The 72,089-nt window shown below is 43.2% G+C and overlaps 1 protein-coding gene across 6 annotated transcripts; it reads left to right on the top strand.

Moving 5' to 3' along the window:
- The first annotated feature begins 26,180 nt into the window (after nucleotides 1-26,180).
- On the top strand, nucleotides 26,181-57,640 carry tle3b (TLE family member 3, transcriptional corepressor b). Of its 6 annotated transcripts, none has more exons than XM_071915683.2 (22): nucleotides 26,181-26,589; nucleotides 27,145-27,370; nucleotides 28,015-28,115; nucleotides 28,459-28,522; nucleotides 30,294-30,338; nucleotides 36,796-36,858; nucleotides 37,350-37,424; nucleotides 40,291-40,326; nucleotides 43,025-43,226; nucleotides 43,722-43,738; nucleotides 46,899-47,021; nucleotides 47,263-47,313; nucleotides 47,756-47,911; nucleotides 48,962-49,097; nucleotides 49,216-49,388; nucleotides 50,062-50,138; nucleotides 50,419-50,668; nucleotides 52,270-52,517; nucleotides 52,810-52,957; nucleotides 53,245-53,395; nucleotides 55,184-55,260; nucleotides 55,938-57,640. In XM_071915683.2, exons 2-22 carry the CDS (start codon nucleotides 27,347-27,349, stop codon nucleotides 56,043-56,045), a joined length of 2,325 nt encoding a protein of 774 aa, XP_071771784.1. In that variant the 5' UTR covers nucleotides 26,181-26,589; nucleotides 27,145-27,346; the 3' UTR covers nucleotides 56,046-57,640. The 6 variants fall into 6 exon arrangements, with proteins under 6 accessions (XP_071771784.1, XP_071771783.1, XP_078138969.1 ...); XM_071915682.2 differs by having other exon boundaries at nucleotides 43,022-43,226; XM_078282843.1 differs by having other exon boundaries at nucleotides 37,350-37,454.
- Nucleotides 57,641-72,089: the final 14,449 nt, after the last annotated feature.

Raw genomic sequence — 72,089 nt, 5'->3', positions numbered from 1 at the left:
TAGCAACGTCTGGCGCCATCATGGAGGTCCGGTAGAGAATCGGCTGTGCACTAATAATGGCAATAAATGCAACGACCAGGCTGGAAGGAGAGATATCTGAAAGGAGCGAGTGTAGGTCAGGTCAGTAATAAGTAAAAGAGAATGGTCCAATTTCTATTACTTTGATACAGGAAACTGTCTTTCGCCCTTATTGTCTTCTGGTCTATAGTTCCTACTCTAAAACACTGAGTTGTAGCTTGAGAAAAGTCAGCTCAGTTAACTTAAACAAACAGCTGTTTTTTTTTTGCATTGTTAGCTAGCTAACTAGCCAGGGAGTTAATTGAGCAAAACACCTGATGTTAATGTTAACATGCAATTACTAGCCACCACCGCTAACGTTTGCTTCCACTAGATGCATAGTGCGCAAATCAGATGTGTTAACAAGACAGTGGTTAGCTGCTAGCTAAAGTGAGATTAGCTAAACACAAAATCAAACAGATGCAGCAATCAAAAACAGCACAGAAATTAACCACGTGATTAAATTTTTTTTTTTAAATGGCCATATACATTCAGAAACACAACCAGTTGTTCTCAGCCACTGTTGCCCTGTGATTATAATGCTCTTTTAAACACGTTCCTAAGTAGAATCCAGCCAGTAGTCACCTATTTTTTGATTAGCTGATGTGTTTTTCTCAGCAAGATAGACATTTGTTGTTATCATATTACTCTTATCCAGTTATGTGTTTTCTGTTAGTCATCAACCCTGACCATCATTCATCTGTCCCGATGGCTATTCTTATCACTTTCAAAATAATACAATTCTGTCCTTCAGTGAACTTCTCTGTCAATAACATTTCAGCTTGTAACTTGTTTTCATTATCTGTGTTTAGTGCTTCATATTCACCTGACTTGTTTGTATTACACTTTGCTTCATATTCACTGTGTGGGTAGATCTGCAGCCATACACAGCAGCGTCCTCAAAAAGCACCATGTTATCGCTCAAGTACCCATCAAATGAACATTACCTGCCCGAGTCACAACCTCTGGATAAGGTTGTGGTACAACACAACAGTCCTCGGTCCACAGATAAAGAACGAAAAACAGGAATTGAGTCTTACAGGCTGCTGTGCCAGAAGAGTATGGATTTATCGCTGTCTGTCTGGCCGACCTCATAGGCTACTTGCTGCTGGTGGGGGATGCGGGAGGAGGGGCAGGAGGAGGGTGGGCAGAGACCAGCGCCCGAGCGGACCCCCGGGCCGGTCGATTGCTCAGCCGAGCCGAAAATGTGTTCTCAGATCTCTGCCTGACATGCTGTCCTGTGGGGTTAGGCGTGTGTGTGTGCGTGCGTGCGCGTGTGTATGCATGTCAGGGAAGAGGAGAGGAGTTGAGTGGCAGGAATTCACAGTGATCATCCTTGACTGGGCAGCAAGACGTGTGTGTGTGTTTGTGTGTGTGTGTGTGTGTTTGTGTGTGGTTTAAAGGGCATGGAGGTGTGTTTGTAGGTAGGAAGACAATCTGATGTGTGACATTTGTATACAACCCTGCTACAGATATGTAGTATCAGTTTATAGGGTCATGTGTGACTATTACTTGTCGTCTGATGTTTTATGTAGTTGTACTGTATTTTCATATTGTGGGAATATTAACATCTATGCATATGGCATTTAAGATTTAGGTCCATCTGAGTGTCTTTTCAAGTCACTGTGCATATGAACATTGGACCAGAGAAGTGAAACCAAGTCACTACTCTAATTCAGAAGAATCTGCAGGAATCCAGGCCATGTGTGAAATTTGTCCGCATGGATCTGCGTGTTTGTACATGTATGTGTGTGTGTGAGAAGTTGAGAGAGAAAATGTCATATTGCAGGTGTGTGTGTGTGTCTGCGTGCTTCATGTTCCAGAGTGGCAGTTGAAGCCATGGATGCCTCCCTGGGCCTGTTTCCAACTGGAACACTGTGTCAGATTGAGTGACCTTAGGCTGACAGGCCTGGGAGTTCACCGGACCCGGCTCTATGTATGTGCAACAGAGTCTGTGACTGTCCGGTCATGCATGCGTGTGCGATTGTGTGTGTGAATATGGGTGAATGCATGCATGTGTGACTATGTCTGTACGCTTGTGTGCCACACGTCCATCAATGTGTGTGTGTGTGTGTGTGTGTGTATGTATGTGTGTGTTTGCAAATCTCCTGGGGTAGCAATCCATCTTGACAGTCTGTGTAGCCCCATCACATCACTGTCACGCCACTCTCTTGCTCGGACGAGTGATGGAAAGAGTCCGGAGGGAGAGAGAGCGAATGACAGAGAGAACGACAGATCACATCGGACTCATCAGGAAAAAGTGCTGTGACACACACTCTTCTGCACGGCGAGAGAAGGGCTGAGCGTGCCAGTCGAGGCAAAACAAACCAAACCAAGTCAACTTCTCTCTGATCCGAGGGTATCGGCTTAATTGGAACTCCTTGCTCATTGGATTTCCTCAGAGGTAAACAGCCTGCAGCTTCGCTTTCCACGGTTTTCAATATTGACACAAGATGTACTCGTACGTGGAGGAGATGAGGGCCTTCTTTTTCTGCAGAAACAAACCCTTAACGTGCAGAAAACAGACTTTAGTCTAAAATTTATGTCCCAGGACATACGTTACGTTCTGGCTCATTTCTATTATGTTACATGTCATTTGGCATGGCTAAAAACCATTTATGCAACATTGCAGTTCTGATTTTAACAGAGTTGTGTTCTGCTGACTGCGCATATAGCTTCAGGCTAAGGGTAAACTAAATGGTAGCCATCCGAATATTGCATACAATTTGTGAAACATAAAATATTTGTGGTTTTATGTCTATAGTGTTTGCAACTTATCTACACACTCAGCATCATACAAACATGTTAGTCTATTCATGGGGCTGTATGAGAGAACTGTTCTGAAGAAAGTGTTTTGAAATATTTTATCTTGGCTGAACATTTATATTTTTACTGAACAAACCATAATGAATATCAGTTTCTTACTTTTATTTGAAACCCCTAGTTGAATATGAACACATTTAAAAACAATAGATTAGAGGCAAATAAGATTATTTAATTCTGTGTACTGGATCTGTTTGTGGACCTGTTTGTAATCATTGTTATTGAGGGGGGAAATGAATGCCAGTGGTGATAGTAGTGATAGAGGTCCTGAGTTGCTATGACATGCTCATGCTGAAAAGAGAAAATGTTCTACCAAGCTTAATTTAATGAAATGAAACTGATGCACTGGACAATGTGTCCCCAACCCATGCATGTTCTCATTTTTAGGGGTTTCTACTGGAAGACAGAATTGCAGTATAAACCAACAAACTTAGTTGCAGGGTGTAAAGATATAAGAATTGATTTATTGTATTGTTTATGCTTTTTGTGTTTGACAGTGTACCCCTGCTGTGGTGTCAATGCATTTAAATGTGAGACAAATTAATCAATATCAATCTTACTTATTCATGTGCTATTTGACAGGTGTTAGTCTTTCACTGAATAAAAGGCAAAAAGCTGGAGACGAGATGGTAAAATGACAGACCATCAGAGATCTTATTAAAGTAAATATCAACAATTGACCTTGAGATTCGACCATGGGCACACGCCAGGGGAATATGAAATCAGCGAGCTCTTAAAAAATTCATTCATGTAACACACACAAAGAAAGCAAACTGAGAGAGCCTCAATAGACAGAGAAGGGAATACAGCTCATCTCTAGTGGCTGGGATGGCTGACCCTCCAAAAAAATTCCAAGGCACACACTTCTTTGCTGAAAAAGTTAAAAAGCCTTTATTGTATGGGCTACGCCAACGCGTTTCAACTATACAGTCTTCATCAGGGTTAACAAAATTGGCACCAGGTGTGGCTCAATCAACAGCAGAAAAGTGGGTGGATATTCACTGACACTCATCTGTTAAAATGTATAAAGCAAATAAAGCAAATAGAGCTGCAGTTCACAAAAAAACATCTCACAACCATTATTCAAAATATCTGAAAAATCCTTAGGAAAAATTCCATCTAAACTGGAGAAAATTCTTTATAATCTGGATACCCCAAAAGGCCAGTCACCTATAGCCTGGATTCTTGATGGCTCTTAAGGCCCTGACACACCAGGCCGACAGTCGGCCGTCGGCCAATGTCGAGCCGTCGGTAAGCGTCGGTGTCCCTAGTTTTTGCGGTGTGTCCCGCACCGTCGGCACTAGTCAGACCCCTGTTGGCGGCTTTTCGGCCAATTGAGCATGTTGAATCGGCGTCGGAGCCGTCGGTGAGAGAGATCACTCTGATTGGTAGTTCGTGTTTTGCCTCTGGATGATTGGACTGATAAATTCCTTCAACATGTGGAACTGAACAGGAAAGAGCCAAGCGAAATTTTTAAAATTGAAGGTTTCATTTATCTCCAGGTCTCGACACAGGTTCGGGAAAGCCCCTTGAGCCTGTCGCTGGAGTATCTATGATTTCACCCATTTAGTGCGGTTTCTCCTTATTTTTCGCCTCCGCCTCTTCCTTTCTTCTTCCACAACCAAAAGACCAAGGGCTGACAACGCCAGTGCCATTTGCAACTTCTTATCAGACATAAGGTATGGAGAGTTATTTCCCCTCACGCAGGCGCAGAACGTACGTGCTAGTTGGCCGTCGGCTGTAGTCTTTGCGGTGTGTTCAAGTGCAACTTTTTGGACCAGACGCAGGCGACGTGAGGCGACGCAACAGTCGGCCTTCGTCGCCGCTGGTTCTTTGATGTCAGTTTGGTGTGTCAGGGCCTTTATATGTTGTTGAGTTCGCTTTTCATATCTTCTATAGGATTAGTTCTTAGTTTCTTGTAGTATGTATGGTCTTCAAGTTGTCGATGTGCCTCAGTTATGTATTTTGTTTTTTGCCATACCACTACAGAACCTCTTTTATCGGCACGTTTTATCACAATGTCTTCTCTTTTGGCTAAATCATCCAAAGCTGTCTTTTCTTTCTTAGTCAGGTTATGTTTAGTCGTTTTGCTTTTACTGTTGAACAGTTTCTCTATGTCATGGTCTGTCTTTCTGCAAAACGTCACAAGGGTAGGGTTATTACTGGGAGGGCAAAAATATGATTTAGGACGAAATGTAGGCTACTGACATTAGAAGTTGTAGAACATGCTGGTTTTTGATGATACCATGCCTTAAGGTGCATATTCCGATAGAAACGAAAGAGATCTATTTTCGTATTAAACAGATCAGATTGATGAGTCGGAGCAAAGGTGAGTCCTTTTGACAGAACTGAAAGGCAGTCATCTGAGAGGGGAGAGTCAGAAATGTTAATGACTACGTGACAGACAGCCTGTTGAGCTGAATACTCAATTTGTGGCAGCAATGAAGCTTATGATTCTCCAATCGATGCCTTTTTCTACCATTTCCAGCTAGATTTTTCATTTGGTGGTGATCGGATATAGCTATTTACAAAGAGTGAATAGCTTGTCCTTTGAAATGCTATGAAAATGGTCTCAGAGTATCATTCTTGTAGAACCTTTCAAGAAAAAAATGGATAATTCCATGTTTTTATTGCATAGTTTACAGTGAAGAGAGACGGGAAAGATCGGAGAGAGAGGAGGAAAGTTTTGTATTTTCCACATCTTTTGTATCTTTATGTTTTATTGCTTTTTCACTTGCAAGTAATCTCAGTCTATTCAGATCTGCCATAGACTTTTGATACAACAAAATGTCAAATAGAATACTAAGAGGAGGAAGTCTTTGAGCCCCTGTCGTTTCTTGAATTCAGGCAGGATTCAGTCCGCTGTTTGGCAAAATATTTGCAGTGATGCTCTGATCCACTTCTCTGCATTGTCTTTTTCTGTACGAGCCTCCAGGCAGCTGTGTAACTGTGGTGACACCTGTGCCGATCTCATTAAGATGTCCAACGGGGGAGCCGTTCACTCAGCCTTGGCAACGGGGCTAAGTAGCTCTCGAAGGAAACCAAATTATAGCAATGGTGAGGACACCTGAGTGGAAGTTAGCAACCTGCACTGCTTCAACTCTCAGGAGCCTAATGCCTAAGCACTTCTGCTGTGTTGCGATTGTTTTCTCATCATTGCCTGGGACTTTCTGTCTCATAAATTGCCTATAAACTGCACAATCATTTAACAAGATCCAGTCGCACTCCCTAATATGAATTCCTTGCATTGTAGATTTAAGTTTATGTTTCCCAAACGTGATGTTTGGCCGAGCCAGATCAGCGTCGTGCCAGTAAATGTGATCTTAGGCCCGTTTCAAAGTAATGATTTACAAAACTGCACAGGGTAAACTTTCATGACATCATTTCCTCTTCTGGTGTGTTGTCACTCAGCTGTAAATGTAATCAGTTGCTTGTCCAATTATACTCAAACACAGCTTGTCTGTGCTGTTTTGAAAAGCAGGACTGCGGTGAACTGAGACAGTGAGGAGACTCTTGGCTTGTTCGCCTTGTCAGCTGCTGCTTTTAATCGGGCTATCTTGTGAATAGTATCCAGATTGTGCCTGCACTTCTTCATCCAATCCTTTTATGTGTTGGCTGCTTGAGGCACACAAGGAAAATCTCCTTGATACTCTTGGCTTTCTCAACCTTTGCTGAAAATGTGGAGCACAGATGGTCAACGTTGGCTGAGACCCAAGTTTGAAAGATTGGTGTAATTCTTTAACATTGAGGATAGTCCAGCAGTTTAATTGAAATGCAAGTTAGATGAGTAAAATGCCTCGGAACACAATATGATGACTTCGCTCCTCAGCTGTGAACTTTCAAGTGAATTTTCATATGACTTAATCCTATTAGCCTAGGGACTAAATATAACAGTTTGTTTCCAGCTTGCCATCGGTGCTGTTCATCATAATTGGTTTTGCTGGTTTGGGGTGCGGGGGTGTGGTGGGGTTGCTGTATAGAAATTTCACGGCACAAGCACATAATTACAGCATTGGAAGAAAAGTCTATTTGAAATCTCCATTGGCATAGACAAGTGATTTATTAGTTTCATTCATTTATGCTGATTTGCTTAATTACTCTTAGTGTGTGTCAGGCCCAGTTCACACCAAGATGTTTACGGTGTAATTCTGAAGCCAGATAATAATAACTGGAGTGCTGGATGTTTAATGGGGTTAAATATGGAACAGGGCAGCACTGCAATCAATGTGTCATCAACCAGGAATTGATAGAACACACATCTTGTAATGATCCCAGTCCTACACACATCAATATCTATTGAATGGGGAGTGTTTCTGATGCACCATCATTGTCTTTTGACCGTTGTAAGGTTATAGGAGAAGGCGGCGGGTATGAGCTCAGACCTCAGGGAAGCCGCTGAAACCTAACCCTTTTCTATTTGATAATTCTGCTTTTTTTTTTAGTGTTGCTGTTTTTACTCATGCTCTCCTCCCGTCATTTCACTCTTCCTACCGCTGTTCCTCAAAGCTCCAGCTGACAGGAGATGCTGTTCTTAAGTGATCCATCGCTGGTAAAGAAGCAAGTGTATTTTTAACCAGGCCCCCTGTGTCAGTCGCCAAGCATGGGAGGGCTTGTGTGAAGTCTGTTTGTGCCTGGAGGGGCTTCTGGTTGTATCTCTGTGCGGCGAGAACAAGTAGAGGAATGGAGGAGAAGCAAAAGGAGGAGAATGTCGGTTTTTTTTTCAGGTAAGGTCGTGGAATTAACATTTAGAGATGTATCACAGCAGTGCCTCCGGAGACAGATAGCCTTTGTGTTTTGCACTATAGGTAGGCAGTGTGATGGATCTGCATAGGCATATTCCTGGTGCTGCCTCTCCTCTGTTCTTTGCTATTGGGTTCATATGAGGGCATACTAGAAACAGTCTACAGAAAGTGGGAGGAAAATATATTCCTCTTACAGCTCATAGCCATTAGCACAGCTATGATGGGATCACTATAATTGTTAATATTTAAAATTTGAATTAAAGGCAGAAAATGTGATTCATTTTCCCTTTTAAACAATAGACTCCACTCAATTCTCATGATGACTTTGCGGCCAACATAAACTTGTCTCCTTGTTGGATTGTGCTTGCCCTAGGGACCCAATTTCCTCCTCTTGGTGAAAGAAGAAAAACACTGCGGTACCCCCAAAATAGTGGGTCTCAATTTACATGTCATCAAATGGAGCCGTGTTTCCATGAGCAGTATCAGGTTCTCAGAAAAGATCTTAAGGTGAAACATATTGGATTCTGTTTTAACATATGGAAGCACACTAATACTTTTTCTCCCTTCACCCACCCATCCTCCTCCAATTTAAAAACATGCCCTAATATAATAAACCTTTCAAATAGCTGCACTTGACAAATCCTTTATTATTTAATTTGACTCATTCCCTGGTATAATAACACACTTGCACTTGGAATCCAAGGAAGGCAAAAACAAACAGCCCACCGACAAACACATTGCAATTTCTCTTCTTGGTTTGAGCTGGTATGTCTTCAGCTCTATCTACCTATCTCACGTTCCTTTAGCTGGACACTCACAGCTAGATCACAGCTTTTTAACCTCATTAATTGCATTCCTTTGGAAGCACGTCTAAATGGCTTTAAGGTAGATGATGTGGTTTAGAGCAGGTTTAATAGTTTTCATTCCTCTGACCCGGACTATTCTAGCAGCTATCTAGTGCTTAAGATAGCCTGGCAATAAGGCCAAAACTTCACCCTCTAATTGCCATCTCACTGAGGCAATGTTTTATCTTAAATCAGTGTGACCTTTTCTATAAGTCATTATATAAATACTCTCTATTATGATGATCTGTAAGCCACTTTTATCAAAAGCTAGCATTTATACAGGTATAGCACATATGTCATGGAAATGAATTGCAAAGCCAAAACTTCCAGTCTACTAATTTATAAACTCTTGTAATGGGTTGCCCTCTGCACATTATGAAGATGTCAGTTGCCAACACACTCTGAGGAAGCCTAACCTTGGATGAAGTGGTGTACTGTGTGTGTGTGTGTGTGCACTCCGGATGAGAGAACTGCCTGTTGTTTAAGAGGCTCTTCAGTCAGGTCCTAAAATATGTTTGTGAGTGATGCTACAACGTGCATGAACCAAAGTACATACTCCTGTAGGTGTTTGTGCTGCCGCTCCACATCGTGACCCCTGAGGGGCTGTTGATCACGTTTCGTAACAAACTCATCTTCTCAGGCCTGGAGGATGGAAGGGCTCGAGGAGTTGCTCTGTCATTCACTGACAACCACTTGAACCTCGCTACCAAGGAGACCCAGGTACTCCCCAAATCCCAATTAACGAGAGAAAGGCTTGAAGAGGGTGTCCTTGACTCTGGCTGTGACGGCTTAATTGTAATCTTGGCGAGGCCCCTCTGGCAACAACCTTCTCTACTTGACAGCTCTGTGCTCCTGATTGAACTGAAAGCCCTCTTTTGCATATTCATTTAGCTCCAACAGAATACAGTATAGAGGAACATATGTCAACTGAGAGGATCTGTGTAGGCTATGCAGTCATGTATCTGTGGGCAAGGAGCCATTATGTATCTGTTGTACATGCTTCTTCGGTGGATAATTAGAACTGAGGGCAAAAAAGTTCATAGAAATATAAGCAGCAGTGATATAAATGTAATGTTTTTTTCTTGCAAGATGTAACCTTTTGGTTAAATCTGATGGGTTCTTAGATGCGGAAAGGAATATAATTATCGTATATAACCTACTTGATTGTTTGTGTCCCATTAGTGAGCAAATGTACATGGAAATTCATTCATTGTTGTGATAATTACTACTACAGTATGGCACACAAAGACACAACCCATTCAAATGAATGAAGGGGCCAGATGAATACAATTTTGCACTGATTCAAAACTGGCTATGTATGCATGTGAACATACATATGCAGATTTTTTTCACAGATTCTAAAATACTGTATTCACCATCTGTATTTATACTGAAACTTTCTACAGAAATGCCGCGCATTATCAAGGACCAGAAGATTTCCGTCTCTACACAGCTTTTTATCCAAGCCTGCCATTGTGTACCAACGGTGCCAAAGCAGTTATTGTGTGTCATTACACACAAATGTCATGCACCAATAATGACAGTGATTTCAGTGTTGCCACAAATGCTGGGGCTTCAATAATGGTGGTAAATAGGCATTTGCAGTATTGAAAGCTTACTGTAACTGTTGCAACTGTCTAAACCTAAAAGGAGAAGAGGAGAATCATAACCATATTTCTCTGACACTACGGGCCTCATATATAACATTTTTATAGGCTTACCAGTAAAGTGTAAATCCTTCAGTTTCATCCCTTGTAGATTTTTATTTCAGATTTCAGAACTTATCAAACACCATCAGATATAGGTCAATCATACTGCCTTTTGTGTTAAGTTTTATTTCCTCTGGATTTTTATTTTGGATTTAAGACATTATGAAATGTACTGTACAGGAACCAATGGCACATAAACTATTCCATAACATTTATTTCCAATATGGCTCTCAGTATCAGGATAACTTAGCCTAACTCAAATAGCCTACAACTCCATAAAGGACTTGATGAATATGAAAACAGATTTTTAATGACAGAAGAAGTAACATTGTGATTTTTAAGTACTAAAGCACTTTTATTAAAATGAGTTAATCACAAAGTCAAATGTGGACTAGGACCCTGGTCGCATGTCATCCCCTGTCTCTCTCCGCTGCAGACTATCAAAAAAACATTTTAAAATGATATGAGGCCAGAGCTTATATGCGTGTCTATGGATGTGAGAGCTCTGGGATAACACCAGGGCAGTCGGCGAGAACAAAGAATAAATGACACACTGAAGAGAAGCTCAAATGCCCCTTAAGCAGATAACGAAAGGAAGGAAAGGGAGTGACTGGTATGATGAGAGTTAAGGTGGATTGTAGACTGCACTATATAAATGGGTCTTGAGTCTGGACTTAAATACTAAGACTGTCTGAAACCCCTGATATTGGCAGGAGCTTGTTCCAAAGGGAAGGGGGCCTGCAGGAGAAGGCTGCGCACCCAGCTCTCTTTTGAATATGGGTAGGGAATGAAGAATAATGCATCCTGGGAGTTTGAGTAGGATTATATGGAGCACATACTGTAAATCATTGATTGTGGCAAGGCAATGTATTGCTTTGTGAGTAGGACTTTGTAATCAATTTGTACGTAATCAATATATGTAATCAATATGTTTTCTGGTTTGCGTGAGTATTCAGCTGCAGAGTTGTAAAGCTGTAGATGAGTAAAAACACTATTGTGTTGTTGTAATTCCTTGCCCAGCCACAAGAGACAGTGATCGTGGATTAGGGCTTTAAATTATTTGTTCCTTAGGGCCTGCAATAAACATTTCAGTTTGGTCTGCAGTGAAGGGTAGAACGCTGTTTTTAATCCATCTTTTGTTGCCGAACATAGAGGATTCAAGGTTAATACAAGTTAGTTGTGTTATTTCACCAGGTTTCTTTGCAAGGTAAAGTTGTACATCATCTGTATACGAGTGAAAGAGAACACTAGGTTTATGGGTATTGTTACAGAAGGGGTGTATGTAAAGGGAAAATAAAAGAGCACATAGAACTGAACCATAGGGAACACCAAAATAAACCTTGAAATTGTGAAAGATGTTACCTTGTGGTATGGCAAATAAGAATCTATTAGTCTTGTATGAGCAAAACCAGTTAAGAGCAGAGCTGCAGTTAAGATTCCAGGAGGATGTCATGATCAATTTAATTAAAGACTGCTGCTTAAACTTATACAAAGTCCTGGCTTCCCGGCTGGTAGCAGCATGTTTCAGTGCTTTGCTGTGGTCTAAAGCTAGTGAGCTGCTGGACTATGGCTCTAATATTTTTGCAGGAATGAAAGATTGGGAATTGATGCAGATTTTTTTTTATTTTCAGGATTCAGGTAGTCTAGATGAGATTAGTTGAAACAGACAACTTTCCTTTGCAGCTGGCCTTGCTGCATAGTTTTAATCCTTATTACATGGGAAACATGATATACTGTGGTACAGTTGATATTATTCTGTCTACACAAAGAAAGACATGACATGCATTAATCTGATTTCATGCTGAAATTATACATTGTAATACAAATAACATTCTTCTGTTGACTAAGGAATTGTATATTTGTGTAGCTCTCTCAGAGAAATATCGTAGGATGTGATCGCAGAGGGGACCTTTTCAATTTTTTAACGCAAAACAGCCCTATCCTAGCTGGCGGCCTAGCTTCTAAGAATCAGTGACAGATGACATTAACTTTGTGATACAGAGAAAAAAAAAACATTTTAAATTGCCTGTCTCTAGAGGTAAACTGCACTTTATAGTCTTTAAGTACTATACCACCACAGTCAGACATATTTTGACCCAGGATCTGTAGAATTCCTTTCAATATTACCTATTTCTTGCATTAATTCCTTTAGTATTGTGGGAAATTAAATCATTTTACATGAAAGAGTGAAAGATGTTGCTCCATTATTGTGAAGCCATTAAGTATAGACAAATTATCCTGTTCATTGCTGTTGCTGCTGTGAAGAGCTTGGTATGGATGCCATGGTGTGTTGTGGAATGCTTCTAACATCATCCTTGACATCAGATCGACCTCGATGAACCATTACCATCAAACCAAATGCATACTGGGTACAAAAGACAGCAGGGTGCATTAACAGTAGTCTTTTTAATGTCTGAGGGCACAAGTCCATTCTTCCTTGTGTGAAGTGCACCATAGCTGGCATGATTCCTTCCCCTTATTAACATAATACTAGCTTTAAAAAGGCAAGAGCTAAATGCATTTTTCTGCATGAATAATGTAAATAAGAGAGATAAGGTCTTGCTCATTTCTTTTCCAAGCTACGTGCAGCCTTGTCTCTCTGATGTACGTGTCCCTAAAAGCCTTTCCAGGGAGAGTGCAGTGAGGTGGATAGCAAAGCAGAACAAAGGGTATTTTGTTGAAAGAGGCAGGGAAGTGACAAATTATGAACAACTCATTACATTGAGGTGGCACTTTGTAGGCCAGCGAAACACAATCAAACATGGAGGGTGTATCTTTGGAGGAATGTTGAAAGGTGCTAACGGCTTTCTGTCAATGAAATTTCCCCAAACACCAAAATCACAGTAATACCCCAGAATGGCTTGTTTCATGTTTTACATTTTTTTTAATGATCTATTAGCCTTGCAAGCCGGACGAGTCTCACAAGTTGATCACACTGCGGGAAACGTCTGGCCTCCCTCTCCCAGAGAGCAATTTCACTCTGGGACACAGACCTCATATGACATAGACCCAGTGTACCGCCAAGTTAACCAATAAACAATGTTATGTAGCTTAGCTAGAGGAAGGAAGAGGTGGGTTTAAATTATATAGAAACAGATTTACTCGTTGAATATAGTTTTAACCATAAATAAATAAATACAATTAAAAAGTTGCCTACTCGACATATGTGACTGCACTCCCGGTCTAAAACCAGGCCCGTGTGTCATGGAAAATGGCCTATGGCTAATGTAAAATAGTGAAATTAATGAAATGACCCCCTCCCCACCAAAAAACCCCCCAAAACAACCTTTATTTTCCTTTAAAGCTATCGTAAAATGTATGAACTTCTTTTCAATTACATATGTTTTTTTCATTGCTGTACATTATACATTGCATTGTTGTTAAATGATTTCTACATTACATTTGAGAGAGAGTGTTCCCCAGTTGGCATCACTCTACAATTTTGAACAACTGCATTATAAATACTGATTCATTTCTCAGATTTCTTGAGATACTGATGTTATACTAATAGTGTCATTTGTGACCGTGTCAATTTATTGAGCGATTTCAGAATAAAATTCCTCCCATCAATTAAAATATGCCTTTATGTTAGCCATGAAAAACTGTGTTGTGGAACTGTATGATGTTTATTATATGCATAATACCCTTACATATTACCCATGTTTCCAAGTTTTTTTTTCTTCTCTGTAGTTGTGCTCACAGTCCAAGTTCAATCATTGAGGCATTACAGGATTTAAGGAATGAAATCGTGTTCATGGATGTGCATTCATGGTGGCATTAATGGGAATGTGGTGATGCACATTGTTCCTATGTAGACATGCAGTGAAGGTGAAGATGAAAACAAATTAATAAAACAACATAATTCCAGTGGCTTTAAGTGTTTCCTCAATTCAACGTCAGGCTTGATTAGTAAGAGCATATAATTATAAAGCAGTTACAATGGCAAAATATGCCATTTGGTTTGGCAAATCCAAAGCGTCTCACAGTACCATAGTGGTCGCGGTGAGAATAAGGGAGGAAAGATGACAAGCAGCCAAGAAATCGAAGCCATGGAAGAGTGCCGACACAAGTCCACTCCCTTAAAACATAATCTACAGTATTGTCAAGGACCTTGATCATTTGGTTCTCAGTTTCCCTTTGCAAGGCTGTGGGGTGAAGCAGTGTAACCCCCTCTAAGCCCTGGAAAGAGTTATCAGCTGTTTGGACGCCAGGGTGTTAAAGAGAACCGCTGGCTGGGCCAGCACATGCTTCCCTGGTGGCATCATCAAATCCCCACGGCTGGACTCCTCACTTCACTTACAATCCCTTGTCAACAACTGCTTTGGGTTCAGTTCTCACCACTGGTATTCTAATCAGTCACTATTATGGGCTAAACAGCTACACTGGCCCTGAGGCCAGCTGTTGGGCATGCCTGAATGTGTTTGGATATGCGCCTGCATTTGCAGTGGTTTGCCAGCATGGGGGCAGCACAGCTTGATAGACCTTTGACGAATAGACACACACACACACACACACACACACACACATATGAATGTGCGTAAACACACACACACACCACACTTCCTTGTGACCACACAGCCCAGAGTTAATTAAAAATTGATTAATCTCATGTAGGCTTTTATGACATGATGGACTGCAGAGTGATGACACCTTGGAGTGGCTGGCCTTACTCAGGTCCTGGTATCTACACACACACACACACACACACACACACACACACACACACACACACACGTGCGCACACACACAAATACACACCTCTGTCTCCTGATTATTCTGTGCTATTGAACGTGTTAAGTGGGCCGCCACCATGAGTGAAAGAGTGAAGGCTATGTAGAGGGAGAGAAAGACAGAAAATGATTGGCATTGGGCAACTTGCCAGCCCAGTGATAAGTGGACCACTGCAAAGCTGGGAGTGGGGAGAAACCTGATAGCAGGATGGCAGCACTCAACATACTAGAGGTGAGGGACAGAAGGAGGGAGGGCATAACACTGACAACAGCATTACTTTTAAGTGGACGGCTTGAGGATATTAACACGAGACGCTGTTTGGCTGTGTGTGTGTGGGTGTGTGTGTGTGTGTGTGTGTGTGAAGTGCTAATGACAGGACAAGCAGAAGGGCTGCTGAGGAGAAATCTAACAGGCTATTGAGTGGAGGCAAAAATCCATTGAAAAGTCCTTTATTTCCTTTTCCGTTATGTGAGCTTTTTGTTTTGAGTCCGATGAACTCAGACCAGACCATATTCGCAACTGACAGTCCACATATTGTATTATCTCTCAATTATTTTCTGTTCAAAGTGGTAACCCGTTGCAACATCTTTCAGACTGCCTTCTCTTTGATCAATACAATTGAAAAAATCTCCTGTGTCGCTTCCTTATCAGATGTGCTTAGCTGCAATCTAAGCTAGCTCCCCTTCTTAAGCTACCGAAAAGTAATGAAATTTCAGTAGAGTTACGTTGTGCTCTCACCTTACATTCCACATGACAATACTGTAATTATTGCACACTTACATCAAAGATACTTCCCCTTTCCAGTTCCTTGGAGACAATATGGTGGGCTCTGAATTTATTGCTATGGGTGGAGTAGGGTAATAACAGCTATTGATCTGGCTAAATGATAGCCTTCGCCTAGTGCTGAAGGGCATGCGCTCAGCAAGTCCGGACGTTATCTGATGACCCATGAAATCGATGGCCCGGCTGCAATCTCCCAGGTGATTTACCTCTTCCATTTATCACACAAGGCTGAGCACATCCACACGCACAAAAACAGTGCACAAAAGCATGCACACTATTGCATACTCTACCGAAGCATGCACAAATACTACACAATTCCATCTCATGTATACACACGAGTGCAAACACCTCATCTAGCCTACAGCGCTAAGGCACTGCGTGTGGGGGCTTGTTCCCTTGGAAACCATATTCTGCTCTGGTCCATAATGAACTCAGTTCTCTGGTGGCCTGCTGAGTGACTGATGGAAAGATTGTAACACAGAGAAGACATTTGAAATGTCAGTAAGATGTCATGTTGCTCTCACATACCTAGTAGATTTTTTTTCTAATGGAAATTTTATGTCGTAACTAGAAGGCACTCGATAGAGCGCAAACCTCCGTCAACACAGAACATTTCTCCAATTTGCGATGCTGCAGTCTCTAAAACAGTTATGTTAAAATAGCATGTACTGTAAATGCTTAGACGTCCCAGATGTCAGACCTTCCCACCAGCACAAGAACGTAGCTTAATAGTTCTGGCTAAAAAACAAATAATCGTCTAATGGCGGAAATCCCAGATTCGGGTCGCCACCAAAACCCAATCAACTGAGCCAATGGATAAGTTGCGAACAAACAAACAGAAAAAAGACAACATAACCTCCTTCCAACTTCGTTGGTGGAGGTGATGATACTGGAAAATGATTACACTAAAGGCATTGTGCACATAATAGTGCACCTGTTTTTAAGCATACATTTGTCTATACAAGGCATAAATGAGTGTGCTATTTGGACATTCTGTACATAATTGACACAATCTCTCAAAAGTTAGTCACCACTACCATAATAGAGTCTTCAAACTGCTGCTTGACTCCATAATAACACGGAGGGCTTTATTTTTGTGAATCAAGGCGCAAGTGCAGGTGCAAGTGCAGGGTGTGACCAACGGCTTTTTGGTATATTCGTGACCAGAATGGGTGGCACACCTGCGGCGCAGTTGTAAAAGGTGTTGTGAAATGATCAGTAGGTGTTGTCGGGGCTGGCATCAATCATGGCCAATCAAATCAGCTCCTCTCATTCCCTTTAAAAGCAGTGATCTCCACCAGGGTGAGCTGAAATTGTAATTTTTGATACATTAATTGCGCTGTGCTACCCGATTCGTATTGACACTGCCCTCTAGTGCGCTCCTCCGGCCCATTTCGGCGCAACCGAAATCATGGCAAGCCCAGAAATTAACAAACCAATTTTCTCCTGCCTGTGCCCAACAAAAGGTGCTTCATCTGCGCCGGCACGAAATTAAAGCCCCAGACCCATTCTCAGTGGGACATAACCATACATTCCTATTTCAAAGGTTGATGCAGTGAAGATTATGGCTGAATACATCATCAATGGAAAATAAATATAGTCCAATGAACTTGGTTATAACACAAGCAGCACCATCAATTATTAAATTTGCAGAGTTTGAGTGTTTCATGCCTACATGTGGGACACCGTGAGGAAAGATACTCCTAGGGCTTTGGACCTGCTAGGTCAGAACGTCCCTCTCCAATAGCATTTGACTGGGTATGTTACATGTCACAGGTCTGTACCATTCGGAGCCTGGGGGGAAGGTTGGGGGGGTAAGGACTGGTATTATTTAAGCTCTTTTCACACTGAAATCATCAATAGTTCTTCCCACTCTCAACTGGGAAATATGGCTTCGCTTCACAGGCCTAAATGTGACACCTCATTGCATGTGTGAGATTATGTATCTTCAAGTAAAATCATGAACTTCTTGACCATGTTTCTACAGGTTTGTATAACAGATATATATATACATATATTTACTGTTGCTCTATGCCACTTCAATATGACATATGAATGCATACCACCTGAGCACCTAAAAAGCGCTAGCACACTTTTTCAAGTTGTTGGAGACAGTGAGGGCTGCATCTGTTTAGCAAGCAGTGATGAATTGTGTGCTGTTTGGCAATTGGGACGTATATTCCTCATGAGCTGCTGGCCCAGATTCATACACAACATTCATGGCGGTCTGGATGCAGCCTGTGGGCTTCAAGTTTGTCAGTTGTGGTTTAGAGCATCAGAGAGAAAAACAGGAAGGTACAGTTGAGCAGAGACGGTGGTGAGTTGGTGAGGTGTTGAGATAATGAGAACAGAACTGGTTTGATATCAGCTTTTTTTTTTTAAAACAGTGAATGCAGGAAATGATGCAAAACACTCTCTAAAGTGGCTACATGTTCTGCCAAGCCAGAATATATAAACTCTCTAGCACTCTCCTCCTCTCCAACCAAGCCAGGCCCTACACTCTTCCTCATTGTTAGCAGTGGCAATAGCAGAAGGGGTACTTGGCACTGCCCTGGGTGTGTTATCATTCAGATGGAAGTGGCACAGTGGGCCTCACCATCATACACTAGCTTCCCTTTCACACTCCAACTGAAGGACAGGAGAGGGTCACTTTGTTGACCTGCTTTTTAGAGCAGCCACTTGGACCATAATCACCAAAAATAACACCAACCCACTAAAGAGCCTTACACCAGGCTGGCCTGTAGACCCGGTCACAATGAGTGCTGACTAAATGAGCGTATTAATCACAGGCAACAACAGAGGCAGAGTCATTTTGAATTCATTAATATTAAGCAAAGCATTCTGAAAAAAAAGACTCAATCATGTTTTTGGTATCAACAACTCTAAACTCATTTCAAGTTGACACTGCCTGTACAACAAAAGCTGCTTGATTGATTAATAGTGCTTTTCAACTCTAACCTTGATTTACATATCATTTTTAAACAAAACTACAAAATTAACAACTCAAATTCAGTCATGATATGCTGATTTTTAAAACAAAACACTGTTTTAGATTACTTCTACTTCATCTGAACAACTTTACTGCCATATAAAATGTGTCCGAGAATAAAACTGAACATCTTATCCAATGTACAAGCTTAAATACAGCACTCTTACATCTTTATGTGTGTGTGTGTACCAACATCTCCTCCAAGCTGCACGCCCTCATCAGAAGCAAAGGCAGGCTACCATGACCACTGACTCCCCTAAATGACAAGGACAAAGGGAAAATTTGTCAAGGCACTTTTAGGAGCCTCTTGTCTTCTCTCCTTTCTTCACCCTTGTTTACCTTTCGTACCTTAACGAATTGCCCTGATAGACAGCTGTGTTTTCAAAAAGCTTACTTGCCACAGGTTTCTTTGGAGAGGATGGGGCCCGCTTTCATGGAGGGATTAGAGCAAATCCATCGACACCAGATAGGGTTCTAACACAAAAAATTCTTCAACATCTTCTCTCTGTATTTGAAATTTGGCTTTGTGCAACTGAACCTACTGCATTAACAAATAAAATACATTTTGGAGCATATTTTTATTCCTGTTTTTATCCAAATACTGTGCTGGTATGTCATGAAATACACAAAGGAGTACAGTTTGCCTTGTGCAAAAACATGCACAATCTGGCAGCCCACTCGCTACTTTCTGGAGATATGATGAAATGGATGGTGATGTCAGAGAAAGGACTGCAGACTGGTAGCTGGCTTAGCTCCTCTGTCTTTCTCTCTCTCTCTCTCTCTCTCTCTCTCTCTCTCTGCATACATGCACGTGCGCGTGCACACACACATACGCACCACCAAATGAACAAAAGAACAAACAAATGCATGGACTTGGGCTTTAGCCAAAAAAGCCTCCATCTTTTATTTTGTCCAGCGACACCGCTCATGTCTGTATTTGTCTCTTTTGATAAGGCCCTTTCATCTTGTTTGCATTGATTACAGGCTGACGAGTCACAGTGATACACTCAGGGGCCCTATTCAGGTCTGCAGCCCCCGCGCCACACACTGGGTCCATTGTGGCCAGGAATGTGTCTCCTTTCATGGCCTGAGCTCGCCTATGAAAGCATGTCAATAATCCCGAGACAGCGGGTGCTTCACAATACTACCACAACCACCCCACTAACCAGACCGCTGTGGAAATAGGCCCTATTTTCCACTCCTCTAAGGGAAAGTCCTAACTGACTGGGGTGGCTGAACCAGGGTAAGGCTGGATAGATGAACTAATACATCTGTTGGACGCTGATAATCAAACAACTTTGCAAAGGTGAGACTACTTACAAAAGAGGAAAAGCACTAATCTGTGTTAGCCGTTTGAAGCAGTATCCTACCCTTCTTTATCTATACCCTTCTCACACACTGCCAAATGCCTTGAGAACAGCTTTATGGCTTTGCACAGCCCCTCCTTGTTTTCACACTGCAGACCTCCAAAAAGCGGCTGAAAATGCTTTCTCGTCTCAGGAAGTATCAAGATGCTTGTATACTGCAGAAGCTTGAACCAGTGTTGGTGGGCTATAGAAGCTGTGGTTTTGGTACCAAGGATTTGTTTGAGCAGAGAACGTGATACCACAGGCAGAACAAATGGGATTTGAGTCTTTAGTGGCCACTAAAACCATTGAAAATATACATCTGTTATATTTATTTTGGGGCTGGTGTGAGTTGGTGTGGGGGAGGTACAGGGGGTTGCAGGAATCCAATGGCCATGCTCAGGCAGAGATGGGAGTGAAAAGAACCAATCATTGCTCTGTAAAGAATTAAAACCACCTCTGCAAATAGCCCCAGTGTTTGTGTAGTGCCTCAGAGTGGGAGTTTCACAGCGTCTGGGGTTCCAGTGCAAATAAACAGTGCAGAGGTCTACAAGGGTGGAAGGGCCCCCCCCCTCGTCCCAGAGGTGAAGCCCACTCCTTTGTTGCTGCCTAATCTAGGCCACTCTCTATTGAGTGGGATGAAAAGTGGGTCTGTCTGTGTGTGTGTGTGACACATCCACAGTGCTCAAAGTGTGAGATGAAGCTGTATGATAATGTCTGTTTGTATGTGGTTCTTGAATCTGAGTCCCAGGCCTTTGGAGACTGCCACTGTGTTTGCCAGTTCCCAGATAACCCACATCCTTACACTGGACCTACACATACCAATCCCAGGAACCTCAGCACAGAGCAAACTGACAAATATCACCACTACTAACCCGCAATTCTGCATAAATCAACAATACCTCCTTGCTTGGGTGCAGATGTGACGAATAGCGATCCTATAGGTGTACGCTAGCAGTTAGTTTTGGATGGAGTAAAAATTGTAAGGGAAATGTAAGGGAAATTTGCTGTACTTCACAGAGCATTAGCTTTCATTTCAGTTGCTTGTCAACGGCAAAGCCATTGCATGTCAAGGGCTTTCCAGTGGCTGCGGGGTGTGTAGAACATGGTGGTTTTAGTCTCTAAGGCCAAGACATTGCCCCCTTTGATGATATCAGAGATTGTCATTACATACTTTACCCCATTCACACTAAAATGACAAAGACATAGGCATGTTGAGCGTTTTTATGCAAAACCTAACTAAACATTTTGCTTGAAGGAAAATCTGGATGGAAGGTGTGAGCACCACAAAAGGCCAAAATAAACCCCCAGTGAAGCCTGGGCAAACACTCATTAGGTCCATCTCAAACACAACCATGGACAAGAGGCTGTTGATTGTACATTGGGTTAAAAGAACAAAGGTTAAAGTGGGATTGGATTTCATTGCTTCGATCCCAAAGTAGACCAAATTGGCTGGCTGATAGCCCTTTGGCCCAGTTTCTTAGCACTATCAGCTAGCCCACACAGGCCAGTCCAAAGTTACAAATTTGCTGGACAATGAGAAGTTGTCTTTCCCCTCCTTGAGCAACTTACCCCACAAGCATGCCTGAGCTGCAACATCTAAGAATAGACGCCTAAATACCAAAATGCCTACATCTCTCGGTGTTTTGAGGTACAACAAAAGCAAGGAATAGTGCCGAGCGATATGACTCAAGAGTGACAGTGCAATATTTATTAGTTTGGTACACTCCTCATACTTGACAACATGCTTTTGCTTGAGGTGGTGGAAGAGGTTTGTAGTATTACCATTCTTTGTTGCCACTTCTGTCAGGCAAACTTTACAAACGACTGTGGTTTATCCTTATCTGACACCCTGAAACCATTCATTCATTCATTCAAGCTGGAGCCTACCCCAACACATAGCGGATGGAAGGCAGGGAGATACCTTGGACTAGGTCGCCAGTCCATCGCCAACACATGTAGACACTCACATTCATGTCAGAGAACTCGATTTATTGCCGATGAAGTTCAAGAAAGTGTCACTTGCCTATTTGGTGCATGTTCACAGACTATGTAACCCTAAACCTGACCTTAGCCTAACCCTAAACCAACCCTAACTCTGACCCTAGCCTAACCCTAACCCTAGCCCTACCTACCTGAACCTATTTCTAACATCAACCCCAACTCTAAGATTAACTCTAACCCACACATTGAATATCTGTAGACTACTTTTCACACAATTATTAGTATCACTTGAAACTTGGTAACTTTTTAATGACACATTATAGTCACTTGATAGGAAGCTGAGTATCAACATTGGACTATCCAAATAAAGTGCAACTGTAGAGAGAGTTGCAGCAGTCTAAGCAAGATGAGATAAAGAGACGGATGACCTCTAAATCACTAGAAGATAACAATGACTTGATCTTTGATATGTTTCTCAGTAGCAGAAGGACTGCAATATCCTGTTACCTGTTAGTCAGAAGTCAATTCACTGTCAAAAATAACTCTTCGGTTTCTGTCCACAGGCCCTGAGATGGAAAACAGACTATCAAGATCATTAAGAATAGAATTTTTGAATTTAGGAGGGCCAAATAAGGCTATTTCAGATTTGCTTTCATTGGGACATAAAAGATTTTGCGACATGCAGTACGTGTTGTCTGGCAAGATAATTCTTGATTATGATTATGTCATTAGGGTCCCAAGATTTTAAAGGGAGGCATATCTGAGTATCATCTGCATAGCAGTGGAAACAGACATTATGCTTATGAATTTTGTTGCTGAGAGTTAGCATGTAGAGGAAGAACAGTATGGGACCAGGAATTGAGCCTTGGGGGATCCCACCAGTTACTTTAAGAAGGTTGCCTCTTTGCTATATAGTGGTCTAAAATCTGAATGGAATTTTTTTTAAAAAGAACTACTTTTGTAAAAAAAAAAAAATTTTTTTTTTAAATTATGAAAATGTCTCTTTAGAGATAGGCCTATCCATGACTTACAGTGACTTGAGTGTTTTGCTGACACTGCCATATTGACTCACAAATTGACTCCCAAACAGCTTTCCATTATAACCACAGAATATACAACAAGCAACAACGAACAAGCAACTGTCTCACCTGACTTTGGAAGAAAAGGAAACATATTTAAAAAAGATTGAATTCCTTGGAGGATGTGTGCCTTACTCTCTGCCACCAACATCGCTGGCACCACTGAAGTCTGCAGATAAACTCCTGATCTGTCATTTCCCGATACGTTATTCACATCCTGTCTGCATATTCCATTTTGGTATTTCACTTCAGGGTGGGTTAACTATCCAAAAGTACTTCATTTTCAAAAGAAAAAGTTATTCCTGATTACTTGGCAGGTAAGATAATGTTACATTTATAAATTGTTCAGTGGGCAAACAATGATGGGAGTCAATATGGTGGCGTCAAGAGAACAGTGACATCACTGCAAGTTATGCTAAGAAGTGAGAACTAGGTTAGGTTTCCTCGGTAAGGGTTTTGAGAGGTGCCAAAAGTCTCTATATTGTTCATATTCACACTCTGTTCATATTCAAACTATTAAAAGATCTATGAGAATATTACATTATCAAATAAATTGTGGATTGGGGCTACATTACAACTAGGACTTTGTAAATAGCCATTAGGAGAACTTTTGTGTGAAGAACCTTTTTTTGAAGTCCCCCTTTCTCAACCAGTGAGTAGTACAATCAGTGTAACTTAAAGACTACATGCACCCCACTGAATGGGCTTTTATCCCAGTTGATGCCATAACATCCTCAGATTTGTTGCTAAGCAACAGCTACTGCTTACTGCTTGCAGAATGCGCTAGCTACAGTCATGTGCAAAATTTGGTGCACGCCTTGACGTTTTACACATTTTGTAATGCTACAAAAATAATCTAAAATGTAATTATGTGGATTTGTGGTCTGAGATCTACACAATGTAGCCTATTTTATTCTATCAGTTATATCAACATTTTAGAATTTTGTGTGATACGTTGTTTCAGTGTCACTTCCATAAAAAATAAATACAAATAAAAAATAAATAAAATTGAGATATGTTTGTCAGGAGGGAACTGAAACTATAAAAGTACTGAACTGCAGGACCTATTCCATCATTGCACAGCTAGCTTGCTGGATCTGTGATAGAGGCACAGCAAAATAACAACATTCACAAATAATAACATTCACATTTTCCAATATTTGATCCAGTTCACAAATGTGTTACTGGCAAATTTGTTCAACGTTTTGTATCATATGTTATAAAGACTTCATATTTAGGTTGCAGTTATTCATTTTGAACGTTATTTAGAATGGGTTTTATTCTGCCTTTTGCCAACAAAGCTGATCTCAGGTCCCCTCAATACATCTCATTGGGATTTTCAGGTGTAAGATGTACAAATTCATGACCATAGCATAGAATATGTGGTTCAGTTATGGATGGAATTGGAGTCCAGTTAATGAGATTTCAAAGAAAAGAAAAATCTGCCTTACACTTGTAGGCTACATTATGTGAAAATACACAGTGGAGTTTCTCCTGACCTCCATATTAAATGAACTGCCTATATTTTCACATAGGCAGTGGAAGGGTTTTCACTTGTAAAGTCATTTTGAAGTCAATTTACTTTAAAATGTCTAAAAAGGACTAGTAAAATTCAGATTAGTTTCTTGTGGAAATGTAAAAAATGTAAGCAAGTGGTGCTCACTTTCGACAACTTAGAAATTCTAAGGAATAAACTAGTAAACTGATAAGCCACATGCCCAAGCTATCCAAACCCAGGCTACTGGAACTACTTCTGTAACAAGAGGGGAATACAAAAGCCATAGTCTTAAATTTAAATGGGGGCGACTAAATGGACACATAAACAAACAAATAAATACATTTTTAAAAGAAAATGAGGGCTGAAACAGATGACTGCAATGAGCCAATGTTTGAGCGAGGTAAAAGCTTTGTTTTGCAGCAAATGTATTCGTGGAGGAGGGGGGAAATCAAACTGATATTTAGCCCCTACTGGCTTTTTTTTCCTGCTTTTGTTTTATGCAAGGCTCTTTTTACCACATGGTAGTGACAGATTGTTTGAGCTGGAAGGAAAAGCCATTCGAAGCTAATTAAGCAGCCATTCCAGGCACTATTCGCAGGCAGGAGGGAGAGTAGCACAGGCATTTGTCAGCGCCGTACCCAACGTGGGTTTAATTGACAACTTGGGATCCTGACTGACAGCTTTTCCAGCGCTGGACCAATTGCAAAGCAGAGAGAAAGACAGCTGCGACACCATTGGATAAAAAGCAGTGAAGGAGGAAGAAGCCCCACGTGGGGTTGGGCATAGTGAGCAACACGTGATAGGCTGATATCCTCAGGCGCAGACGTGTTGTAGCCTACCTAGTGCTGCTGATATGAAAGCTTGTAGATGCTTGAGGTCTCGTTAGAAATAGGTCGATCAATTCAAATCACTCAAAAGACATTCTGTTATATAGATTAAGTGGTATTCACAGTTTTGGTTCACTTCTGTTCTTGAATGAATCATATGCGCTCTTCCTGTTCTTCGCATAGTAACAGGACTGTGCTTATTTCTTTTCTTTTACATCGCTACCTAAACGAGAGCAGTGTCCTTAGTGTGACCTCTCTATTTCAAAACTTACAGCATCAAGGTCACATTCAATAGACTAACCTTGGTTTACAGCTGTTCCTATAAGCATATCATTAAGGCATATCCCAGACCAGAACGTAATGCTTTAACAACGATGTAAGTAAGGTAGATTATAAATGGTGTATTACAGTAGGCCTATTCTTTCTTGTTCACACCAGGCCACTGCAGCTGAAACTGGTCTTAAATAGATATGCTTGTGATGATAAAACACCCGGCCTATACTGAAAATCCGAAACGCTGAACCACCGCCTGCAATGTACGGAAATATGAATTATCACCTTTGTTTTGAACAAGTTGTTGAATGCATTGTTGAATGTCAGCTCAGATCCAAAATGGCGAACATGTGAGGTCACATATCACTGTCCAATGAGATCAGCAGAGTCTTGCAAACCCCACGTGGGGAGATCGTACTGTGATTGGCCCACGCCGCTAAACTCCTTCGGAGAACCCAATTGGTTTGTGCAGGCCCTCTCTCGGCAGTCGGGTCCTCGTGTCAGTGCACAGTCTGTGTGTGGTACAGCGAGCGGCGGAGAAACTGGGTAAACCCGACGCAAGCTATCGGTATATTTCACAACGAGCGACATTTCCAACAATTAACCCCTTTTTTCGCGAAAAATTAATCTTTGGACTTATCGGGAGATTTGTGTACTACCATCGGATCTAATAACGGCTTTCTTTGAAGTTGTATGCGGTCAACAATTCGTCCCAATCTAGGGGTTTCCGACGTCCGACCGGACGGAGAGACGTTCTCCGCCCCAGGATCACCGGGGTTTCAGAGGACTCGCAAGGGGCAACAAGAAGTCCCTGAAAAACAGCGACTGGCATTTTTCCATATCGTTCTGTGGTGACGGTTACAAGTCAAGGATAGTGAGCATTCTGTCTGGATACTAAATATTACCTGTGCAGAAGAGAGGGGAGGAATCAGTCGAGACAAAGGTAAAAAGGGCGACATGAAGAGAGCCGCTAACAAGGCGGGTGGTGGTGGTGTGGCTTTATGGCAGCCGACTTTGAAAGCAGCAGCTCCTTGTATTTCTGATCTTCCGGACCACCAAAACAACCCTTGTGTCTGTTTTTTCCCCGTTGCGGAAGACTACTCATTAGCTTTACGCGAAAAACAAAACATCACGTCGTCGCTGGTGCGATCAAAAGTATCAACTTTGGAATCTATTTGATACATTGGATCAAACACGTTTGTTACAATGTTGCCTTCGACAGGCATTCTTGTTTGTTTCACTGTAGTGTAAATTGAGGCGACATACTTTTCTGGCAAAAAGAGACAAATATTTTGGGGAAAAAAATGCAAAAAGCCACCTTGACAATAAAATACTGTTTGATGATTTCGAGGGAACTGCAGGTCAGGGCTAAATCAGACCACCCCGATTAAGTTCATAAAGCCTTAATTCCTCTCACATCACAATTAAGGTGCGAGTCGCTTGCTGCATAAGTAATTCGGCTCATCAGCTATCTATGCCCCGTTTTCTGTTTGTTTAGGTACAAAGGATAGGCCGACAAGGACGAGGTGATATACCCAGTGATCGGGGTCGGAGTGTGCGCCTCACAGCCGAGAACAGGGCTTTGTCCGCCGCCATCCTGCGTGTACAGGGGAGGGGGTGGCGGTGATTTACCGCACCTTCACTGGGATTACGGGAAAAAGGAGAAATCACACCGAATTCCCTTGTGTAAAGGACTCGACATGTATCCACAAGGCCGGCATCCGGTAAGTAGCTCTCTTTGTCACTATTTGTAAATTGATGCAAACGCACCACCCTTCAAAGTAGCCTAATTAGCTCGTCAGAGGCGAGCTGCTGATCCCCACCTTACTATTTATGGTCTGCATGGTGCTGCTGAGGCGCTCCACTCTGGTAGCAGAGAAACTGGGAGAACCGTGTTTATTGGCAACAGGGTCAGAGCATTTGGTAGAAGTTATGAGAGCAGATCATCTCCTCCTGCTATAAACTGACTACATTTCTCGGGGCAGTGGAGTTACATTCTTGCGATGCTGCCGGGGTAATTGTCCTTTTTGCGCAGCACGCATAGAAATCCCACAGCGGGGTATGTTTTTTTTTTTCTCTGCCCCCATCATCATCATCATCCTCCTCTCCCTGCCTTCCCTGTAACATTACTTTGAGGAAGGATGCAGTGACCCGCCTCTGCCATCGCACACGCCGTTGAGTGAAAGCGGCTCCTCTCACCGCCAGGCAGGAAGGGCTCTGGGGAATAAGAGCCACCGACAAAACCACCAGAAAAAAAACAAACCAGTTCACAAGGAAAGAGTGGGAGACTAGCGATGAGACTGTAGGGTGCGATCGCGTCATTTACACCTGTGGTATCATTGATATTTTTCCACCCTTGCATTTGCAGGCACCTCACCAGCCAGGACAGCCTGGTTTCAAGTTCACTGTGGCAGAGTCGTGCGACAGGATCAAAGACGAATTTCAGTTCCTGCAGGCCCAGTACCACAGGTAATGACTAAATAGCGTTGGCTTCCTGAAAAGAATAGGAAGAGGAAGCTGCCTCTGTTTTGTTCCATTTTGTAGCTTCATGCACTAGGTCTACATTGATATAACATGCTCTGCAAAGTTGGCTTTTTTGTGGCATATATGAAAATATACATTTTAAATCTTGTAGTTGTAACTGTGTAAAAGACCTGAGCCTAGTCAAGACATTGTTTGTTTTAATAGACATCAGCCTAATAAATACATTGATTTAATATAAGTATGTAACATCTATCATGCCTCTTCATGAATTAATTTAGCATTACTAATTAAGCCTAATTACATTTTCCCCTCCTCTCGCCCCTTAAAGTCTTAAAGTGGAGTACGATAAACTGGCCAACGAGAAGACAGAGATGCAGCGTCACTATGTCATGGTAAGGGGAATCGTCATGTAGCTGTGAATTTGATTTGAAGCCATATCCTTCCTTTTTAGCCTGAGGTGAACAATCACAGGTGGTGCAGCCAGCCCTGGTGTTTTGCAAAGGCCATGTTAGCATTTGTCGCTGCTCAGTATTGTTGACTCACCCCTGTGTTTTGATTGGATAAGAAAGGGCAGGGTGTGGGGGAGTTGAAACTCCAGCAGGGGTCAAATGTTCTACCATTGATTGTGGGGTGTGACGCCCCCTCCCTCCCCTCCCATGGCCCCGGGGTCCCCTTTATGACCCCCCCACACCCCTCCCTCTTCCTCACACACCCACCCTTCCCCATGACCCACTAGGGGTTAATGACTGGTCTGCTGGCTTTGTGCATGAATCAGATTGTTTCTGGGAGGTTTTATTTTTATTTTTTTAACTCTCCCAAGGTGAGCCGTAGGGCCCTTCAGACACTTCTGACACACCCAGGCTCAGTCTTAGAGTTGGGGAGGGTTTGTGTGTCTTGACAGATAATAGGTGACTTAGTGAAAATTTGGAGTGTGACATTTCGCTTTGTCGTTATATATATTAGCCTTTGTTATACTAATGTCAGCCAACGGTATTACCTTTTGATGTAAACCACACTTGTGGACTGAGATCCCCCCCCCCCCCCCCCCCAGGTGCTTGATTTCTATCAAAGTGCTGCAGTGCTGTGAAAGGGTTAAATGTAAAACTGCTCCAACACTGCAATTAAAACATCTTGCATTCAGTTCAAAGCTCCCCGCTGATCAAATGGAGACAAAGGAATCCGTGCCTCTGCGCTTACTGTTTTACTGCAACATCAATCCAACTCAAAGGTTCTTGTTAATGCAAGAAAAGCCACTGTGTGTGTGTGTGTGTGGAAAAAGAACCAAGTCAATCCTTATCTGACAAGTGATGTAACTAAGAGCACACTCTTAGTTTGTGTATGCGCGTGCTTATCTTGTTTGTACATGGAAGGATTGACTTTAACCAAACGCAGCAGTACGTTTGTTAAATATTATTTTCTCTTCGAGGAACCAGAAGGTGGTGGTGGGAGTAGCTATAATAAATGGAAGCTGTGTGTTCGATAAACAAGACAGACAAATGACATAGTTTATAGTTTATATCTGTCGGTTTTATTATCAGTAGATAATGTCGTTTTTAATTGTAGTACTAGCCTTGTCCCTGGTTTTTGGAAGCCATATCTTCCTGGACAGCGTTGGAATTCAAAGATTAGCAGTGCTCAGTAGAAGTCAATGGGAACAGTGGCCAACAGTCTGTCTGCTATGGCCGCGAAGGGTCAAGTGCATAAAGTTGTCAACCTCTCGGGGTGATGTCAGTCTGTTTTCATGACCCACTCCATATGCTGCACCCGGTATCCAAATTGGCAGGCGGCCTTTTATCGTTTGCATGCTTTACAGTTCAGGTAATGATGTCAAACCAGGGGGCCACCATCTTTACATACTTGCTGCACTAACTCTTGGCTCTGTAATATAGTACAAAGAAACAAAAAGAGCTGTGGAGCTGTTGGAGTAGAGAAGTGTAAATCAGTAACATGTTAATGGTTTTTTGCTGTTCAGTAATCTCCATATAGTGGTCAAAAGAAAGGGAGAGAAGCAAGAAAGAGTGTAGATCGTCTTGCCTCTGTTTACTTATATCTTTGATTCAGTATACAAATTAAGATGTGTTATTGGGAAGTCTTGTAAATTAAGATTATTGTTGTACAGTGAAATTTCTAATGTATTAATGTTTTTCCTTCTCTATTTTACAGTACTATGAGATGTCCTATGGACTCAACATTGAGATGCACAAACAGGTATGTAGCCATGTCAGGGACGGTCTGTGTAAAGCCAAAACAATATTTTTTTTTTCAATAACTGAGGAATGCATACACACACACACACACACACACACACACACAGACACAAACATGTATACACACACCTGACCTTAGTTTCTACCCTCATCCTGAAATGCCTTCAGGAGGCACACACATACTGACTTCCTGCAGTGAAAATGCTGACAGGCTAAACAACACGAAGGGCACACTGCCTGATGGGGATGGTTTGATAAGATTAAAGTGAAGTATTTGGCAGACAGTCTGAGAGGATGTGTTTTTGTGTGGTTTGTCCTTCTGTGTGTGTGTGTGTGTGTCTGTGCGCGCATATGCCTGCACTATTGAGTGCGTGTGCGTGTGCATGCACACGTCTAGAGCGGAGTCCTGCTCAGTCTGCCTCCCCAGTGCCAGCCAGGCTAAAAGCTCATTAGTTCAGCTGCCACCCAGCACTGGGCATCACACTGCAGTGGAAAGACTTGACTGGGGATGAATAGGGCTAAAATATCAGCAGTTCCATCCACACTGCCCGAGGAGCCGTTTCAATAGAGTGGAGGCATTGGAGGATAGAGCGCCGGTTACGCTAAAAGCATCTTAGCCCTATATATGCCGGTGGGTTTTCACATTAGGCTTCCAATAGAGCTGTAGCGGAAGTGGTTATTTAGTTTTTTTTTGTCCTGTAAACCCGTAAAACTCTAGCTTGATCCTGCTGTGTCCTGAGTTTGGGCAGCAGGGTGGCATAGTGTTTGGGGAGACTGTTATTCTACCGAAAGGCAAGAATCCATCCACCCTGCTGAAGTGTCCTTGAGCAAGACACTGAATCCCTCCCGGCTCCAGTGACGCTATTCTGTAGCTGACTCAGTCTCTGAGTCCCTGTAGAAGGGAGCAAGCGAAAAAAGACTCTCCTCTTCGGGGATCAATAGAGTATCACAAAACAGCCAGATTCCACTTGTTTACACTGTAAAACGACTCTGTTCGGCTAAAGATCTCACCAAAGCCAGATGTATAAGCCACATTTTCATTTGTGTTAACAGGACTCAACATAATCTTTTATTCTATTGACTTACAAGGGGGAAAAAAAGATTAGCTTAGTCTCAGGATGCTTTTTAGAAGCCCCTCTTTTATCTTTCTACCCTTAGATTTCCATTTTCCTCTCGTCATAAACTGTCTTCTGTCTTCCTATATTTCCATCAGCCACCTTTGCCTCTTCAATTCTTTTCCGCCTCCTCCCCTGTGCCCTTATGTCTCTTCATTGCTTCCCCCTCCTCTATCCACCCACCCGACCCCCCACCCCCTCCAATGGTGTGATGTGAATGATGGCCCTCGTGTCATTAGCTGTGTGATATGATGTATGAGGAATGGGTGTGCGTCAGGGAGGAGGGGCAGAGATGAAGAGAGGTGGGGTGGAGGCTTCATGGCCCTCAGATCTAGAAGGTTAATGGCATCGGCGGGAGGGTGGCCCAGTTTGAAGAGCCGCGCGCTGCACAATTCATCAGGCGTAGACGTTTTGTGTAGGCACGGCGTGTGTGGGTGTGGGTGTGTGTGAATGGATGCTGAGTGTGTGTGCTAACTAGGTGTGTTTCTGTTTATCAAGGAGCTTGCTGCCTCTCACCCCCTCCCCATTTTTGAGCGGTTCCTGTCGGGCACTTATCACTAACAGGGAGGTTGAAGCAATGCGGGGTGGGGGCGGGTGCTGCTGGTGGTGAGTGGGTGGGTGGGTGGGTGGGGGAGTGGACAGTACAAGGAAAAGAAAGAGAGAGAAGGAGACAGGAAGGGAGGGAGGGACCCCGGGGCAAACGGGCTAATCGACTGGTCTTCTCCCGTGCATCTCCTTTGTTTATCAATAAGCCCGATGGAGTCGACGGAGGGCTGTGAATAATGCATGATTCCCTCCACCTCCCCTCCCCTCCCCTTCTCCCATCCCTGGTGAACGGGTGTTTGTGATGACATCAGCGAGAGGTAAACAGACAGCCTTTGGCTGTCCCCGTTATTGGAAGGAAGGGAGGGAGGGCTGGATTATTGGATGCAGGCAGGCATATTACTTCCCTTGTGTTGAAGATTTATTGCGTAGTGGAGAAAACATGGTAAACTCACTTTGTGTCGTTGCCTCTGGAGAGCTACAAAGCTGGGTTGAAAAGCAGGAGGATGAGCGGACACATATGCACATATAAATAAATACTCATATCCCTTACATGGTAATACCCGTTGTCTTTTTATGCACACACACACACACAGAGTAATTCAAGGTCTAATAGACACACAGATTCCCCTGCCCTACTGATGAGCTGAGTGGTTGCTAGCGAGGGGATCTCTGTGGCTGCCAGGGGGGTGATTTGTTTTGACAGCGTCTCTTATGATGGCAAAGAGTGCAGGGCGGAGGTAATCACCCTCGCTTGCTGTCAATAAGTGATTTTAATTAGCGCAGCTCATTAGGCTGCCTCAGCAACGTGCCCCGCTGACTCGTGGTGAGAGATTTTGTGTGTGTGTGTGTGGGGGGGTTACTCTGTTATTCACTACCTCTGTTCTGACTCGGTCCCTGTTTGTCTCTGTTGTAACCTTAGTTTCAATCTTCACATCCTGCCTATGTTTTGATTTCGGCTCTCTCCTGAGAGAAACTATCATACTGGAAAGGCTGGCTGACAAAACGCCGATTTATTTACACAATGTACTCAAGTTAGAAAATTCAATGACCTAACGACACATAAATAGAAAACAATTACCAATTCCTCTCTCCTTGCCATTTTTCACCTGTATAGCCAGCTTGGATAATTGCATCCAATACCCAGTTTTTTGCTGTTTTGTTTTTAGGTGTCCATTTTATGTGTGTGTGTATCCATTTCTTCACCCCACTTGTTGATAACAAGGTTTCATACTGTCCAGAGCGAGTGTGTGAATGGAGTAAAGAGAGGGAAAGTGGTTTATCAAGGAGAGTCGTGTCTGTTTCCTGGATTGAGGAAGAGGGTGAAAGGAGGAGCAGAGGGAGAGAGACGGAGAGCTTGTGCAAATGAATAATTTATACAGGATTCCTGGAATTATTTGCCAAGGTGATGATGGCCGACTTGTCTCTAAGCCAAAACAAACTGACTAGGAGAACACACACACACACACACACACACTCAAGGGAGGTTGACGAGGTTACTAGAGGCTGTGAAACATGCTTCATTATGATAGCCAGGCAAGGAGTGCTGGTAGAAGGTGCTACATAATTAGTGTTTGGGTGTGTGTTTACTCAACCAGCTGATGATGGTTTTGTGTGTCGTAGTGCTGATGTGGTGAAATGGAAGAAAAGGCTTTTTTATGTATCTCTACATCTCCATAGCGTACCTTAAGAGGAGAGTTATGGAAAATATTGTCTACACGGTGGTTCCAACCTTAATGAAATTGGATGTAATTTGTCGGAAAATGGCCCATTTAAGTGTGCCTCGCTACAGAAAAAGGTGTGGGCTTAGTTCTTTGTGTTTAAGCTCAAAATAGATACAGTATATGTGCATGTGCAACATATTCTTCATACATTTGTAATGAACGAGATACCTCTTAGTGCCTTTTCCTTCCTCTGCTCTGGCTGAGAAGATAATTCCCAAACAGCCATCTCTTTCTCTCCCCATCATATGCCACTTGTTTTCCTCGCCAATTGAATCCTCGTCAGAGACTCTCCTCTCCACTCGGGGGCTAATGCCTGGAGCGACAAACAGCCAAATGGCTTTCAACGCACCATTGACAGGGGGACGCAATGGAGAGAGAGCCTCTCCAAGCGCTGGCGCTACTAGACAACCCTGAGTACCTGTAATTGTGGAGCTGCAGTGAAAAGCCTCTGCCGGCTCAAGGGCTTCTGTTTTCTGTGGCTTTAAGTGACAATAAACTCTTATTTCCAGCGCCTGTCTCTGCAGCTAAAAGCACTCTGGGAAAATAGTGCCTCCAAAGGAAAGTGGAAGTCATTTAAGAGTGCTGCGAGTCATTGGATGTGATGTATTTTCAGGATTTCTTTTTTTGCCTTCAACATGGCTGTCAAAATGTCGTGTAAATAAGGCATAGGTCCATTTCCTGAGCTTCTATTCACCCTCCTAAACAAGTATAAACTTGAATGTGTCAGAACAGAGTGGAATGACTACATTTGAAAAGCAAGGATGAGATGTAGCTGATAAACCCAGCGGCTCAGTTGGTTAGTCTGGTATGGGGGGTTTACGTTCTCCAGGTTGACATGTGTGAGTCATGACGTTTGGCATAATGTTCTCTTGAATTCTAGCCGAGATATGACGGGCAAAATATACGGTCATGTGAATCAGCATGGCCGATAATTAGGCCACAAAAGCAAAACAAAAGGGATGCAAGGGAAGTCTGCGCCATTGTTTGATTTCCTGGCTCCAAATCAATCTTTTAACTCTGGGGTAAATTTTCAGGGAAGCCAGGGGTTTGGGAACATTTAACCTTAAAAAACCCCGAGCGCAGCCCAGAGGGGTCTCAGCTGTCCAAGCACCTGGCGTTCCAGCTCGCCTTTCAGAATGAACCTTTGAAAGGAATCTGCGTGTGATCTTGTGTGTGTGTGTGTGTGTGTGTGTGTGTTACCACAGCACACTAAACGATACAGTACAAAAGGCCGAGTGCACCTAAATTCCATGCATGTTTTTTGTTTTAAATAATGACTTTGGAGTGGTGATTAATTGTGGAAACATGGCAGATGAATGCCTTTCATAGTGTTCTTTTGCTTTTCATTAGTTTACGGTGTGGGTTTTGTGTTATTGGTGCTATAATAGTCGAGTGTATAGGCATACCGCTGTTTCCTACAAGCCCCATGTTGCTCCCCTTGCAGCCATTTCCAGAGGAGTGGTGTGATATTGAAACACTCTAATCCTTCTGTGTGTCATTGTATCTAGCCCCCGCTAATGATCATGGCTTATGAGTCTCCATAGAGCTACCCCCCTTCTCTCTCTGTGTCAGACCCCCCCAGCCCCCCCCCCCCCCCCAGCGCTGTCTGTCTCTCTCTACAAACCCTGACCCCCCCCACTCCTTCACCCCCCACCGCCCCACTCCCAGTTATCCCTCATTAATTTCCCGTGCCGATCAGATCGACAGGCCGAAAATTCAATTTAATGACCTGCCTCTGTGCGCCTAATATGATTTTACAGGCTGTTCTGGTCAGGGGCCCCGGCCCAATTTACATAACGATCAGCCGCGCCAGATAGCGTTGCCCCAGCAACAGAAAGAGGGGGAAGATGAGAGCGAGTAGGAGGGAGGGAGGGAGGGAGGGCACAGGGGAGAGTTGGGGAGATTAGTAGGGAGGGGTGTGATGGAGGCTGGATGGAGAGAGAGGAAGCACAGTGGGCCTAAGGTCAGACAGGGGGTTGGGAGATAATTCCTGACAGGCCAGCAAAGGTCTCCCCCCCCCCCCCCCCCCCTCCTCCCCTCCTCTTTCCCTCTTTCCCTGTCTCTCCTCTCCAAACTGAAAAGAGTGACACCATAGTTGTGCCAAAGGCCAGTGGCACCTCCTGTCCTCGTTTCTACCTTCTTCCTCCTCCCCTCCCCTCCCCTCCCCTCCCCTCTCTCCCTTTCACAGTCAAACAAGGTTAAGGGAGAAAATGAGTGGAATGCACCAGCATAAAAAAAAAAACGGCGGGAAAGACCCCTTCACCCCATACACACCTGCTGGGCCATCCACCCCTAATCCCTCAGAATCAATTAGTTCACCTCCCCCGCTTCAGTCAAACCACATTACCTTCGTGTCAAATCAGAGGTTTTCACTTCGCCATCCGTTCTTCCCCCCTCCAGTTTACTCTCTCTCCTTTATTCTCTCTCTACTTCTGTGTCCCTCTCCTCCTCCCCCTCCTTTCTCTCTCTCTCTCTGCGGAAACTAGAGATTTTAAAAAGGAAATGGGTTTGGGCGGGATGTCTTGGGACATTCAAGTGCTGTAGGCGGGCGGCACAGCATATCCATTTGTCCAAACGCAGCACTGTAAAGTGCTCTATGCAAGACTAGCCCCGCAGTATCATCTTACTCTCCCAGCTAATATTCCTTGGTCGATACCAATGATGCCTCTGATAGATAGGGCCAGTGAGTTAACCTGTCTGCTTTATATCTCCGGCCTGCCCCACCCCCCTCTCTCTGAGCCGTAATTATGAAGTATGGCCCTCGTTAGGGTCTCTCCAGCCAGATGGTATTAGCATATTTCAGCCTCCTAATGAAATAAGGGCCCAGTCTAATGGAGGCAGGAGAGAGGGCGAACCAAATTTGTTCTAAGGCGGTTCCCATTTAGTTAAGAAATACATGGTCTTTCCAGATGGACTTGGCAATGATGTGTGTGTGCGTGTGTTTGCACAGATGCACATAGTTTTGTTTATATCTATTGTGTCCAAGTAGTCTAGCTACTTAATTTCTAGAGGTACCCTTGGCATGGTATATATCCAAAGTCTACCATTCTAATATTTTCTCTCTCTTTCCTTGCAGACTGAGATTGCCAAACGTCTCAACGCAATCCTGGCTCAGATCATGCCCTTCTTGTCACAAGAGGTGAGTGTCACCCCAGCTGGCAGCGTTTTGAAGCCGGATCGAAACTGAAAATCATCTTATTCACCAAGTACAGTCAATGCACAGGAATTGTCTTGGTGGTGTTAGTGACGGTGGAGGGAAATATCAACAGCTAAAGTACTATAGTAACCCAAGTACACACTGACACACGGGCCTCTCAAACAGCACAAGACATACAGTACATGCATACTGTACATAACCTGTCACTCTACAAATATACTACCAGCATTCATGCTATGTGCATTCATACGTGGTGGACAGTATGGTTGTAGCTGAGAGGGACGTAGAGTATATTGGGCCATTGTACTATGAGATAGTTGAACACTATGGAGGATGGGTATATTTCCTTAGGCTAAATTGCATAGACCAAGATCAACCGACAGCTCAAGACAGGATGACAGCTTATTTCAGTCTTTTGAAACAATTCGTTTCCTTTCCATCAGTAATCTAATGTTTGTGTTTGTGTGTTGTAGCATCAACAGCAGGTGGCCCAGGCTGTTGAGCGGGCTAAGCAGGTGACTATGACTGAGCTGAATGCCATCATCGGGGTACGTGGACTTCCCAATCTGCCTCTCACCGTGTGTATACCCCTCTTCTTCTCATTTGACCTCAGGCCAGGGGCAAACCTGCATACACAGAGGGGGACCGGCACTAAAATACAGACATATAGGCTATTCATGTGCTACATTATGACTATGGATCTACTTCACCTTAATATGCCTCAGCTGAGGTGTTCAGGTGTTGGGTTAAGTCATTCAGTTTGCGTGTTGACGTTTGCCTGAGGAAGGGCAATGGATTCAGGAGGAGGAATAGGGATGAAAAGGGAGCGAGAATATCTTAGCGTATTAATCACCTTCATTTTCTTCCTCCTGTCTTTAGTTCTTGTGAGTATTTTGGCCTTCATACTTACTGCCAATGCCATCTCCCCTTCCCTTGTGCAGGATTGCCCCTGTCCCCAGTGGTTTATTATGTGTTTTTTTAATTTGAATTCACAATGTTTGTAATGCACTGTCAATATCATGTTCACCGCTTTAATTTCTCTGATTGTCTTGGTTACCATGACTTGTCTGCACTCGGTGTGCAGTCCCTCACAGTTCAGCTCTGCTCTGACTGAGTGATTTTCTCGTCTTAGGCAGTGTAGGCAGTCTCAGAACATCTGATATAACATTGGCAAGGCTATGATCAGATCATGGTGTTTGTCTCAGGTTTCACTTTGGCTGGACTTTAATTGGATAAGAGGTTCCAGCCAACAGGCTTGCCCCTACCTCTGACCCAATAGCAGAAGGAATTAGACCGGTCAGAACAGGACACGCATTGTGATTGGAACAGAGATTAGAGCAGTATGGACTTAGCGGATACTGAACATTTGTAAGGTGTTGTGGCTAAAGGATTTACGTCTGGTCCAGTGTTATTCCTCAGTGGGCTTTTTGGTCTGGGAAAACCCGAGGTCTTTAACAAGTTATTATTTTTTTATCCTTAGTAGTGTTAAAACGTATATTTTCTTCTGACTGATACAATTAGAACGGATTTAGAGCCTTTGAAGCTGTGTAAACTGCCATAGAGCAAAGGAGGGCACTTCAAAAGCCTAACAGTTATTGACCTTTAATTACAGACACAACCCTGAAGGCCCAGCCTCCTTGCCCCTCACAGTCCACCCTATGGCCAAGTAGACTTTTTAGTGATTTGGTTTCCCACTCTCGCAGAACATCTCCATCTGCTCTTATTTAAAAACTAGAAGGCTAGCTGGTTTTTAATAGCCTGCCTGGGCCCAGATGGATAACTGACCCTTTTGATTAGCCCTCTGTAGCAGAGGTTAGTCAGCGGTTAGCTAGTCCCAGTAGTAGGGGTCGAGTCTAATGAGAGGCAGATATCGAAATTCGATTAAGGTAAATGAGCCAGGAGCACAACCCCCTGTTTTCAAGGTAATTGCTTCCTCTCTCCTCTGTTTTCAACCGACCAACCAGCTCAGTGAGACTGTCCACCGCAGGAGTGACCCGTCCCCTTCCTCCATTAAGAGAGGGCAGGGCCACCAGCCCAACAGCTTTGCCAGAACACACGCACACACACACATGCGCACACACATACAGGAAAACAGTCTTTAATTAGTTGGACGAAGACATGGCAGGTGATCAATCTCCATGTTTCCCTAGTGTGAGTGAGGGAGTGGTGGGGGGTGTCTTGTCATTAAAGTTCCAATGATATTCAGAGACCAACAGGCTCTGGCAGTCTGCTACAGCAGTTAGATTAGAAAATAGATTGAGTGTGCGTGCACACATACACCCACCCACACACAGGGGCCACCTGGGGCGGTGTGTGTCAGTCTTACGTGAAGCAATATAAACTTTCTAATCTGCCCCCCCTTGCTGGAGGTGACCTCATTTCACTAGAGCTTCCACTCCCTAACCACGTTGGTAGTTTGCATTTTGTTAAAAATGTTAACACATTATGTTTTCATAATGTTTGACCTTTTAAAAAAACAAGTCCCCTAAAGCCCAAGTGAATTAGTTTGTGTTAAAGGTGCTGATAAGCTAAGGCATAGCTGCAAAATAGACCCCCCCCCCCCATAATGCTTCCTGTCTAAAATGACGGAGCTGTCCTTTGAACTACAGTTTCAGGCACAGGTTCCAGCCAGAGGGTTCATAAGATTGAGTTTGATTTGGCAAGTGTCATAGGTGCTGTCTCATTTCCATAGCTCTACCCTCATTTCCATAATTTCAACATAGTGCAAGATTGTACTCTGATAATGGTTAACAAGTCAGTTACAGCTGGTGTATTGCTTATCTATCACGGCAAACCCTTATGTAAATGCTAATCTGCAGGACACACAACGTAAAACAATACAATGCCTGGTTTTGTTTTTTCTGTAGTCCTGGTTCATTTGCTAACAACAATCTCCTCCCTGCCAACTTTGCATGTTTTATTTGGGTTTGCATATTTCATTTATTTTAGAGGGTAAAATTTCCATCTAGTTTGAGTATGTAGCCCTTTCAGAATAGTGTAGGTTTGCCTACAGTGACACATGGCTTGGCTTTACAACATCTACACATTCAGCAGCAGACAGGTAATGTTTACATACTGTACAGAGAAGTATCTCAGTGTTTCAGGATGTTACATAGATGGACCTATCCTGTTTGTTTTTTTTATCCTAGCTTTTTAGGCTTTTGTCTTTGAGGTCTTTTGAAGGACTGTTCATATCATTGAAGTTTTATTATTATATATTTTTTGTTGTTGTTATGAAAACAGGATACTAGCTTGAGACACCCAGCTTTACCTTTAGCAAGCAGTAGCTAATGCAGCTAGCTTAGTGTTAGCATTCTTTGTTTTGTTTTCAGCATCACCTACAGCTTGCTAGCATATCATTTGCATTGGCATCTGGCTGATTCTCTCCTCTTCTACTCTCTTTTGACTCAACAGCAGCAGCAGCCACATACTGTCTACCCAGCCTTCATGGTCAGTGTTTGGAGGGAGGGATGAAAAATAGAGAAACAATCTGTTGTTCAAGTGTGTTTGAATCGCTTGCCGCCGCCATTACATGTGTTTTTGTGAGGGGAGATGACGCCTGTTGGAGACGAAGCATGAATTGGGTGTGTCTGGATATTTGGCATCTTCTCCTTTGTCTGCCTTCCTCGATTGTCACAGATTTGATGAAAGAGCAGGCGATATCGACCGAACCTAGATAGCAATTTGACAGCTCTATATTTCTTTATCTGACACCATCAGAGAGCCTAACCTGAAACCCCTTTACTGCGTCTCAGTCCTATCCCAATACTTGAATCAATCAAGACTATTTTCAGCTTAGAATTTAGTCTGGGCTTTGTGGCGAGCATTGCAGGAAATGTGATGAGCTATAGAAGCTATTGTAGAGCACTGGATAGGTAGGTAATGTGGCGATCATTGCCAGACTTGTTAGCTAGTCTGCCAGCCGGTTTGTGCTGGTGGTGTTGATGCTTGTTCCACCTGACAGTACTGTTCTGCGGGGAGCCAGCTTCGCCTAGTTAACTTTAATTGCCTGTTTCCTGTGGAAGTTGCCTGAGCCGGGGCGGCATTTACACATAATGAAAAAAGATAAGTGTGAAACGAAGCCAGCTCTTTATCCATGAATATTGAATTGGAAGCAATTTATTTTCTGATTTTTTTTTTTTTTTTTTTTCCTTTCTCTTCTCCCCCTCTCCCCATCACCCCCCTCCACCACTCTCCTCAACCCTCCCTTTCCTCGTCTTTCCTCACTCCTCTCCTCAGCCGTGGTTCGCTAATGAGGCTTCTTGATAATGATCCCTGCACGCTTTTCCTCATTAGGCACACTCAATAGGGACGTCCCTGCCTCCATCCCTCGCTCGCTCTCTCTTTCATACTCCTGTTATTTTCTGATTCTCGCTCTCTCCCTCTTTTTCTTGTTCTGGCTGCCTCCTTTTTTTCCTTTGCTCGCTTTTCCTTTTTCACAACAAATAGGCCGCTCAGCACACCAGTATAATATCGATTAACAATACCGCCCCTCGGCTGCTTATATCCATTGTACGGTTCCAGGTCCAGCCCAACATAATGAGCTGACTGAGTAATGGCTGGTTGTTCTTTTCTTTTAGGGATAAAGCTAAATAAACCCTTAAAGGCAGTCAGCCCTTAGATATACCCTTGTCTAGTTTCTCCATTTTCTATAATGAATGTATGGCTGAGGTTATTGAAGTTGTAGCTAGCAGGCAGAATAGCAATAGGTTGTTTTTTTTGTTTTTTTGAAGAGGCAGTTGATGGATGTGCTAAGTGTTATTTAACCTTGTTTTAAAGCACTTGCTTCCCTCTTGCCTGAGTGGCTATTTAACTCCTGTCCATCTACTCACTCCCCTGCCTGACTGTCTCTCTCACACAGACGGCCACGGCCTCTTGGGAGGTGTGTGTGTGCGCGCGCGCGTGTGTGTTCTCTACTGTGTCTGTGCTTAACGGCATTTTGCTGGAGGAGTGGGTATGCTTGCTTGGCTTTCCGGAGTGTTGAAAGGTGTTGAAAGGTTTTGAGGTTTTCTAGTGTATTGATTTTTAACTCCCTGCCTATCCCGAGGATGATTGAAGCACAGCTGTTTGGGAGTGGGAGTGAGCAAAAATGCTTGGTATCATTTCAGTTGGCCAGAGCGGGCATGTTGTTGAGTGACTGTCAACTACAGTTGTTTGGTTGTTGCAGTTGCTTTACTAATTGCTAATTGTTTCCTGTCGGTGGTATGTGACCTTTATGTGACAAGTGTAGTGTCCGTGCTGTTAATGTGCAGCAATACTGTAACTAACGTAATAATTAAAGAGCATAATATGAAGGGAGCAGCATGTCTGTTGTATAAACCTGTGAGGCACTGATTAGCAAATGTATGGACCTTTTTTTATTTTCAAACGAACCCATCATTACAAGAAATAAAAGGTTGTTATCAAACCACAATGTATTGGCTTTCTCAGAGAGGTACAACATTGTAGCTCATTACGGTGCAAACTTTCGCAGAGCGCTGACATGTTTTGCCATTCTTCCCAATGAAAGTCAAATTTATGCAACAAACCCCACGAGTCGGTGCTTATATTGTGTAGCTTGGGTTTGCCACTCATCTGTCCGCTGCAGCCTTCCCAGTCGGCTTTACCACGCACTCTGGCCTCACTCAAATTTAAAATTACTGGTATTTCCATTAATCAATGTGATAAATCAGCTAGAATGTAGTAACTCGTTACAGCGTGACATGTTGCCTCCTCATAACTTATGCCTCCTCGTAAAAATGCAAGTAAGTAAAAACTGAATACACAGCGTATTTACGTAGCCAAATGCTAAAGACTTGGAGACTGGGGCATAAAGTAATAATAATAAAGCATTTAAGTATATATTAATTTTGGGAATGAATCACATACGCTTAGTCGACTATTTCAATTATCCATCTCTTTCTGCCAGATGACGTGCATGTATTTATACCAATGTACAGAATCTCTTTTCCCAGCCAGTCAATGAGCTTACTCAACTATTTGGCAGTCAGTGTCAGCTTGCTATTATGAATAAATGGTTTGGCCTTGAGCTAAATGTTGTGTCCTGAGAAAGCCCTAATGCAAGAGCCTGGTCATCCATGGATTCACTTCCCAGCCGACCCACTTGTCCTATGTCTTGTCTCCTGTCTCTCTCCATTCCTTATAGCAGCAGCAGCTCCAGGCCCAGCACCTCTCTCATGCGGCCCACGGCCCCCCCGTCCAGCTGCCCCCCCACCCCTCAGGCCTGCAGCCCCCCGGCATCCCCCCCGTGACGGGCGCAGGCTCCGGCCTGTTGGCGCTGGGCGCCCTGGGCAGCCAGGCCCACCTGCCCGTCAAGGACGAGAAGAACCACCACGACCTGGAGCACAGAGGTGAGGAGCACAGCCTGCCACACACACTGCAGTCAACACATGGGAATAATACAACATCAGACAAATATAAATGTAACATGAGGCTAGTTAACCATCCAGGCAGCGGGGAAATAGGAGGAAAAATTTGCAGAAGTTTAGTTTGAGAACAGAAAAGATATAACTGAGCCACTCAAATGTTATTGTCTCAAAGTTACTGGCCAGTGTGGCAGGTGACCCATACTGATTTATCTGCCAAAAGACAAATTTTACCGGCATTTTCTTGGCGGGTGGTAATTTTGGGCAGATGCAATATTACAACTTCTTGTAGCTGCTATTATAAGTTAATAATGCAGAGTTGCATTTATCCAAGTATGTTTTTAGCTGAATAACAATTTTATTGCTCTTATCTGATGAGATTGCTGAGTGGTGGTGACATCCATAATAATTAGTGTTTTGCTTTTCTCTCTCCTGGCCCATCATCTTTTCACTCCCCCCTGGCAATTCCTCTGGTGAAAGAACGCGAGTCGAGCACGGTACGTTGACACTCCGCTCTCCATCTCCTCCGTCTCTTGACTTTGCCTCTCTCTGGCTCACTGTTTGGTGATTAGGTGTACTTTACATAGACTTTAGTCTACTGCTCGATAGAAATCCATGCTCTCTGTGTAAGAACACACACATTTTTGTACTCAGGGGGTATAAGCTGACTGAAATCAAATAATGAAGTCTGGCCAAATAAGCCAGTGCCATCTAATCCAGGTGGAAAATGACTCCAATCACTGGGCAAGGATTAGTAGTCAGCTACCTCCTTTAATTTCAGCACAATTAAAAGCGACTTTGACTCTCCTTCTCTTCTCCCCTCACCACTTTAGAGGATTTACTGTTGCCTATGTCCAATACGTGACTCCTTTCATCTCATACACCTTTTTCCTCTTTTTTCCTTTGCACATACCTTCTTTTTCCTTTCTCATTTCCTTTCCTGTTTCCCACTCATTTACTCCTTCCTCCCCTTCTTTCTCTGTCGCTCTCACTCTCTCTCTCTCGCTGTCTCTCTCTCTCTCTCCCTTCTCATGTTAAAGTCCCTGTTTATTGGACTGGCTTAAATCTCTCAGCTAGCTGGGGCGCAACGCTCTGTTGGATCTGCTCGGCCAGATTGAGTTCCCATTGACTGGCCATCCTGAATGGGCCCACTCATGTCTGAAGGGAACCCAAACTCTCCCCCATCTCATATGGTGATTAGCGCCTGCCAATACTACCTCTGCCCCCCCAGTGCACACACACTCACACGCACACAGTCTTCCTGTCCTGTTGTCTCAGGTCATCTGATATGAGAGTTGCAGGCGAGCACAGGGTTACTCAGTCTAAGCATGCCTTAAAAGGTCACAGGCTCAGATACGAGCAAAGACAGCCAGAAGACAGACGGACTGTAATGCTTTAGATTTTTGTCTCAGTCAGACAGTATCTCTTTCCTTTTGCTTCACACCAAGGAAAACTCTTTGTGTCTTATTTCTCCACAACAGTAGCTAAGCTAGTTGAGCTACAATGGCAACATTGATTTCCATATTTTGACCTGAGATGCAGGGATGAGGGAATGGCGGAAAGCAGCAGGGTTGGCTGAAAGAGTCAGGAAAAGTCTGACTCTTTGTGTGGTGGCCAAGGCAAGGGCACACTGCCTTCTGAGGGGGGGTGGGGGGTGTCAGGGTGGTGGTGGGGTGGGGGGGGCTTCCATGGCACTGCCCAACCAGTCTTTCTTTCTCCTCCTGCTCTCCACTTTCTCTCCCTCAGCTCAGGAGGTCTCTTTTTTCCTGTCTTCCACTCTTCCTCAGGCTGTACCTTTGTTGTGCTGCCCTTCTCTCTCTTTTCAACATTTGGAGTTTATCAACAGGCAAGAAGACTGACATCCTCTCTCTACCACTTTCACCATATCTTTCTGATGAAGGCAGGGATTTGTTGGGCTGGCTGACAGTGTGGGCTTGGCTCAAAAACCCTTCCCTGGCCTTAGGGCTCCCCCTTCCCCCTCCCCCCTCCCCTCCCTCCCTGCCTGTCTGCCTGTTTGGCAGTGCCACCCCACCACGGCAGTGCCCAGACTATAAAAACCCTGTTTGCAGCTTCTGAGAGGGTGCCAGCCTGTCCGGGCATGCCCACTAGTGGGGAGAACTCAGTGCCACACTGCTATGCTCTCATTGCGTGCCAAGTTCCTTTCCTGTTTTGCTCTCTCTTCTTTCTTCCTCTTTTTCCTCTTTTTCTCACTCTGCCTCTTTCATGCCCCTCTTCTCTGTTGGCACCATTTCATGCCCCCTCTTTGTGTCTTTTCACATGGCACCCTTGTCCAAGTTCCCTCTATGGCCTCCCTTTCTTTCTCCCCCTTCCTCTCTTTTCTTCCGTCTGATTTTCATGGACTCTCTTGTCAGTCACTTTTTGCTGTTCAGTCACCACCCTGCCCCAGCACACACACACACACACACACTGAAGCAGTCCGTGACTCTCCAGTGATCATTAGCTTAGGCCTAACAGTTACAGAGCGAGGGATGCTGCTCGCTTGTGTTTTCTTTCTTTGTATTTGCATGTGCTTGCATGTCCGTATGCACAGACACAAGGGCAGACAGGAAAGCAAGCTGTGTTGACTCACATACATGTTTGGTTAGCATTGTTGCTGTTGCCTCATGCGTGTCTCTGACCCAGTCACTCCGAGGCTCTGCAAGAGGATTAGATGTCAGGTTGTGTGTGTGTGTGTGTGTGTTTGTGTGTGTGTGTGTGTGTGTGTGTCCCATGCTCCACTCTGCTCCCACCACACACTACCTCTCTCTTTGCCTCTACTCTAGCTTTGCCCTATGCTTCACCTTGCTTGGTGAGGTAATGGCGTTGCCCTCCAATGGCGCGTGTGTGTGTGTGTGTGTGTGTGTGCTTGTGTGCATGCAAGCATGTCTGTGTGTGCCTGTGTGAGCTTCAAGGGTGATTTGGATCTCCCCACATTGGCTGTGTTTTGTGTGTATGTGTATTTGTGGTGTTGTTGTTGGTGTGTGTGTGTGTGTGTGTCTGTGTACAAGCAAGGGTTTGCTCAGCTGCCCCGTCTGTTTCCTCCTTGCTCCATTGCTTTGGCGGCAGTGGGCCTAAGCCTTCCCAGAATCCTCTCTGCCTCCACCACCCCCTTCCAGTCCAATTCAGTCCAAGAGCATTGGGCGTTTAACTTTATAGTCAATATTGTGACTGCTTTGACTGAGGAATAGGATCTAGAGCCATGCCTAGACTTAAGCCCACCATTTGGTAGTCTCTCTGGCTTTTCTGGGTTCTGAGGGGTTGTCACTTACTGTATTTAAGCCCCAGAACATCCACTTGACTGAAGGGCATATGTTGGCAGTGCAGTTCTTACTCTTTTTCAGTCACTCGCATCTTGCGCTTTCTTTTATCCACAGAGAATGGAGTTTATTTATGTGCAGTTGTCATACAGTTAGTTACTTCCAAAGTCAAATCAAGTCAAGATGGAGCTGAATAACATTCAGAATACTGGCAGAGCTCACTTCCTCGTATGATTCTTGCTCAGGCTGCAATACAAAACGATACGTCAAGTAGGAACATTCATAGGAGTTTAGGTTTTAGACAGTTTATAAAAGAAGGCACTAAAGGAGGCAAAGGTATGACAAAGTCTAAAGTGATCTTGGAGACTGATGTAGTGTGTTTGCATGTTGTCGTCGGCAGAATAACTCGGTGTCACCATCGGACAGCCTACGGGCAGCTAGCGAGAAGCACCGTGGCTCTTCAGATTATGGTCTTGACTCCAAGAAACGCAAAGTGGACGACAAGGACAGCATGAGTAGATATGTGAGTGTTTTGTTTTTGTTGTTTTATTTTTTTTATCTAGTGTTCTTGCTTTGAAATGAATGCAAGGCATTGAGATCATCAAAGCAAAAAATACAATCTATGAAATTACCATAGTGTCATTTTGATTATTTCAATTCTGAAAGTGGTAATTGTGGTGAAGGTAAAACATTGGAGTCATTTATTTTGCTCAATGTATTTAATCATCACCAAGTAAGCTAAGCCTGCCACGTCTTCATTACAGGACAGTGACGGAGACAAGAGTGACGACTTGGTAGTGGATGTGTCCAATGAGGTAAGGCTGCGTTTGGATTGAGTGGCTGAGCCACATTCCACAGTGTGAACATTGCATGGCGACTAAACACAGCTCTCTTTGTCAATCGTTTCTGGAAGCCTCAACACCTGTCACACCCTTGCCAAAAAGTCTGTGAAAATATTGTGTGTGTGTGTGTGTGTGTGTGCGTGCGTGCACGTGTGTGTTTACTTACTGTTTTTCTCTTGCCATTCACTCAGAAAGTAAGACAAAGAATCCCAAGAGAAAAGGGTGGAGTGACAGGTGAATGGAAAGCGTGTTTGTATGTGTGTGAGTGCGTGCGGGTGTGTGTATATTTATCTGTGTTTGCACATGTGGCCCCAGTTTGTTTGACCTACATGTACATGCCAGTGGCTTTCCTCTAGTCTGTTTGCTCAGTGTCTCTCTCTCTCCCTCTCTTTTTCTCTCTCATTTCCCTCTCTAGGATCCGGCCACCCCTCGGGTGAGCCCCGCTCACTCCCCTCCAGAGAACGGCCTGGATAAATCACGGGTCCTGAAGAAGGATGCCGCCCCCAATAGCCCCGCCTCCGTTGCCTCGTCAGGCAGCACACCCTCCTCGAAAGCAAAGGACCACACCCATGTGAGTGTGACTGAGCATCTGTACGCGAGTGAGAGCGAGAAGAGGGATACATTGATGACAGGATGAACACAAACTGGAGAGAGGATGAAATGAGGGGGTTGTAATAGGGGGAGGGGTGGGGGGAAAGGTGGATAAGAGTGAACTGACAGACTAAAGGGGCATTTGTCAAGTGAAGTGGGTGTGTGTGTGAAGGACTAATACACAGGCGGCTTAGCAGTTGGCTGCTATGAGGGGCTTGTAGGGGTAAAGGGTGGGTGCACTCTCAGGAAATCAACTCCTGTGGCTCACTCCTCTCAATCTCCTTTATGGCTTACCCAATAAATGGCCATTTCTTCCCGGGCCTTACGCTGTAAATAACCCAGAGACACAGTGGCAGGGGAACTGCAGTCTCCCTCCATCTTGTTTCTCCTCCCCCCTCCATCCACCCCTCACTAACACTCTCACTCAAGCTCTCCCTCACTCCCTCTCTCACTAACCAGGCTAAAATAGTCCTATGTTGGTGGTAATGTGTCAGTTTTACATATGCCATTTCACTGAGGAACAGGATAGATTTATCCCCCACCACCACCACCACCACCACCTACTGCAACACCCTACTTCTCTCTATCCCTCATTAGTGTGTGTCAACGGTCTAAAACCAGTTCCCTCTTCTCGGGACCTAGGAGGAAGAGAGAGATGGATTAAAAAGAGAGAGAAATGTTTGGGCCACCATCTTGGTTGTCTAGCCGCTCTTAACAAGCTTGACTTCTAAGCAAAGGTTTATGCCCCCACCCCCACCACACACGCATACACACTATCGCCATGGCTGTAATGAAGTGTCACTGTTAGATTGGATTACCTTGAGCCGTCCACTCAGATTGTCACTCTGGATTTCCCTGCCAGCAGTGGTATTTTTGACTCACTGGAGGATTTTTTTTACTCTGGCATGCACTATTTGAGGACACTATTTCATTTTCCGTGTGTGTGTGTGAGAGTGAGCTAGCTTACAACTTTCAGTAAGAAGATACACCACAAAGTTGCACCAACGGTTAAAGAGTATCTCTCTTTTAGAATGACAAGTCATCCACGCCCGGCCTGAAGTCCAACACACCCACCCCCAGGAATGAGGCACCCACGCCAGGCACCAGCACCACTCCAGGGCTACGGCCCCTTACAATGGGCAAACCGCCTGGCATGGAGGCACTGGGTATGTACGCACAAGCATGCATGCCCTTGCTATAATTCAGTGTTTCTTGAAGTGAAGTATTGGCCCTCCCATCTACAGAGCTACTGTAAATCAGTGAATTACCTTTTCTCTCCCCCAGCCGCTCCTGCCCTGCGTACACCGCTATCCATTGCGGGTTCCTATGCCACCCCCTTCGCTATGATGGGCCATCACGAGATGAACGGATCCCTGACCAGTCCAGGGGTTTATCCCGGTCTGATCTCACCACAGATGAGCGCTGCAGCAGCTGCTGCTTATGGACGCTCGCCGATGGTAAGGCCTCTCCTCAACTATTTCATAGCCTCCATATAGAATTTATAGATTAAAAACAAACTCTGTTTATCACACGCAGCCAGGCTGGCACACAATAAACGAAGGTCCTCTTCATCCCATACATACATTCATATATTCCTCCCCCATCAGTTTGCCACAACAAGCCCTCGCCAGTGACTGTATGAATTAGCCACCATGGCTGTAGGTTGTAAAACCCTTTTGCAAAATGACTTTGAGACACTTTAGCATTCATCCCCTATTTCCATAACTCAGTGTGAATATTTCTGCTTTGCTGGCTGCAGCTTGTTGTGTGTACATAATGAGAAAATACAAAGAAGGCCTAGCTCCTTTACTTTGATCTTAGTTAGTTAGCATTCTGAAGGCTTAAAAAAAGGCTCGCCCCCAAAATGCATCTCCATGTTTGAAAATCTCCCAGGCTTTCATTAGCATTAGCAAGTGGGATGTTGTAGCCCTGTGTAAAGCTTCTCTTTATGCAATGAAACGGAATCTGTGCCTTTCAAGGGATTTGCCTGGAAACGATGGTATGAGGGTTCCTCTGGGCATAATGCAGATAAAGCGAAACCTAGTCTGCAATTTGAATGTTAGCTTAGCCTAATTTAGCTGAGCAGGTTATTGGTTGCTTGCTAACTCTTAGCTCCTCTTGCTTGTACAGGCGGGGTTTGATCCCCACCCTCACATGAGAGCTCCGGGCCTGCCAGCCAGCCTCACTTCCATTTCTGGAGGAAAACCGTGAGTATTTGTTATTTTCCTTTTGCATTCAGAGCAGTTTGGATTTAGCCATTTCTTATACACATATATTATATGATTATTATGATAATGTGAATTTTATTGGATAGCACAGCACTTTGTAACGTTGGGAAATTGTCACATATTGTCACAAACAGCCAGGCTAAACTTTGGCTACCACATTTTGTATTTACTAAGCACTTAATCTAGACTGCCAGCGTTTTAGTTTAAAAGTAATTCTTGGCTCAAACTGATCACCTTTGCCCCCCTCTGTCCTTTTCAGGGCTTATTCTTTTCATGTGAGCGCAGATGGCCAGATGCAGCCCGTGCCCTTCCCCCCAGATGCACTGATAGGTCCGGGCATCCCGCGCCACGCCCGCCAGATCAACACACTGAGCCACGGGGAAGTGGTGTGCGCCGTCACCATCAGCAACCCCACACGCCACGTCTACACCGGCGGCAAGGGCTGTGTCAAGATCTGGGACATCAGCCAGCCAGGCAGCAAGAGCCCAGTTTCCCAACTTGACTGCCTGGTAACTAATGTTTTGTTGTTGTTTGTTACGAGGCATGGCAGGAGACAATATGAAATATGAAGTTCAAGTTTATTTAAAGTGCAAAGTCACAGAGTTGTATCGATACACTTTACAAAAAGATAACATATCAAGAAATATGGAGCGTGATATGAAAATGATCTACTGCCTGCTGATTCAGATGTCAGATATCCGGCACACTGAGATCGTAGCGGCATGCACCGGTGTATATGGAACAATAAGGTCCGCTAAATATGACGGTGCGAGCCCATGTAGAATTTTAGAAGTTAGGAGTAGTACCTTGAAATCGGCTCTGGTTGTATAGTGTGATTTTTTGGTTTTGGACAGAATTCTAGAGGCCATATTTAACCCAAGTTAAAGAGTCTTAAAACTGTATTTTGGTGGAGTGAAGAACAGGGCATTACAGTAGTCTCATGAATAATTTTGCCAAGACGTAGCATGTAAATTGAGAACAACAAAGGGCCCAGAACAGAACCTTGAAGGACCCCGAATTTCACCTCGGAATAGTCGGAGTTGGCATAATGGACACTATGTTTTCCATGACCTGAACCACAAGAGTGGAACCACGAATGCCAATGTAATTGTTGAGGCAGTCCAACAAAATCCTGCGGTCGACGGTATCAAAGGCCGCACTTAACTCAACCAAAACCGAAATTTTGGTCCAGTGTATGTCAAGGAAATTGCTGGAGAGTTTCACAACTGTGTTGAATTGTAGATGTTTCAAATTGTTACCAAAGCTTCTTTAATAACAGGGGAAGAGATGTAATGCGCTCATGTTGTATGTGGTCCCTACACAGAGTCTCCCTCATTTAGAGTTTCTTGAACATCAAATGTAGCCTGACTCCACACCCCCTACCACACTCGTTTCCCCCCTACCATCTCCCAACAGATGAAAGAGATGTGAATAATTCAGTGAAGCGTCTCACGGCTGTGCTGAAATAATCCTTGGTGAGGGGAGAAAAAAACGCCTGCTGAGTAATGATGTTCTGATTGGCCAACCCTGTCTGCCATTACTCAGCCCATTACTCCTTCCCAACTGCCTCCCATTCCTCATTTTGATACTGTGACTCCATGCCGTTGAACTCGTATGCCCTCCAACCCCCTTAAAGTGCGGCCAGAGTGCAATTGGGTCTTATAAAGCCATCAGGGTGCTGTTTTAATTCGACCGAGAGCTTCCACAGTCCTATTGATCTCTCAGTCTTCCTGCTCTCCTGGAGCCCGGCCAGCAGCCGCAGCCTTACACTCTCCCCAGCCTCTCTTGTTAAAGCTGACAACCACATCTTCACTCTAACACGAAAGAGAGGGAGCCGCATTCTAAAAACTTCACTTGTCAACGTAAAGCTCTTCTTGTGTATAAGTAGGGATGGGACTTATCTTCCTGAAGTTCACTCAAGGATTCACTAAAGTATGCCAGTAAACTCTCTTTCTTGCTCCACAGCATTATAATTGAGTTTAAGTATTTATCCTCAGAAATTTGCCTATTTTATATGTTTTAGATATTTAATAACAAGATGTTTTATAAGGAATACATTACACCCACTCATCAAGATCACGGCGATGCTCTCTTTTTGTGTCCACTCCAGAACAGGGACAATTATATTCGTTCCTGCAAGCTGTTGCCCGATGGCCGCACCCTGATAGTGGGCGGCGAGGCCAGCACACTGACCATCTGGGACCTGGCCTCACAGACGCCCCGCATAAAGGCAGAGCTCACCTCCTCTGCTCCAGCCTGCTATGCCCTGGCCATCAGCCCTGACGCCAAGGTCTGCTTCTCCTGCTGCTCAGACGGGAACATCGCCGTGTGGGACCTCCACAACCAGACCCTTGTTAGGTCAGTACTTTGGCTCAGCCAGAAATGAGCGGGGGCTGTCCATAGGGAGTGGTATTTCCATCACAACGGCACACTGGAGGCAGATATGTAGAGACTGTAGTCACTCAGTTTTGATGTTTGGTTTCTGAAGAGCTACGGGGCGTCTGTATTGACAATACATAGATCATTGTGTTTGAGCCAACCACCTAAGGCACCTTAGTGTTTCACTTGGCGAGCTATTGGGCAGTTTTGGTTATAATGTAGTTTTCTTCTCCGTTCCTGACTTTGTGTTTTGGTGTCTGTGGTATTCCAGACAGTTCCAGGGCCACACAGACGGGGCCAGCTGTATCGACATCTCCCACGATGGGACCAAACTGTGGACCGGAGGGCTGGACAACACGGTCCGCTCCTGGGATCTGAGAGAGGGACGGCAGCTCCAGCAACACGACTTCACCTCACAGGTACAGGCTTGCATACAGAAATTCTTCCAATGCCAAGTTGACTAGTGTGTGACTAGCAGAGACACCTTTACATATTCAAACATATACGTGCTTTAGATCTACTCAAACACAATCTTGACTGTAGTGCTTATTTGCTCATTAATTACTGTCATACAGATTAACATATTCATAATGTGGGTTTTTTTTAGGTGATCTTGGTTGCAGAATAACCTTCCCTTTGAGGAATGTGTTGAACATGAAAGTGTTCATGATGTTGATGATCTTGATCCATCTCCCCCTTGCTGCAGATCTTCTCACTGGGCTACTGTCCTACCGGTGAATGGCTGGCTGTGGGCATGGAGAGCAGCAACGTGGAGGTGCTCCACCACACCAAGCCTGACAAGTACCAGCTGCACCTGCACGAAAGCTGTGTCCTCTCCCTCAAGTTTGCCTACTGTGGTAAGCATCATGCAAAGACACTACATTACTACAACTGGTTTGTATTTTTTCCTGATACTGAACAGGGGTGGGCACCCTATTTTAGCATGAGATATACTTTGCCTTGATTAGGTTGAGGTGAGCTACCAGTTCCACCCATGCAGAATCAGTGCATAGTATAACTTTTTCATTACCATAATTATGCAAGCACATGACAAGTCAGTTTTGTTATTTTTTTTCTATATATTATATATGACTTATAAAAAAAGAGTGTGGTGTAGTTTGAAATATGCCATATTCTGTAGTCTCTCATAGTCATGTTCTCTCATAGTTCAGCAAAGCATCTAACATTTTATATTGAAATCTAAGTAAATTCTTACTGGAGGAATTAGGATTTGACAGTCTGATATATGAAATTGAGGATTCAAACTTTGTGACACTGGAAAAATCATTTTATTTTTCTTACACGCAATATTAAGCAAATTCATCTATTTTGAAGGGGTAGTATTTTGCCTTTGTCCCCGAGACTCATCATAGGTGCATCAAAATGGAGATGAGTCTGCCTGCGAAAAAAGGGCAGGGCCACTGAGCAAGATAGGGCATGGATTCAGACAAATTTGTTAGTCCATCTTATAACCATACAAACATGATTGTGATTAGATGCCGTATATTTTTTTTCTTTTTTCTTTTTTAAATCAGACCATCATCTTGTGATTGCCTGGCAGGCGCACTGCTAGCTGCTGTATCGCTCTGCAACTTTCTGATGGCCAGTTTTAGCTAGTTGATAACTAGCTGTAGCCCCAGTGATAGGTGCATCAAATAGCTATTACATGATTGGTTACCCATGGGCCACATTGCCATAAAGTTCAGCTGCAGCTAACTTTTCTGCACCATCAAATGAGGAAAGAAGTTGACAGTTTCTATAGTTGTCAAAATGAATGAATCTCCACAAGTGAAGTTTTCAAGAGCTTGTGGTGTGAACCCATGGTTAAAATGCCACGTTGCCCACTGGAGCCTTATTTATCCGAACCCCTCAGGAATGGAGATTATGTGGGAGAATTAAATGTATGAAGCACTGAATTGTATTGAAATTCCAAACCAAAGCTTATTCAAATGATATGAACTGTCTATCCACATGCCACTCTGTACAGTCTAAATTGCACATAGCAAAGGCTTTTATTGGTATGCATTAACAAGGAAGCTCTAGCTAGTATGCACATGAGAATAATTTTTGTCATTGCTGCATTTCTTTTAGCTCATTCTGCCTGTTGGGCAGACCAGCTGGCTTTAAGTCTGTGGCTCAGACAAATGAGGTTTTACTACAGCCTAACATTTTCCTGCCAGAAATATCAGTATTCATTTCCCCTCTCCAAGACCCCCCACAGCACAGTCTCATATCTCAGACACTACAGAGCTGGTTAATTCAAATAATGCTCACTGCTTCAGAGCCCTTGCTGTCACTAATTAAATCATTAGCCAACTAGTCAGTTGGCTAATTAATCAGAGGGTGATTTGAATAATTACCAGAGTGGAAATGGTTTGAGTTCCCCTTCATTATGTGGTATTTTATGCTTGTTTATGTAATGGTATTTGCCCCCCTTAGGTGTTTTATGGCCATTGATGGATAATGTTATTACAGAGTAGTATGGTAGCTGTTGCTGTGGTATTAATCCCGACTGCATGCATAGCAAGGCTTAAGTACGGTGGTGCCCCAGTGTGTGAGGACAATCTTCACTGTGTGTGTGTGTGTGTGTACAAACTCGTATACCTACAGATTATATGCTCAAGGAATCCATTCTGTGTTCCCAGGTAAATGGTTTGTGAGCACAGGGAAGGACAATCTGCTGAATGCATGGAGGACTCCTTATGGTGCCAGCATATTCCAGGTAACTCCAGTAAACACAGATACACAAACACACAAAGATTTACAGCAAGAAGATAGCTTGGATAACATAACTTGCTGCACTTATTCATTGCCATTTGTAAAGACCAGGATTTGACATTTGATAGAAACAATATCTGTTCCATCAGACTTCATTTCTGGTAAAATCACAGAGAAAATGGAAACATGAAGTGCTGCTAATTTACAAGTGTGGTTCAGAAATACTATCATACTAATTATACTTTCATACTAATCATACAGACAGTCGCTTTTGCATTAAATTAGCCTTAGGTCTTTACACAAAACACTTGTGCAGAGCCCCAGAGTCTAGACCTGGAAAGAAGCTGGAAAATTGAAACCATGACCAGAACCAGAAACCATGGTAACCATTATTCACAATGAAAATAATCTATTGGCTGTTCATGTGGTCATTATCTGTTAAGGTTGCTGCGCAAAAGACTAATGGTGAAAAAAATATCTTGATGAAAGAAAAAGCAAACCACTTCAGCTTTGTAATAGCTGAGAAAGAAAGGAGCTGCTGCTCCCCATAACCTAAGAGCCACTTGTCTAGGAATTCAAGTAACATTAGCTAGCAAATCAACACAAATAGAGCAGGAAGCTCCTTACACAGTCCTTAACAGAGAAAGTTAACACTGGCTTTTTTGATTTTTAATTCCACAGTCCAAGGAGTCGTCCTCTGTCCTGAGCTGTGACATTTCGGCAGATGACAAATACATTGTGACAGGTTCTGGCGACAAGAAGGCCACCGTCTACGAGGTCATCTACTAGACAGTCCTCTACTAGAGTCATCTACCAGAGAGCACAGGAGGCTCCTCCGCGGCTTCAGCACTTCTACTGGGATGACTAGCCCTCTGATTTCCCCTGTGTTGAACTCCTCTCCCATTCACCCACCCTCTCACCCCCGCCCCTCCAGACCGTCCATGGATTGGACTACAGTGGACTGGGACAAACTAGCCAATGGAAATCGATGGAGCCACTGTCCTGAGTATGCTTGTACTGGAAGGAAGTTGATTTTTTTTTTCTGTCCTTTTTGATTTGGAGGGTCTATTTTTGGGTTGCGCATTTTTTTTTGTGGCTTTGATTTTTGTTTTTCCTTTTTTTACATGATGAGAATATTTCGGTGTTGTAACCCAATGAAGCGGCGCTTCATCTCTGAGAACCTCGTTCCCCAGACGTCTTGTGAAAAGTGTACATATCGGATTAAATAAAAGACATTTTATATATATATTATAAATATATATATATCTATATTTTCATGTCCTGGGTGTACTTGTGATGATTTTGTTTTGCCTCTCTCCTTCATGCCAGATATTTGAGCGAGAGAGCAGAAAGTAGATTAGAACTTTTTAACAATTTTATTCCTGCTTGATTTTCTCGAAGCACATTCTCTGGGCTGACCTTTTCAGAAATCAAATACATGTCTCAAAATGAAAAGAGGAGCACAAAACTTGTGAGTTGGACGCTTTCTGGAGATTTAACAATGGCCTTTTGTGACAGTGCTCTTATGGAACTATGAATATGTGGTCCGATCCATAATGTGGAGCCTACCGGCTCAGGCAGAGCCATGGCTGGTCTGGAATCGCCACTGGCCCCCTGTGGGACCTATCAGGACACTATGATCCCAGAAAGGAGATGGATGTAAATTTAATTGATATTAAAAAAAACAACATTTTTTTTAAGTGTACTACTTTGTCTGTGCTCTCTTTCTCCCTGTTTCTTGTACCTTTTTAGATGATGGGAGATGGGGAAGTTTGATGTTTAGCCTAACCCTTGGACCTCAGTTGGCAGCACTGCAGCAGGCACAAACTGAATGACAAAGTGCTCTTGCCAACTTGACATAATACGGATGTTGAATTGTACCATTGATTCATGGCTAGAGACTAACCTCAATGATCATTTGGGCTATCGCCACAGTGGTACCAGTGTGCTCTATTGGAATCCTTCTGCCCTTTGTATCTTATCAATATTCCTGGAGAGGGTTTGTGTGGCTGGGATGGGGAGGCGGAGAGGTGTTTGACCTGATTGACTGCTCATGTCGGTTGTCTCTATAACGACATTCAGTGCCTGTAATTGCTAATGAGGCAGAAGGGAATGGTACTTATTGTTAACACAACATAAATCCACAAAGACAGAAATTAGTAAATGGAGGAAGAATTGCCAGCGTCACCCATATTGCGTACAAGGCGACAGTGGATGATCAGATTGTACACTGTGTCACTTATCCTGTCAGCATTTCCCACAGAAAACAAGGAGGCGAAATGCGCTAGCCTCTCCGATTCACACCAAAGTATGTAGCAAATACTGTCAGCACTGAATAGAAATGTACAGTTGTTAATAATCAATAAAACTGTTTTTGTAGAACGGCCCATTTCCTTGTGATTGACCTTTTGACAAGAAGTCAAGTCATGTTTTACCTAGAAATATAAAGTTTATTTTCCAAGATTATGGGACTGATGCAACTTTGATTAATGATGGAATGGATGATGTTCAGTCTTTGGATAGCGCTATTCGCTGTTTGTTGATGGCAAGCTATAGCATTTTAACGGCTTTTGAGCAGCTAAAGGGTGTGTGGAGGATTGAGCTTCAGCCTCTGTCACAAGACTTGGTTTATATCTTCTATCAGTTTACAATTCCAAGCCATTCTTCTTGCCTTTTATCACAGACATACTAAATCAACAGCAGGAACGGAAAAGACAGTGCCATGTGTTTTGAATTCCACACATCCTTTAAAACATCACAAACCTCCTTTACCTCAAAAAGGTTTAGGACGTAGAAAGGAAACCCGACTGTGAAAACCCAAAGTAAAAGGCCGTGGCTTGCATATGGGCAATTGATAAGCATTGGATCACCTCATTATGCCCGGCTTCAGTGTGGCCATGGACTCACTCAGTCCTCCAGGCGTTTCTCGCAGCGCAATGTGCACAGTGCAGAATTTGAGGGTGTTCCTAAATCCCACGTTTATCTCTGTTTAAAGAGGAACGCACACCACATGAAAGATATGAGTATTTTGCCATTGGGCTTAGATGGCAGATATGACAAATTGACAATCAAGCTTTTGTTAAATTCTGACCTGCATATGATTTAAAACAGTCACAAGGTGTGGGCTGAGAACGTTGTTTTCACTGTGTAATGGCAGCTAACTCAGCCAGTTAGCTTGATACCGTTCGTCTACCAATGTAAATATTCGACTGTGCTGCTGCGGCTCCTCTGAAAGCCTGCCAGTCTAAATACCAATGAGTTGTGATAGCGCTCTGGAAGTCGCTCACCAACACACCCAGTGCTCCGAAACCAAACACGCCAAACGGTATGAAACCAGGAACCAAATGCACATAGTTCATTGTTTGTTCACAGAGAAATCAAGTAGTTACAGAAGAGGTAATTATTGGTAATGGGAACAGTTAAATGTCATGATTGTGAGACACAGAGTTCTATTATGTTTGTCACCACACGCTGATATGAGACAAGATAAGTTTTGTGTGTGAGGTAAAAGGTGAGAGAGAGAGAGAGAGAGAGAGAGAGAGAGAGAGAGAGAGAGAGAGAGAGACTGCTGGTGTGAGTTAATGGGTTTGTTTCCAGACGGGATGGTTTGTGGTTTCAGGCCTGCTGACAAGACTAATGGTGGAAGGGATGAGACACATAGCTAAGGATCAGTGTGGCTTGCCAAACCACGCTACAGACACACACACACACACACACACACACACACACACACACACTCACACAGACCATGTGACTACACTGTTGCCTCAGCTTAACACTTAAATCACAGAACCAGCAGAGACACAGTCAGTCACACACTCACTTGTGTTTCGCACGCTCTCACACACACTTAGGAAAAAGGCATACTACTTTGGGAAATTGTGGCTTTGCGTGTGTATATACAGTAGTTGTGATCTGTGCAGTGATTGTGAAATGGTATTTCAGGATTACATATTTCACAAATTAATTCCATTCCAGTTTGGCCAATGGACGTCACAGAATTATGAAATTGCTAATTTTGGCCTTTGGTGTTCTATATTTAGTTAGAGATACAGTTCCGTAAGATTACTCCCAATACATACTGTTAATGGCACTGTCAGTAAATCCTGTTTTACTGTTTGAGTGACTCACCACCCTGGAACATTTGCCATCTCTCTCCCTTTTGCTTTTCCTTCTCTCCTTTCTTTTTTTCCTCTCCCACGTCCTTTCCCACTCTCTTGTTCTGCTCCCACCACAGGTGGCAAGTGAATTCATTTTCACTTTTGTGGGGGTGCTGGCTGTAAGGCTGTGATTTCTGAGTGTGTATGTGTGAGAGAGAGAGAGAGAGAGAGAGACACACACACACACACACACACACACACACAGGGACTGGGGATGCAATATGGGGAGACTATTCTTTGCCATGCATTCCACCCAACTGTGTGGGTTTGTGCCTTCATGCATATGGCTGAACTGCGCATGCATACAGAGCACATTTTGTTCAAATGCCTTAATACTCATTGTACCAGCTTTAGCAGCTACAGTTCTCCTTTTCCTCACACTCATTGAGACTGAAGCCTGTGGTGACGGGACAGTAGACGTGCCTGTGGATACGCTGTTTGAGACATCAAGTGCTCTCTAAAACAAATGAGCCAGTCAGGGGTGTTTTGTACCCAAAATTGATGAGGAGGAATGAATTCACACAAATACAGTATGTCCACAATGCAAATCAATAAAACCATAGATGAAAGGAGCTTGTCAGCTTGGCAATGACTGCATTTTCAAATCCAACAACATAGGAGGCAGTGTAAACACAAAACACTGGAACTGGGCTGACATGACTGGTACAGAGAACAGTGCCTCCAGTTGCTCACCCCTCCTTAATCCTCCTCCTCCATCATCTGTAGCCCCCTCACCTCAAGCCTATGCACATGAAGCCACGCCCCCACACACACACACTGATAGAAGTAGACAGACAGAAACCTCAATGTTGCCTCCAAAAGGCCTTCATCACTATCTTTAGGTTCATTGACTGGGTCATCTCTGCCTACAATGACCATCAGATCAGACACCCTCTCTTCTTGCCTCATTATGATCAGAAACTGTACAAGCATCATCATTATCATCATCATCATCACCCAGGATTGGCCTGAAAATGTCATATGGAGGGTGAAAATCTTTGAATGAAATCTATATGGATATTGATTTAAAGAAACTGTCATCTAAACTGCCAACCATTCTTTTACTTTGACTGACATTTGTTTTTAATGAAGATATATTTTCAAATGAACATATTATTTTCTGCATCATGGCCTGGAGTTACCAAATGGAATTCAGTGTTTTGCTAACAGTCCTTTTTCAATAGGGTCCCAGCACAGCTGGCTAGTAGGCTGGACAACCTGGTCAGGTGGATGAGAGCCAGCAAGCTTGTATGCTAAGTAGTTGGTGGCCGGCTCTCTGGCAAACTATACAACACTTTTTCTTAAAGGTGACAAAGAACTAGCTGCAGAAATGTTTTCACACAAATCTGTTGATTCAAACTACTTTAGCACTTTGCTGTCTGGCTGGAGAATTCCTACAACTTTGCAAAGTACACACAGTCCGCAGAAAGGGAACGGCAGTTACAAAGATGTTGGGCCAGTGCTGAGATGTAAAGGTACAGCCTCATGATTTTAGTTGGGCTTGATGTGCAGTTAGGGCCAGTATGAAGCTCATCCAGACAAGGAAGTCTTAGTGTATCTGGGAGTGCCAAGTAACTCATGGAAGAAGTTATTAATACAGAGAAAGGGAAAGGTGGTTTACCAAAGTATGATCTATGCCACAATTACAATATTCTGAGTCATTTAATTAAGGGTGGAAATAAACACTAAGTTTGACTGGACATGCCAGACAGGATCTATGGTTGAACAAGTGACTGTTGAACACTACATGGTTTGAGAATTTAGACATGATATCTTGAGAGGCAAGAAAGTCTCAAGGTAAAAACCTTTGCAAAAGTGTTGAAAAATTAAATAGAGGGTAATTTGAATGAAACACCCATTCTGCTGTAGTTTGCTAAGTTGTTTGCTAAGTTAAGGAAATGGAAATAAAGGAAATGGATCACATATTGATCAAGATCTACCCTACCCCACAAGAAAAAAGAAATATGCACGGACGAGTTTGTTCACGTTTTGGCTTGTTTTTATAATGGTCCAAATTTATGTCTGTGACCAGAAGAAACACCAAATGTGTCTTCCATTTCCATTTCATGCATAATTTCATACATGAAAATTTACTGGCGGGCATTGGACTATGACATGGCTCGCATAAGCCCAGAAATGTCTATGTGCCACATTTCCAAGCCAGAATCCATACAGTAGTACACTAATGACGCGGCACGCATTTCCTACAAATACAAGGCAAACACTAATCATCGGCTGCCATCATTTGATTACAATTAGCTCTTGATTGAATACAAACATCTGCTGTTTGCCAAGCAAATTGGATGTGAGGGGATGTAACGGGATACTATGGATATCTCTTGTATTCTCTGCTAAAAGCTGTCTTTGTGCTCCAGCAAAAGGCTTCCAACCACTTTGTAAGGCTTGCCCCATGAAATACTGATGCAAGATGTTTTTGCTCTCCTCTTGACAGTCAAGCGCTTTCGCTGTGCTTTTGTGTAAAGGAGGAGAAGGGATGAAGGGCGCTCTACCTCTCTCCTCTTGTTGCTCACTCTCCATTTCTCTCCCTGGTCCATTTCTGCAGCGAGGCAAAGGTTTCGCTCTCCTTTACCTGACAGCCTTCCGATTCCATTTCTCTCTTTGGCGCCGTGTGACGAGACGGAGAGCAAAATGATGAGCTTTTTTCTCTCTCTTTCTCCATCTCTCGTTTCTCGGCAAAACAGCCTTTTGTGTCATCATCGCCCCCCTCCGCCACCTCCCGTTTCTCTTCACCCCATCTTTTCAGCAATAATACCCCAACCCCCCCCCCCCCCACCTCCATCTTTCTTTTCTCTGTATCCCCTCTTCATTTCTGTTCCTTTTAAGTGGCAGCGCCTGAGCACGTCGATTGGGGAGAGAGAGATGGAGAGGAGGGAAGCGTGTGCGTGCGTTTTTTGTTTTTTAAAGAGAGGAACAGATAAAAAAATGAGAACCTCTCCCCTTTCTCCCTCACTCACTGGATAACCAAGTGCTCGCGGAGAGCAGTGGGAGATTAAAGGGAGCCTGTGGAGAGGCAGAGGCACTGGTGCTTCAGCTCCCAGAGGTCATTTGGGTCTTTTGATAGCATCCAGGCCTCGCTGCATCTCCTGACCTGTCCTTAAGACGAGAGGCTTTCATCAGCCTCTGCCGGACACAAGAGCCCACTTAGATCAGGGGCTCAAATTAGAGGAGGGCTTCACGTGTGTGTGTGTGTGTGTGTGCGCGTGTGTGTGGGTGTGTGTGGGTGTGGGTGTGTGTTGAGATTGTGAATTATTATGTTCAGTGCTTTTACTGTTGTATTCTTTCCCTTGATCTTTGATTTCTCTCTCTCTCTCTCTCTGTCTCTCTCTGTCTCCCTCTCTTTCTCTCCCTCACACTCTCTCTCACACACACTCTCTCTCTCACACACACACAGACACACATACACTAGACTGGTGAGAACAATGCTGAAACTGGATTTTCAAAATTATTTGTCAGGGAAGAACTTGGGGATTTGAAAGGATTTAATCTTATAAGGGTGCACAGTATTGTGGAGAAGGCTATGCTGCTGCTAACTGTATAACTATATACTGAATATGTAGTATATATAATTAAATATACATATGGTGCTCTATATAATAATAATAATAATAATAATAACCTTTATTTGTATAGCACCTTTCATACACAACATGCAGCTCAAAGTGCTTTACATCAATAAAAGGCAGATAAGAGACAGATAAAAAGATAAAATTCATATAAAAGAACATGCAAAATGCATTGCATTAAAAGAATCAAATCAAGTAAAATACAAAGATAAAAGAACACAACAAATACTCCCACTTTTAGATGCACATTGTGAGTGATATATATAATACATATACTATATACAGTATGTGACTATATTGAAAAATATCTTTATTAATATATACCTACAAATCTATGAGTGACAACTGTCATCTAGTGAGGTATGTTCTCTAAAACCTTTTGTCTTTTATTGCAAGGTGATAGGTATACAAGGTGATAGGTAATCAAAATAGATCAATTATGATTCCCATGATTGTCCTCAACAGCTGTAGGTTGAAATGCTTCTTTGGCCATAAACTCTTTTGGACATCCACCCCAAACCGTTACAATATCCCCCTCACTTCTCCAAAAAAGGTGGCATTTCATTTACAAAACCAGACTTTCCTCTTAAAAAGGGAAACCGCGAGGCTCTTTCCACAGCAATCACTTTAACTGCCAAGGTGAACGGGGGTTAACAAGCTCAGCAAAGCAAATAATTGGTACAAATAAGTCATTAAGAGAGTGGAGGGGCTCAGATAAAATGTGAAGGAGCGCTAATTGAACATGATTATAAACTTCTTTCCTTCCTCCTCCATCAATTGGAGCTGTAACAAGAAAGTCCTCAGTGATAATTAGGATCACTGGGCAAAAGTGCCACTTAAGAGAAACTCAAAAGGGAGACTATTCAGTACAGGAAATCACAGTGTGATGAGTTTACCCAAAAAATAGTAAAATCACTTTTGATTTCACATGATCCTGTGGTGGTTTCTCTATAATTTCCAACAACATCATTTACTTGAAACTGGATATTTATTTGCCTACAAACAGGGTTCAACTGATGTGGGTTTTGGATTAAAGCTGCTAATAGCCAATACTTTGTGCCAATATTCAATATCTTTACATTTGACAAATAATTATAAGTGCCATAATGACATTGATACTATGTGTGTGTGTGTATGTGTATTTGTGTGTTTGTGTGTGTGTATGTGTGTGTGTGTGTGTGTGTGTGCGTGTGTGGGGGTGTGTGTGTGTGTGTGTGTATGTGTGGGGGGTTTAGAGTGGTTAGGTTAAGGTGTTTAGTTAGGGCGTTAGTGTGTTTGCTTGCCCTTTGTGGTCGTTGGTATATCAGCATGAGAAACCCCCTTCTTTACGCACACAATGCGCACACACACACACACACACACACACACACACACAGTGTCCGAGTAAACAAAGTAAACACAAAGTAAACACACAGGCTTCCCCAGTGCGCCCAGCACTTCCACTGGCTACTGCTTGAATCAGTATAGACAGTGGATGGTGTGTGTGCATGTGTGAGCATTTGTGTGTGTGGGTTTGAGTGCATTTATATTTTTGTGACTAGCACCTATAACACACACACACACACACACACACACACTCACATTAAGCCCACTGGACCCAATAATACACATCAAAGAAATTAGAAATTGGTTATTACAGTTATTCTATGGTTGTTGTGTATCCAGCAGTCCTACATAATGTAACCTACACATCTAGACCTCTGAATGAATGTAGCCAATTGATGACTCGGCTATGTGTAACATTAAAATTAAGTTACCATTAATACTATCTCCATCTCTGGCTGAGATTGTGTTTCCAGAACAGAGTGCTCTATATAGGCTACTTGTGCTTATTTCATGCGTGTCCTGTACCATCCCACATGGTGCAGTGTTGTGGACGGTCTTAGCCACACCTTCAGCTCAAATGAGGGGGGTCTGGACAAATTTAAACACAACAGTTGGTTAGAAAAGGGCAGCGACGCCGTCGTCATAATTCAAACCAGTCAGATCTCACTAGGGCCGATCAAAGCACTGTTGCTGTTTACTGCCATAGGAACAATTAACAAGGAAGTTGCAGTTAGCTAACGAAACAAAACTGCAAACAACAATGGACGACATTAGAGACTCGATCTGGTGTAATGAGCATACTATCTGGCAAAACAGAATTAAGTCTTGATTCAAAATTTTCATCCATTTTTATCTCACTTGATTAATTTTAAGAGTTTGTATAATAACCTGAATTTACTCGGCTAAGTAGCTAGCATTGTAGCTAAGCTAACAATAAAAACTTTTTGGGGGGTCCCATTTTAAACTCAGAGCCAATTCATGCTGCCTTTGGCTCAGCAAGATCTTGTTATCCTTCGTTTTAATGATGAGAATTTCTCCAGACCTCCGTGGTTTGAGGCAGAGGTGTGGCTACATGGGATTAGGTTGGGAGTAACCCATTAGAGTATTCAGTTTACTTTTTGGTGGTAACTAAGTTAACACATTTTTTAATTCTTCTAAGCCGTTATGAGTTACTTTTGAATATTAGAATAACGTTACTTTTATTTTTCTTTCATAGTTTCATTTTTTGTTAGCACAAATGAGAAAAAAAGCGGAAAAAAGTGTAAATCCCTTGGGCTCTTATACAGAGAACATGCTGCTAATTGAAAAAAACACTAAGTATGCTTGATATAAATGAGATTGGCTTACTGATTTATAAATAGAGCAATAGTCTTGTATGGCATCTTAAATCAATGATTGACAACACACTTGGCACAGCATGTTTTTGAAGTGGGTAACGCCAAAGTACTTTAACAAGTTAGTTCTAATAAAAAGTAAGGTAAGTAAGGAGGTAAAGTAACTAATTACTTCTAAAAGTAACTTTTCCCTGGTGACGTGATATTTGTAATTATTTCACATGATCATCCAATTTGAGCGAAATGGAGAAAACAGAACAACAAAACTCCCTGAGGATGCGGAAAAGGGGGGAGGGTGAAGAGAGGAAGGTTGGCAGAGGTCACTGGAGAGAGGGAGAGGTGAAACGGAGGCTGGAAGGCTTAAAGAGGAAGAGGGGCCTTTGTGTGTATGAACAGGTCATTTGTTTGGGTGGGTCACGCTGGTAAAAGGGCCAGGGAAAAGCGAGGTGCCAAGTTAATGTGACAGGCAAATGAGTGTGAGCCTGTTCCTGGGATTTCTATGGGCTGTATGCAAAGAAAGAGGCGAGGGGGGAGAACTGTCCATTCAGTGTGGCTGTCACTGTGGGAGGGAGGGGAGGGTGGGGGGGGGGACGACTCATGACGCCAACAGCAATTCAAAGCAGCGGTCAAAACAGTGGACTAAAAAAAAAACTGTTTTGGAAACTGGATTTAGTCATGAAGATCAAATAAATCAACCATTGTATCACTGATGATTAACGCTGAAAATAAACTTAAGTCAGTATGCATGAGAGCCATCAGAGAGCGCAGGGTAAGAATAACTGTAAACATCTTTGTGTCAGTACACCACTGCTTGTTTTTTATTTGGCCATTTGTTTTGACAAAATTCATCAGCCATATGTGCCAACAGCTATATGATGCAACAGTTCGTATGTGCATTGACATGTTTACACCAATTGCGCACACTCAGACACACACACACACACACACACACTGTAGCTACTGTATTACTCACAGGCCTGTTTTCCATTAGTCAAGAGTGACGCAAGTGGAGGCAGTGTTTCTTTCTACAGACTGGAAGTTGTGATCACACACATGCTGACTAACACATATAAGCCCCGACACACACACTTGGGCCAAAACATGACTGTGTTTTCACTGTGTAATTTGCAAATGTTTGGTAATTGATCATTTGACTTGGAAAATAGGTCATTTATTGAAGTTGCAACCAGCAGTTTCAGATTGTTATGCCTTTGTTGAAGAGTGTCAGGTAGTTTAAAATGCTACTTCTGGTTCTAAATTGTGCTGCATTTTAACTCCTCTACCTGTACATGAAGAAGGGAAAGCACTTTGATTCCATACAACTCATCCCACATCTGTTGAATGTTACCTTTATCAAAGAAAATAATGTTAAAAGGGCATGACTTCTGCCCTCTATTGACAACCAAGGAATTGCAACACTGACCGCTCTCTGGCACGGCTTACGGTGGCCTATAATTGACGTGAATATTAGTCACACTTTCACAATTGGGCCGAGTAAGCTGGCTAAATAGAGCAGAGATCCAACAGAAATTTCTAGTGAAGTACAGTGAAGGTACAATATCATGATTCAAAATACTGGAATAATAACACTGCTTTGCCATTTGCTTTTTTGGCTTGAGAACAAAATGATTGAACAACATTATTCACAAAATGATGCCGGTCACTCGCTCAAAGCACCGCCGTCTGTTTTGAGTTAGTCATTGGTACCGATATATTATATCCAGATATAGATTTATTATAATAATTTTGTGCCATGGGACAGTAACATTTATTACTTATTGCACCTTTAAGCTGATCCCATAATCCATGATTTGGATAACATTGTCCATCAGGATTGTTCACTCACTATTGAGGAAATTAATTCTCAGTGTATGTGAATGAAAGAGATGTTACAGAGATGTAAACAGGAGATGAGCCAAAAAGTGAGCAGTGGTATTTTCCTTTAAGCCACAATAAAAACAAGGGCAGGGACTCCTGCATGCAAAGACACAACCTTTAGGCCAACATACACATATATACACACACACATACAGACATCTTGATGCACAGAAAAAATGTGGGTGTGAGTGTAAACACACAGGGACACAAACACACACACACACTGTAGCTAACTCTGCAGTGGCAAGAAGATAAAGATTGCCACAGCAGCCTATATTACTGGCAAACAAACCCATTATTGGCTATTTCTAGAACTGGCTCACTCATACAAAAGCAGTGTTGCTCTTTCTTGCCTTGTGTCTACCCTCTTTCTCCATCTCTGTCTGTCTCCTTATCTCTCTCTCTCTCTTACACACACACACACACACACAGCATATTCCCTCTCCCTCTCTCGACCTGTCTCACACGCCATTACCCCTGTGAGGCGAGGAGACAACCCTAGCCAAGGGAGGGGGGAGGAGGGGTGGCATCAGGGGTAATGTCAGTAGACACATGTCAAAAGTACAGCCTGTGTCCTGAAAAAGCTGTGTGTGGTGTGACAGCGGTCCGCCTGCCACTGCCCACCCCCCACCTCCCCCAGCACACACACACACACACACACACACACACACACACGACCCCCATCCAGCCAGCACAAAAGCTTCCACTGTTAGCCCAGAGGGAGAAAGACAGCAAGACTGAGAGAGAGAGAAGAGAGAGACAGCAAGACTGAGAGAGAGAGAGTGAGAGAGAGAGAGAGAGAGAGAGAGAGAGAGAAAGAGAGAGAGAGATTGCCAGCAGGGAGGGTCATCAGCACTACTCCACCAGGATAAATGCTTTTCCTCTCGCAGTCTCACCTCACTGCCCAGCTATTGTCCTCGGGAAGAGTGCAAAAGGGTGTTGCATGTGTGTGTGTGTGTGTGTGTGTGTCAGAGAAAAGCAAAACGAAAAAGAAAGCATTTGTGTGTGTGTGTGTGTGGGCGGGTGTAGGGGGAGGGGGTGGCGTGCATTATCACACACACACCCTGCACACACTAAGCCACTTGACAAGCCTCTCAACACCAATCCACCCCTTTCCCCAATGAACTCCACAGCTATGAATCTAATCATTGGCTTATTAATAAGACAATCTCAGACCTTTTTCAAACCTTTTCTGGTGTCCAACCGCTTCCCAATATAACCATGATAATACATGGGACATTTCATACATCACTACCAGATAATATGGTTTTACAGTAATTCCCCATTTAAAAACTGAATACTCGCGCCATAGAGGCCAACCCATTATAGCTGAAAAGCTAATATGCTACATTGTGTGAACTGTGGACTGGGCTATGGCATGGACATGTGTGTTGACAGTACACAAAGCCCAGCTGCTCTGTGTGTGTGTATACAGACCCATCCTAGCTAAGACAGGGTAGGCAAGGGCAAATAGTGCTGGATTACTATGCTGCAGAAGGCTGATCTAGGATCAGAGTAGAAAAATTAAGAACAGCTTAATTTTAGAGTGGAAGTGCTTGGATGAGGCAGGATGAGAGAGTAGATCTGTAACCCTGGACACTAGAGCTAGTACAATTTCAGAGAAACTACAAATCCTTCTAAAACTCTGAAGAATTAAGAAACACTAATGAGTAATTGTTACATGTTCAGTTTTCCATTAATCTACACTACCAGTCAAAAGTTTGGACACATGCATTTTTCTCTATTTTTACTATTTTCCACATTTTAAAATAATAGTAAAGACATCAAAACTATGAAATAACACAAATTAAATTATGCAGTGACCATCAAAGTGTTAAATAAATCAAAACTATCTTATATTTTAGATTCTTTAAAGTAGCCGCCCTTTGCTTTGATGGAGAGGCAAAGGCTTTGGAAAGAAATTCATACATAGGCATCAACTTCACTACTACTATTTGTCTAAGAAACAAATTTCAAGCATTTAAGCATAAGCCTTTAGATGAAAATGGCTTTAAGATAATGAAAAACATAGTACATTCAATCAGGTCCAAACTTTTAACTGGTAGTGTACATATGATGAGCTGATGTTCCCCTAAATTTAAATATATATCCAATAGTCCAAGTAGTAACTATATCCAAGTAGTAACTATAATTTGGTTTGGCAGTGCTCTTTGTGAGGCACTAACACTGCCAGGGTTTGTGGTTTGATTTCTATTAGGGCCATTAATGCTAGAAATGAATGCACTCATGGTACTATTATTAGGAGCCTTGGACAAAACCGTCGACCAACTGGCATTCAATACATTGCATATTTCATGTCACACGCATAAATAATCAACATTTATAATTTCTTTAAACATTTATGTAGCATTAATATGAAATGACTACACAGAAGATTTCAAAATAAATGTATTTTTCAACACAGAGTGAAAGAAAGCTGAGCCCATGCCACAATAATAGTGTGTGGACCTACTGTGGATGTCATAGTAAAAACCTATTGTCAGATACAAGTCATGGTCTAAATCTAGCAGGGGAGACACAGACAGGGGGGAACATCACACCCTCAACAACCGGCATTCGCAGATTTTCTTCATCTTGTGTTGAAGAGGTTCACACACTTGACGGTGAAGTAAAGACTAGGATCACACACTACTACTTCTAACACCACCCAACCCACAATCTCGCAAAAACATGAGCTCTCACACTACTACAACTCAGAACTAAATGGAAAAAAAAAAACATGGATGTGGAGCATTTTGGTTTCCACACTTCCTGTATTTATTTTCAACTCTTATAGACTATTGCCAGTATCCATTCAGACTTGAGTCGTTGACCAGCTCACACTACAGGAGAATGCTAAGGCTCTAGACTAGTCCAGATTCGATTTGTAAAAATCAAACATGTTTGGAATAATTGTGTTGGTCCTAAATGGATCAGGAGGCAAGAGATTAAAGCCCTTAACCCTTACACATTACAAGGTCATCTGTGCCAACTGTCCATTCTTTAAAGTCAGCTGTGATGACCAAAATGTGGTTAGAATTGACCTAAAAGTCATGCAGTGTGTCCCCAGCCTAAAGGGGAAACATCTCTGAGGTCCAATTGTTCCTTAAATGTCAAGAAATATTCTAATCATTCCTATCATGACAATTTTGACTCATTGCTTCCATCCAATGACACATTTCCTTCCTCATGCTAGCGCTGTCTTCTGGGTTCGCCCTGTCAAGCACAGAATGAGTGGTCACTCAGTGGTTAGAAGTGCATGACAATGAGGATGTTCATGTGCCATTGCCTCTCAATAGTCAGACACCCAGATGCCAGTTCAGCATTTCTGGGACATTCTGCAGTGCTTCTTCTGTGAGAGCATTTTCCATTGGCTTCACAGAGAGTGCTCATACTGTACGATCACTCTGAATCATCATGTTAACAGTGCTTAGCATTGACCTTGCCCTATATTTCAGTGTACAAAAGCACTTAATAGCATTACAGAGCCACTGTCGCAGTGTAAAGCTGTTGGTATGCTTCCACCGAAGTCGAAACACAGTCAAACACGGCACTGCATACAAATGTATGTATACTTGCTGCGGCTTCGTATTGTTCAGTTATTTACACTCCATGGCAGTGAGGGCACAGGGAGATTAAAGAGGGAACCGTAACCTAGGGAAACCGTAAATAGTGGTGACAGAAACAGAGAAGAACAGCGCCAGTGGCTGCGGTGAAAGAGTGACAAAGGAAATATGAGGATTTAGAAGCTGCATGATCGGTCATAAAGGTGCAGAAATCCTCCAACAACAAGCTCAGCAAGCCGAGTATCCAAACAATTCATTTTGAAAGAGTTGACCATGAGATGTTAGCATTGAGATGTACCCAAAGGCAATGAACCAGAAAAGGAAAGGAGAAGCTTTTCAACAAGGCAACACAACCAGTCACGTGATATTTTAGACCAATTGTAGATGATCACACAGCGGCGGCTTGTGTGTGAAGACTTTGACTAGTCCAGCCAGCAGGCCTGCGCACACTGCGGCGTCCAAAGCCAATGTGGCGCTCTGTTTTTTCCACACAGATGTCCCTTTGTACACACAAACCTGACAATGTTTGTTTCCGCAGCAAGTATAGCGCCCCCCTAAGTCCTTATGCTGTTTTCCATTATTTTGACCGTACATGAAAAGTCAATACACAAATGTGTTTCTGCATGTTTGCCATTTAAACTATATGTTAATTCTTAAGGTAGTAGCCTACCCATACATCTTCATGAATAGCACACTACTGCAAGTCTCAGTTGCTTTCTGGTTGGTAGCTAAAATTATCAATGGAAAACATAGGGGTCGTCAATGTGGATTAGCAGGGAATGGTACTCTAAAAGCAAGTCTGAATCCCTTTGGGGGAAAATGTGCGACAAGCATGGGTGTCTTCATCTGAAAGTACCTCGGGCGACTGGTTCAACCCAGACACAATATTCCAGTGGAGCGCGCAAAAGAACCAACAAAAAGAGTAACATTCACTAGACAAGTTATTTTGCGAACAAATGCTACAACTTCTAGTTCATTATGGATT

The sequence above is a fragment of the Centroberyx gerrardi genome, chromosome 1, assembly GCF_048128805.1.
Source record: "Centroberyx gerrardi isolate f3 chromosome 1, fCenGer3.hap1.cur.20231027, whole genome shotgun sequence".
NCBI classification, from domain to species: Eukaryota; Metazoa; Chordata; class Actinopteri; order Beryciformes; family Berycidae; genus Centroberyx; species Centroberyx gerrardi.
This window is presented reverse-complemented; position numbering and strand designations above follow the sequence as displayed.

What these genes read in the sequence shown, in the direction of transcription:
- tle3b (XM_071915681.2), top strand. Translation starts at nt 27,347, where the DNA reads ATGTATCCACAAGGCCGGCATCCG. An exon ending in CTTATGGACGCTCGCCGATG is followed by an intron (nt 49,389 to 50,061) that starts GTAAGGCCTCTC and finishes TTGCTTGTACAG; the next exon opens with GCGGGGTTTGATCCCCACCC. An exon ending in CCTCAAGTTTGCCTACTGTG is followed by an intron (nt 53,396 to 55,183) that starts GTAAGCATCATG and finishes CTGTGTTCCCAG; the next exon opens with GTAAATGGTTTGTGAGCACA.